The sequence below is a fragment of the Microtus pennsylvanicus genome, chromosome 2, assembly GCF_037038515.1.
Source record: "Microtus pennsylvanicus isolate mMicPen1 chromosome 2, mMicPen1.hap1, whole genome shotgun sequence".
Classification (NCBI taxonomy): Eukaryota; Metazoa; Chordata; class Mammalia; order Rodentia; family Cricetidae; genus Microtus; species Microtus pennsylvanicus.
Window position 1 is genome coordinate 48,511,349 of NC_134580.1, and position 72,089 is coordinate 48,583,437.

At 40.1% G+C, this 72,089-nt stretch overlaps 1 protein-coding gene across 1 annotated transcript; it reads left to right on the plus strand.

Moving 5' to 3' along the window:
* The first annotated feature begins 14,487 nt into the window (after positions 1-14,487).
* Has2 (hyaluronan synthase 2) lies at positions 14,488-39,870 on the plus strand. Its single transcript, XM_075960995.1, has 4 exons — positions 14,488-15,038; positions 26,048-26,674; positions 35,407-35,508; positions 36,991-39,870. Exons 2-4 carry the CDS (start codon positions 26,048-26,050, stop codon positions 37,918-37,920), a joined length of 1,659 nt encoding a protein of 552 aa, XP_075817110.1. The 5' UTR covers positions 14,488-15,038; the 3' UTR covers positions 37,921-39,870.
* Positions 39,871-72,089: the final 32,219 nt, after the last annotated feature.

Genomic DNA, 72,089 nt, shown 5'->3' on the forward strand with positions numbered 1-72,089 from the left:
CAAACATCCTTGGGGAAACTTGATATTCACACGCAAAGAATGAAATTGGTCTTACATTATACATAAAAATCAAGCAAAAAGATGAATAAGGATTTAAATGAAAGACATGCCATAGTACAATTAAAAGACAATATGATAGAAATCTTCACAATGATTTTTTTAACATTGATTTCATGGACTCTGCTGTAGATGAAGGCAATAACAACCTGAAATAAACATAAGAGATTATCTCCAATTACAAAGCTTCTGCACAGACAATGAAACACTTCACATATGGAAACTGCACTTGTGGAGTGAGAAAAAAGTTTGCAAACTATATACATAAGGGATGAATCATCATATATATCATATATATAAAGAACCACAACTCACTAACTAAAAATGATATCTTCCTTTTCAAAATTAGTCAAAGATTTGAATAGAGGTTTCTCCAATGAAAACACTCATTGTGTTAGCAATATACAAAATATGCTTTTATCACCAATCATCACATAAATGTAAATCAACACAATAAAATATTGAATATTATACATATATAAATGCATACAGATGTTCCTGAAACTGAGTGAAAACAAATACACAGGATCTAAAATTTGTGGATCATTTCTGCAACAGTACTGTAGGGAGTTCACAGTGTTATATGCTCTTTTATTAAAATTGAGGAAACATCCCAAAAACCCACAATTTTAGATGCCTACATATTTTTATTTATTTATCTCTCATATATTCCATCCTGACCACAGTTTCCCCTTCTTTCACTCCTCCCACTCTCTCCCTTACCCCTCCCCTCTCTCCCAGATCCATTGTTTCTCCATTTTCATTCAGAAAAGAGCAGGCCTTCCAGGGATATCAATCAAAAACAGCGTAACAATAAGACTAGACACATACCCTCTTATCAAAGCTGGACAAAGTGACTCAATAGAAGGAAAAGGGTCCCAAAAGATAAATTTAGATTTACTAAAATATTCTTACTACCCTATTGCAATTTAAGGGACTCTGCACAAAGCAGCTCAGTTGAGTCTACAGCTATCTCCTTTGCCGTCTTAAACTCTGGGTCAAATATCTGTTTAACTACACTTATCGTATTCATTTAAGAACTGTCTGTCTGAAATCTGATAAACGTGGGTTGGTTTGCCTGAAACTTTGTGTGCTGTCTCATTTTCCAGGCTGAAGACAAGAGTGATGTGTTCTTTTTCTTTTCAAGTTTTCCGAAACAGCACATCTTGGAGGCATATGAATCTGTGATGAGAACTCAGGGTGTCCTCGCCCCAGCAGGAATCATTACAACTTGACAAGTCCCTACAAAGCAGTAGTGATCTTGTGATGAGTAGCAAATTGCTCCCTCAAGCAATAGAACTTTCTCTGGAGTAAGCTAGTCCTCCTACAGACTGATCTGAGATAACAATAGGAAGCTCCATCAAGACTGTTGGAGGAGGCAGCTATGAAAATCCCTTGCCTTCATCCTTAATTCTTCCATACATATTCCTAAAGGTCACCTTGTTGTTTAAAGGATAGGACATAGGATGTTGTCCCTTGTTTCTTCCCTGATGGTCAAATTGAATAATAAATCCTTCCTTCAGGAAATGGAGGAGCAGTGGATCTGGGGGAGAGGGCATATGAGGAGCTGGGAAAAGGGGAGAGAGGGAAGTCTGTGGTCTGTATGTATTGTGTGAGGAGAATAAAGAAAAAAAATCCTTCCTTGCTTCATGACCGTTGCATGTTTCTAATTGGCAGAGTGATCTGCTAATATTCCCACAATAAAAGGTCATATCCCTGCATTGAGATTCTGGTAACAATTTGCATCAAAACTTAATGGGGTCAGCCACTGTGGGATGTTGAAATCTCTAAATTCATCTATGAAAATGAGCTAATGGCACAGACTATTGAAGAATGTTTTGTAGTATACTATTAAGATATCTGTGTGTCCTATCTATTTCTCTATCTCTCATCTATCTGTCTATCTATCTATCTATCTATCTATCTATCTATCTATCTATCTATCTATCTATCATGTATCTATCATCTATCTACCTATTTAGCTATTCTCTCTCTCTCTCTCTCTCTCTCTCTCTCTCTCTCTCTCTCTCTCTCTCTCTCTCTTTCTGTTCTATCCATCTACCTATCTGTATTTGGTTCTTTTCTGTTGTTGCAATATATAGAATACCTGAACAAAAATCAAAGCTTGGTGGAGAAGTGGCTTTTTTTTTGCCTCCCATTTCCAGATGCTTTCTGTTTGCACACAGCTCAAGAATGGAGTCTTGTGGAGATAATTCTGAATATTCTTGAGAAAACTTCGAGAAACCAAGACAAGAGCCTTTGACCTCAGTTTCTTCAAAAACATGAATGGGTCTTGGATTATTCTTTTGTACCCCATCGCAGGCATATATGAGAAGAATGAGTTTACTTCGGATTATTCATTACAACTGGCTAATGGTATTTGTTCATGCTCCTCTATGAAAAAAACGTGTTTTCACCCTATGCAGCTTGCCAGCCAAAAGTGGCTTGCTATTATGGTTGGATACTCATGTGACTCCACTTAACCCCTGACAAATAAATTGTCTGATGCTCTGAATAAAGTTGGCTATTGCATGAGACTTTAGGCTGCTTCATCAATCAACTTCATTTTCTTAGGTTCCACAACCTCTAGAACAGTAAACAGGCTCCCATGGCAGCAGCCAGTGTCATGAGACTGGTCTGGTGGTCGGGGAGCACAGAAAGTAAACAGAAAATGGGGCAAAGCTATAATACCTCGAGGCCCATCTCCAAGTGATGTACTTCCTCCAGCAAATCCTGACTCCTAAAGGTTCCATAACCTTTCCAAACAGTGCTTTAACTCAGAAGCAAGTGTTTAAATATATGAACCTACAGAGGATGCTGTCTATTCAAAACAATATTTTCTGTTTTGTTCTATTTTATGTACAAGACAGCATGTTTATTGTTAAAGATGAATCAAATACTATTGCCACTAGTAAACTATGTGAACTTAGTGGATAGGACATTTATTTCTTCCTGAAATAAGTTTTCTAACACTTTTTAAAAACCTCAACTGTGATTAAATAGTGTAAAAAGCAAAACCAGTCTTAAGCATCACTCAACCAATGTTTTAGAGGTCAGTAAGGAAATAGCAGGTTATGTGGGAGCATCTGCTAACAATCCCAACAGCTATGATGCACCAGTGGGGGACTGTAGATTTCAAGTCAGCCTGGGCTACAGAATGGGACCCTGAATGAAAAACACAAGGGATGGAGAAATTTCTCAGTCATAGTGCACTTATCTAGCATAAAGCATGGTCACAATTTAAGACCAAGCACTGCAAATAAAATGGAAATCATGGAGTATTTATTCTCCAAATAGTATGCTTCTGCTGTTAAAATAGGGGCCTCCTACTTCCATAGCTACTCTTAAAAGCCCTTTTTTTAAAACAGTAGAATTCTTTTAAATTTTTACAGTTATTTATTTATTTATTCTCTCTCTCTCTCTCTCTCTCTCTCTCTCTCTCTCTCTCTCTCTCTCTCTGTGTGTGTGTGTGTGTGTACAGCAACTTTGTGAAAATCAGAACAACTTGCTGAATGGAGTTGGTTCCCTCCTACCATGTGGGTTCTGTGGGTTGAACTTGTCAGCAACTACCCCTACAAACTGAATCATCTCCCTGGCCTCTTGCGAGGGATTATATATGGTAAGGTAGTGGTAGGAAAAACGTGGTTTAGGTAAAAGGTTTCCTATACCTTAGATAGACTTGGCACGTTTTAATACAGCAAATCACTTCCGCTCCACATAGTTGTTGCTGGTAAGGGTTGTTCTCTCAAAGGCACTCTTGTGTCTTTCAACAAAATAAATTCTTAACATGAGGATTTCTTTAACACCAAGGAAAATTATGCTCTCAGCATTTGTATCTTTTAGGATGCCTGAGTCAAAGCCTTAAAAGTATTATGTATTGAACAAATATTGACCAGAGAAGCTAATGAATGAACTAGTGATCACTTAATATGTTTTTATATAACTAACCTAGAGCCATACCCATGCTTGGACATTTCAGGAGGCACAGTGCAACAATTGCAATCAGTTAAATTTTGAAGGAGGAAATAATAAGCATTGAAATAGTAGAGGAAACGCCATTTGCTGCAAACAATGTGTGTGTTGCTTTGATCCTCCTAACCATGCTATGATAAGATAACGCTGATACCGCCGACTCCATCTTGTCTCTGAATACTCCAGCACTCAAGGAAAAAAATTACTCTGGAGTCTAGGAACTTTCTTAATTCCTCCATTTGTCCAGGTTAATTGTTCCTTGTTCTGTTATCTCCTGGTGGAAGAACAAGCAAGCACCCACGGAGAGACAACCCAGACTATGTCTCAGAAACTCCCTTGATCACTACCCTCTGGTGCAACAAGGATACTAACCCTGCTCCCAAAGGAGAACCTCCTGACTGGATCATGTCCTAAGAAGCCACCTCTCCAACACATCTCAATGCTGGCTAATTTTCTCATGTGTTTCAGAGGAGATTTTGAAGCCACGAGTTCTCTCAAATGAGTATTTTAAACTTTAAACAAGGAGATACCTATGCTTTCAGTGAGACTTGGAGATTGTTGATCTGGCCAGCTCCTTAGGCACGTTACACTATTAATGCTTGCTTAGTAGGTACTTCATACTCACTGCTGATGCTTAGTAGGTGCTTTCTAAGGAACTCTCTCTGTAGGCACTGAAAGTCAGATCCACAACTTTTAAGTCTTCAGAAAGAATTGACCAACTTTATTATTTTTTTTAAGGTCCCAATGAGGAGCAGAAGGAGGGAGAACATGAGCAAAGAAGTCGGGACCACGAGGGGCACACCCACCCACTGAGACAGTGGAGCTGATCTACTGGGAGCTCACCAAGGCCAGCTGGACTGTTACCGAAATAGCATGGGATAAAACTGGACTCTCTGAACATGGCGAACAATGAGGGCTGATGAGAAACCAAGGACAATGGCACGGGGTTTTGATCCTACTTCATGTGCTGGCTTTTGGAGCCTAGCCAGTTTGGATGTTCACCTTCCTAGATATGGACAGAGGGGGGAGGACCTAGGACTTACCACTGGGCAGGGAACCCTGACTGCTCTTTGGACTGGAGAGGGAGGGGGAGAGGAGTGGGGGGAAGGGGAGAGGGGTGGGAGGAGGGGGAGAAGAGTGGGAGGAGGGGGAGAAGAGTGGGAGGAGGGGGAGGGAAATGGGAGGCTGGGAGGAGGTGGAAACTTGTTTTTTTTTTCTTCCTTTTCTCAATAAAAAACAAAGAAAACAATCTTTTTTTTTTCATTTTACATACCAATCCCAGTTCCCACTCCCTCCCCTCCTTCCATTACCTCCACCCTCCTCCCCCCCCCATCCACTCCTCAGAGAGAGTAAGGCACATTGCTTTGGGGAAGGTCCGGAGCACTCCCTACTATATTTAGGCTGAGCAAGATATCCATCCAAAGAGAATGGGTTCCTCAAAAAGCCAGTACAAGCAGTAGGGATAAATCCCGGTGCCACTGCCAGTGCCCCACAGTTGACCTCAGTCGTACAATTGTCACTCACATTCAGAGGGTCCAGCTTGGTCTTATGCTGTTCCTTCTCTGTCTAGCTGAAGTTGGTGAGCTCCCATTAGCTCAGGTAAACTGTCTAGTGGGTGTCCCCATCATGGTCTTGTCCTCTTTGCTCATATTCTCACTCCTCCCACTTTTCAGCTGGACTTGGTAGCTCAACTCAGCACTCCACTGTGGTTTTCTGCTTTTGTTTCCATCAGTTGCTGGATGCGGGTTCTATGGTGATATTTAAGATATTCATCAACCTGACTACAGGGTAAGGCCAGCTTGGGCACCCTCTCCACTATTGCTATGCTAAACACTCTCATTGTAATGAAAAGAACAAATTCTTAGGGACACTGTCATTTTTAAACTTCCTGTGTTTTCGACAGCACTAGTAATTCTGGTTGACACTTATTTCAGACCTATCAGAACATTAAAAGAATATCATTGCTTATATCCCACAATGTAATTTGAAGGTAAACTTTCACTTCCATATCCAATTTACATAGAAGAAATTAAGGCTTTTGCAGATTAAGCAATTCTCTCAGACCATGTAGAAAGCAAGTATAGAGATCTCAAAAGCAACAGCTGAGTTTAGCGTCCTCACTTTTCCCTGGCTACCAGCATTCCTGAGTGATCTCAGTGGATTAAAGTACTATCTGGTAACCTACTGGTTACAGGGACTTCATGGTGTCAAAGACAACATGAAGCCATCAACAGGAAATACTTCCAAACTGGCAGTAGCATCTTGCAAAAGAGGCGGTGTAAATCTTCCAATGGCTAAATAGTGTTAAGGACAAAAGCTGTAACTCCAAGCAGCCATGTGGAAAGGGCACAGGGTTCTCCTCCAACCTTATTAAAATCTAAGCTCCCAGGCTTCTGGAGTGCATAATAACTACTAGGAGGCTTTCCAAATTTTCCAAGCACGTTTCCTGGAGCCATTAAAGGTTCTGATGAACTAGGCGGGCCTGATGATTTGAGATAATCGACATTTTTTTTTAGTACATATGTTTTTTTTTGCCTTTTTTTATTGATAAAAGGAGAATAAAAAAAATTTCCACCTCCTCTGAGCCTCCCATTTCCCTCCCCCTCCTCCCACCCTTCTCCCCCTCCTCCCACCCTTCTCCCCCTCCTCCCACTCCTCTCCCCCTCCCTCTCCAGTCCAAAGAGCAGTCAGGGTTCCCTGCCCAGTGGTAAGTCCTAGGTCCTCCCCCCTCCGCCCATATCAAGGAAGGTGAACATCCAAACTGGCTAGGCTCCCACCAAGCCAGCACATGAAGTAGGATCAAAACCCCGTGCCATTGTCCTTGGCGTCTCATCAGCCCTCATTGTTCGCCATGTTCAGAGAGTCCAGTTTTATCCCATGCTATTTCGGTAACAGTCCAGCTGGCCTTGGTGAGCTCCCAGTAGATCAGCTCCACTGTCTCAGTGGGTGGGTGCACCCCTCGTGGTCCCGACTTCTTTGCTCATGTTCTCCCTCCTTCTGCTCCTCCTTGGGACCTTGGGATCTCAGTCCATTGCTCCAGTGTGGGTCTCTGTCTCTATCTCCATCCATCACCAGATGAAGGTTCTATGATGATATGCAAGATATTCGTCAGTATTGCTCTAGGATAGGGTCATTTCAGGTTCCCTATCCTCAGCTGCCCAAGGAACTAACTGGGGACCTCAGCTTGGGCACCTGGGAGCCCCTCTAGGGTCAAGTCTCTTGCCCACCCTAAAGTGGCTCCCTTAACTAAGAATTGTGGTTCCGAGATAATCGATATTTTTTAAAGCTGCCTAGAAAATGTACTGAAGACTGCCCCTGACCTCTTGGAAAAATAAGAATTTCTATTTCTTTTCACCTTTGACTCTCAGTGCTACTTGTCTTTACCCTTAAAACCATTCCCCATACGTAAACTGCTTAATTAAAAGTCTGGCCATTTTTATATGAACAAACAACAGGTATGATTTTTGAGAGACATGACAAGAGTAAAACCAGCACCCAGATCTCATACCCACGATGACCTCATGGGTAGGAAATGTTGAAGTGCTATGAAGAAGATTCTACAGAAGAGCCCATTTCTAGAACTCAGGAAAATATAACTTCTTTGAAAAGCACCACCATTTCTTGCTTTCATTATGAAGTCACCCTGATGGTTAGGAAGTGACTAAAGTTTGGAGTGGCACTCCTTGAAGGGAGTTGGGTTGGCAGTGGTAATGCTTGCCCTTAGGTATAGTTGGAACAATGATTCCCATAACTGGGTGTGCACCTGGCACCTTTCTTCCTTAAAGGGCGGAGACTTCACTTGACACTGCTAGTCCAGAGGCATCATGAATTTATTTTCTTTTCTCTCTCTCTTTCTCGCTCTCTCTCTGTCTTTTTTTTTTCTTGTTTGCTTTTTGAGACAGCATTTCTCCGTGTAGCCTGGCTGTCTTGGACCTCATTTTGTAGATCAGGTTTACCTCAAACTCAGAGATCTGCCCGCCTGTGCTTGCCCCTCTGCCTCCTGAGCACTGGCTTAGAATTTTCTTAGTCTGAAAACTGCATTGTTCTAAAACTGTGAAATCAGGTGCCAATACATGAGTAAAGAGAATGTAATGAATTCTTGGAGAATCTGACACCCCCAGAATTCTCCAGAGAACCAAGTGTTCCCTAAAATTTCTTCCTAATAACTGAATATTTAATTCCATATTATGTCTGAACAGTAAAAGAAACTGATGGTGCATCATTAGAGAAAATAACAGCATGTTAGTGTTTTTCTTTTCATGAAAAAAAATTAAGCATATATCATAGTATCTAAATAATTAGAAGAGTTGAGATTTCATGGTCTTTTCAAAGATGCCACACTGTTTCTCTTGGAATATGACTTTTAGATTTGTGTAAACAAGTTTGGAAGGCAGTAGGGGGCTTCTGAAATCATATGCTAGTGTATGAATGTGTGAATTATTTTGGGGACATGGGCCCTTTTTAAAACCAAATTATAAGGAAGGTTCCTTTTCTCAAGAAAGTTTAGTAGCTATAATCTCAACTAAGAGATAAATTACTATCTAACAAGTTATTCATTCAAAACATGAAGTTTCTAAGATTTTCATGAGTTAATGACACAACACAGAACTTCTAAGGGTTGTTGCTGATTTCTTTTTACTTATTGTTCTGATTATATATTGTCATGGCTGTAAATGTCTGCATCATAAGAACTCTCATTATAACATTTTAATGCAAGGTACACAAGTCAAATCAAGCTCACAAACCCACCCATGCCTTACACATTTGGCATCTGCAGTGACAAAGTCTGAAATCTACCCTCCCTGTGACATGTACTTTATTCAACTATTTCGGTACTAAAGACTATATCTATGGTGTACATTTAACATTTCCACAACATATCCATTTCAAAATCTGTCCCTCTGTAATTACAACTATATTGCAGAGGACCCCTTACTAACACTCTCTGATTTTGTTCACTTATTTAAGTACATAGCTTTCTTGACTAACATGATAACTCTTAAGTATGCTCTTATGCTTTTCTATAGCCAGCATCTGAAATGTCCAAGTGAAAAGGATGTCATTTGTGTCACATAAGGGTACTTCTAACCAGAAACTTAATGAGCAGGGAGCTGATTCTGGAAAATTAAATAGGAATTTAAAAACTATAATACATATCATGTAAATTCCCATATAATCTCTATGTAATTAAAGTAGCATGTCAAGACCCTATGCCATGACAGAGGGATTCTTTCTCCATTTAAAATAAATGACTCAAGGCTGGAGATATTGCTTAATGCTTAAGAGCACTTGCTGTCCTTGTAGAGATCACTGGTTCCATGCCCAACACCCAAATGTCAGCTTGCAACTGTCGATGACTCCAGTGAAGGGTGATCCCATGTGCACCAGGCTCACATACGGACATGCAGGCAAACACTAAAGTGCATAAAAATCAATGCAAATTTAACACCAGTATAAGCCTAGGTTGGTCTTGAACTCATGTTCTCCCCAGTATCAGTTGCCCAACTTCTCAGAGTGTGAGTGTGGGTCACCAAGACTGATTTGAATTGTTTACATTTTTGGGTTTAACATGAGTCATATAATGGCTTGGAGCTGGTTTCTTCTTCCCTTATGGAGAGGGCGCTGATAGAAGTCTAGAAAGGGCGTGTGTAGTGGTTTTTGAATTTCCTTCTCTTTCCTTCTCCATTCTTAAGATCTTATAAAAATAACTCAAAGAATCTTCAGAGCCTAATTTGAAAAGCTCTGAGACTGGCAAAATTTGTAACTCTGTTATGATGACCTCTTCAAAAACTATGTTGAGGAGAAAGGAAATCCTCCTCTACCTGTCTCAATAGAGCAGCAAGCATGTTGATCTCTTCTGATATGTTCAGTCTGCTTTCTTGGGCGTGATAGGTGCGTAGATCTCCCACAATCCCACTGCCAAGTTCAGTGGACACCATAAACATAGAAATAACCTCTACAGTTGTTTATTTCTGAATTAATTATAGGACTGTTAAGAGGAACAGTTTGGTAGCTTTCTATGTGATTTTGGAAACCCCTGGTATCAACCAAATTGGAAACTAAAATAATAATGATAATAATTAATAATAGTAGTGATATTAAATTATTTCTAAATAAATTATTTCTCATCATTACTGAGTTTACAGTAATGTGACCTGAAAAGCATCCTGTTTTAATTCTTACTGAACATTGTTAGAGACTTTGGCTTAGATCAGGGTTCAGAGAGGATGGCTTCCCCAGAAGCACTCCAGTCCATTGGTCCCTAAGCAGGACATTATGGAGCAAATCAAGAGAATTATTAAGCATAGATTTGCTTCTGGTGGAGGAAGCTAGCTGGTGCAGAGTGAGAAGGTAGCAGCTCAATGGGGCTGCACAAGAATCAGGCTTTTTATGACATACAGCTCCAGATTTCGGGCTCATTTGCAGAAGACAGGTTTTCATGTCTGTTCTATCTCTTCCATTAGTCCGACACGCAACTCTTTGGGTCCTTTATCTTATTAGCATCTTAAGTGTCCACTCTTGGCTGCATTGACATCTGAGCCAGAGGTACAGGCTGGTTTTACAGTGCCTGGCATGGGAGGGAGGTAGTGAGGAGTGGAGGAGAGTGAAGGGGATGGAGTAAGGAGATGTGGGTGGGCTGGGCAGACTCCAGGTTTCTGTTCTGTCAGCCTGTTTTCACATATACTAATTTTTTAAAGACCGTGCAAAGCCTTCTGGGTCACACTTTTAACTGTATCCTCTGCCTGATTATTGTCGTGGAAAGCATATTGATTCTAATGTAGAAAGCCAAAAGTTACCAAATGTGTGTCATATTCTCTGGGTCTTTTTGTTTTTTTGCCATAAAAAGCATTAAATATTTCCTACAGTCATGCTTCATATAACATGCTGACATCTGTGTTCATAGTTCGAGATCTCATTTCTATCAGCGACAGTATAAAATCTTAAAATTAACAAGGAAAGCACAAAGTCACACACCACTGCATTTATTATATATAAAATAAAATAGTATTTTTTCAATCCTTGCAGGAACCCAAGATTCTTCAAGGCTAGTTACAACAATACTTACTCATTTTTTTATCTTCCCCCTTTGCTTCCTTGATGCACTAAGCAGTGACTAACCTGCCAGATTTTCAGGGGAGCAAGTCAAAATCCTGAAGTGACCCCCAGACACACTCACGAGCAAAGCACAGTGTCTTTTGAGAAGCCCTAGGTGAAGTAGTGCAGATTCCTGACTGAATGTCAACCCTTGACTTTATGAGTTTTTATGACTATGTGAAAATGTGGGAAACACATGGAATAGCTGTCTTCCCTGTGCTTAGTGACCACGGTTGTTGGTCCACTGTATTGGACACTTAGATCCTGAAACAGCATTTTTACTTGAATGAATAGACAGACTACTATTATGTTATTGTTTTTTATTCATTTCTTTAAGTATTAAGCTGGGTATCATTCAGTAGGTCAGGTTGGCTTTGAACTCAAATCCCCCTGCCTCATCCTCGCAAGTACTGGGATTATGGTTGTATACTAATAATGTTCAGCTTTAAGGATTTATTCTAATTTGATAAAGCAATCCTACCACCACAGTGTCAATGACTGAAAAGTGTCTGCTGCTGATGGAAATGCTGTGGATCCAGGCGAAAATGTCTTTGTGGGAAATTCGCACATACAATTGATGCGAAACCCTCTAATATTTGAAGATGTAGTGGATGAGCTTGAAGGTGATGCTAATGACTGAATATGTTTTTTAATAGTGGAAAATTAATAATTTGAACATCTAAATAACCCAGTAAACCAATAGGTTTCAGTATCTACATGTGATACTGCCGAGTCTAGCTTGAATTCATGATCTTTCTGCTTCAGACTCTTAGTGTCTAGAACAATAATCACAACACACAGCACTAATCACGAGACATATTTTAGATAACAAGTATTTAAGGGGTGGAGTACCCAAAGTTCACTTCTGTTTCTGTAGATTCGGCAGTGAAACCTCCCATGCTTTCATAGGAAGACTATTAAAAGCATTCATGCATTTCAAATGGCATAGATGTGGAAAGACCAACTTTGTTTTCGTGTAGCTCTATCAAAGCAACAGCTAAATCCCAAGCAAATAGAAGAGTACACCTTTCTTCTGTAAGACCAAAGAGTAAATGCACACACACACACACACACACACACACACACACACACACACACACCAAACAACAAAGACAGAGGCAGAGAGAGAGAGAGAGATACATAAATGCACCTTTTTCATGATTTTTTTTCACCACTTGCAACTACAGAATTAAAGACCCAGAAGAGTGAAGCACTTCTATGATCCCGCAGACATCAAATATCAAAGGTGTAATTGTGGATCCCTTATCTTCTATCTTTAAAATGTGCTAGCAGTTTCTCTCTTGCCTCGGTGGGGGAGGGGATGGCAGAAGTTCACAGATGCAGAATCCGAGTTTATTTCAGCCCACAGCTGGAGGACATGCAGCATTGCTTTATGGGTTATGAACTACAAGTTAGAAACAACACATGTGTTTTTCTTTAATAAAGAAGCTTAGTTTTACAAGTGTTCTGTTGTGTGATTTGTTAGCATAGGGTTGGTTTAGCATTACTGAAAAACAGGTAAGGCGCCCTCGTTTGCAGACACTTAGGCGGTTAGAGATTTAGAGATGGGGGCTATGAGGCTCTTTGGGGGTGTTATAGGCAGAGACTCGACACCCTACAATTTCTACCCTACTCCTAACTCAGCTTAATTTACATATTAGTCTTCATGTAGAGGTTGGGTAATGCTTTAAAATAATAATTTACCATTCCCCAAACCCTGAAAAATCAGGAAGCTCAAGTCTGATTAAGTAAGATGAAATTCGGCTCTGAAATTTAAGCCAGTCTTTGCAACAGTTGAATCACCTCAATCAGAGGCTGAAGTCAAGAGGGTTGTTGGGGAAATGAGGAAGTGGCCTGAAGTCATCCACCAAAGCCATGCTTCCCAGAGGTGAAATGACTGCGTGTTTGGGGGTTGGGGGTCGGGGTGGGGGACTGGCTTTGCTGGCCCAAGTCTAGGGGATGGGTCAGCTGACTGTCTGACACTGTAGCAGAACTCTGTAACACTATTCACAGCGCCCTAACCCCACACCTGTCCGATGTGCTAAAAGGGCCACTCTCAGTTCATTCTGCCTTTCAGTTTCTGTCTGAACCTTGACTATGGGCCAAATTCATATTCGGATCTTATCATGAACCAATAACACAGTCACCAAGATGCAGTAGACTTAGAAAGAAGTCCACACCAATGGCGCGTAGAAGGGAAAGAAAATGAAAGGAAGGAATAAAAGAAAAGGAAGTAATAGACAAATAAGGCTTTACCAAATTACTTTAGCCTACTTTTCAAAGGCCAAATTCGCTCTCATTTTTTCCCAAACAGCGCCACCTACTGTCCATTTTAACTCATTGACCTCGTTCTTTTTCCTTTTTACCTTTTACTTTAGGTGGGGGCGGGGTCTGGGACCGTAAGGATCAAGGAAAAAGAATGAAGGGTCTTGGACGCCCGCGGGTTTAACCGGGAAAACGAACTGTGCAGTCTTGGCGGCATTGAAACTTTTTTCCAAGTATTTTGAAATCATTAAATTAAAGGCTCTCACTTCAGCGGTCTTTGGAGATGGCTGCTTCCCTTCCTTATACGTTCTCACGTTTATTGTCATCATCATTATACGTTTCTTTCGCACGTGTGTCTCTTGCATGTTTTCATATTTGGAAATCACAATAAAAAGAAATTTTAAAATGTTTTCTCTTTTCATTCTCAGCCCACCCACAGCGAAAACTTCAGCAGCACAGAGGCTTCCACGCTTGCCTTCAGCCTAGTAAGTCTGGGGTTGGCAGAAAGAAAGGGTTAACAAATGACAGACCGGTGGCCCTCTTTTTAGCTTCCTAGGCAGTTTGGGGAGGTTCCAGGTAGCGCGGGAGCACGGGAGCGCGCGCGTATATGTGTACACACACACACACACACACACACACACACACACACACACACACACACAAAACCTCGCTATCCCTTCCAGGGCAAGTGATTTAGCGGAAGAGACACATTTGGACTAAAATAAATCTCTTATATGCGAGAGGGAGTTTATCCAACCGAGGGAATCCTTTTAACGGAGACAGACTTCAGCAGTATTTGCAAAGCAGGGCTCCGCTCTGCCTCTGCCACGGGAGGAAGGGAGGTGGGCAGCATGTGTACGCTGCATTTCGCTGCACACGTTAACAATCAAGTTAATTGAATTCATTGGAGTTTAGAAGCGGCCTCTAGCTCTAAGAGGGGTTTGAATGGCCAATTTCTCTCTCGTCCCCCCCCCCCTCCACCCCGCCTCCCATCCCGCCCAGTCCCCTCCCCTCTTGAGTTCCCCAGTCCACACCTCCCTCCTCCACTCTCCTCTCCCCCACTCTCTCCGTCCTATTAAAACACCCACCGGCTCACTTGTTAGGACCCCCTTTAGTTGGAGGAGGCAGAAAGGCAACAACAGCGAGGAAGCAGAAGTCAAGGCGTCTGGAAAGAATTACCCAGTCCTGGCTTCGAGCAGCCCATTGAAAGGGGGACTTGAACCAGCCAAAGACTGGCTCTCTCCATGCTAAGCTTCCTAGGTTCCGCTGAGTCTTCACCGGGCTTTTAGGTTGATGGGAAAAAGAGACTTTGCCTTATCGGAGGGAGGGGGACTGGAGCAAGTAGCAAAACAGGGGGAAAAGTTAATTTATTTTTGAAAGCACGTTTAACAGAACGAGTTAGAAGATTTCAGGACAACGGAAATAATAAGAGAGAATATTAGTTCAATTTCTTCTCAAAGAGGGGAGAACCAAACATTTAAGGCTCCCCCATTTTTTTAAATGATGTTTTTAAATTTCTTATTTTTTTTGGCCGGTCGTCTCAAATTCATCTGATTTCGTATTACCTCAATTTTGGAAACTGCCTTCTACGACCCTCCGGGACCACACAGACGGGCTGAGGACGAGTTTATGAGCAGGAGCCGGACAAGGTACGTTACACAGGCGCGTTTGAGTGAACTGTGAATGCCCTAGATAGATCCGGGGCAGGGCAGAATTAATCCACAGAGCCCGAAAAAAAAAATTACCTCGTTTCTATAGAAACATGTGAGGCCTGAAGTTTTCTTTATTTCCAACCGACTGCATATTGCCAATCACTGTCTGGTCCCTCATTGTACCCTGGCTTTTATCATTTCTGCGCTTTAGCCAGAAATCTGCTGCCTCTCAGGGCGCTCAGGTAACTGTGTAGCGGAGCAAAGCTGATTGTCCTGAGATGTACTTTTCCACTGGGCATCTTCCGGAGCGTCAAAGGGGCTCCTGAGCTAGAAAACAAGGGTTTCCACTGTTTAAGGAAAATGCATTCCGTAAATGTCCTTACCTTCCCACCTTCCCTTTTTCCTACCCACCCACCCACCCCTGCTACTATGTGGGCAGGAACACCCTAACACAGTTCTGTGTGTTTTAAGGAAAAGAGCTCAATTTTGGCTTGCACTGAAAGGGTTAAGCGATCCGGGCTTTTAGCCCTGTTGGGCAGAGACCCTAAGGAAGAAAAGTCCTGCGCCACCTCCTCGCTACCATCCTGGTTCAGCCACTCCCCCCTTTTCCAGGGCCTCCACTCTTTCAGTTTCCAAACTCCATTAAAGTGTCAGGCGGGGTGATCCGGGCTCATTAACGCTGCGGAAGTCTTTCTGAGGCGAAGGGGTCCTAAGGCAGGCGGTGGCATTCGCCATTGGGGGCGAGAGGAGGGCGCGCGCATCCCTCCTTGCGCCCAGCGGTCTGCCCGAAGCCCAGAGGCAGGGCGTGCGCAGGGACAGCCTTGCGCTCAGGCAGCTGCACCCTTTCCCGAGCCAAATACGACGTGGCACGGGGCACGCTGGCGCTTCTTTCCTCTGCTGCAGCTGGAGACACCGCTGTGTGGGGGACTTGGGGGCTCTGTTCCTAGACCCTTACCCAGGGTGGGGTTGAGGGGCCCCGGGAGCAGGAGTGGAGATGGGAGAGGAGCCAGAGGCTGGGTTGAGACGGATAATCAACACCTTGAGCGGAATTCGTCACGGTGGTTCCCCCCCCCCCCCCCAGAGTGAGCCAGGGCTTAGAAATTGGCCCCGGTGAACCCAAGGGCGGATCTGAAAGGAGGGTCTGTGCAAGGGTGAGAACTTCGCGGCGACAGAGGCGGTTTCCTCCGACCTAAGAAAGACAGCCCAGGGGAAACAGCTCTGAAAGATTATTAAGGCTGGGAAGAAGGGCTGGGAGCGGAGGTGGTGTCTGAGGATCAGGGCTTTGAAGACCCAGGTCATATTACACAGTCCTAGGTGCCAGTTTCCATCAGCTTTGCTCTGGACATCCCCCAAACGCCAGGGCACACTATTCTGACTCAGGTACCCCTAGCCACCAGGGAAACCAGCTGCAGCAACCGCGTCCAGGCTTGGAACACGTAGAAGCCCAGCCTGCCCCTCCCCGCCCAGCTCTCTTCATTACCTCCTGGGACCCTTTGCTGCCAAATGAGTCTCTGAGGCAGCTGCACAGAAACGCTACACTCCTTCAACCCACATGGCTGGGCTGGGATTGCATTTGATGTCACACCCTGGGAGGGGTGTATGTGATGCAATAGATTTGGAGGCTCTGATTGGCCAGGAAGGATTCCCCCACCCCCACCCCACCTCAACCCTGCTCTGGAGGCCAGAGTGTATATATAGAGACACTCAAGGTCTGCTTAGTGTAAAGCGAAGGAAGCCATTAGATTAGCTTCCTTGAAATGGTGTGGTACACACTTGGGAGGCCCATTGTAGATTTCAAGGCTTAACCTGGGATTTCCTATTAAAGAGAGGCATATGGCAGAGTGCCTTTGGAGGTGTTAAATCCGGTTGTGATTCGTTTTTAACAAGTTATTTTAAAAAATAAATATTTGAATAGTGGATACATATTTGATCTTAGAATATGAGGTTTTTAAATTGAAAGCTGCATGTCTGTGGAACGAGCTAAAGCAAGTATCCATGCCCAGCAACCTATTTACGGATAACATTTACATTTTGACAAAATGATTAGGTTGAAGACAACTCAAGTTTTTAAATTGTTGTCTTTGCCTTCCAACCTACGCAAATGACTCATTCATAAATTTAATGTTTACATTTGTCTAGATAAGATTAGCTATTCAAATAAGATCATGTTTCTTAATACAAGTTATCTTCTTCCAAGAGTTTTCCTAGTAGAGTAGTGGTTCTTTTACATTTTCTGTGAAAATTTAGAGACATAATGTCCAGCTGTAGCATACACGCACACACCACACACACACACACACACACACACACACACACACACACACACATATATTATTTCGAACAAACCCAACTCCTATGTGGGGGTTCTGGATTCAAGCCTTGTCCCTATTCTTGCTCCCTTACCCTTTACTAGAGTTAGATGACTTGACACCTGCATTGTAAATGTATTGATTAGATGCAGTTTAACGAGGTTGTTTCTATTATATCTAAAACCAAATCCAAACTTTACTGAATAAACTCATCAGTGTATACAACTCTAAATATATAAAACATTGGTGATCAGCATCAAATGCGAATATCACTCTCTAGGAATTAAATACTGTATACAGTCAACTGTTGTCCAGGGAAACAGGACTTGTGCAATGAATGCCTAAGAGATAGTTACTAGAAAGTAAGATAGCTTGGGGTACCCCTTTCTGTTGGCTCTGTAGAGTGTAACTTCACAGCCATTATCTTTACCAGCTAAGATTTTTTGATGTCCTGATTACTTTCTCTCCCTCAGTTTCTCCCTCCCTCTCTCTTTCCCTCCTTTCCCTCCCCCCTCCTTCCTTCTATCTGTGGTTTCTTCTTTCCCTTCCTTTTTTTCCTTTGATGTGGTCTCACTAGGGAACCCAGACTTATCTCAGTCTCCCAAGTCCTGAGCACCACCACACCTTGCTGCAAGATTTTATAAAGCATTCGCTTCTTTGAATTTTTACAAAAGCACGTATCTTTCTCTAAATATTTCCTAACTTGGGCACTATGCGGAAAGCCTTTGTTTGGGATCTAAGTGGAGATCCCCTTTCAGGAAGTTGTTATTACACAATATCATTTTAAATCTGAGAACGAGTAACAGGGAGTTAAGTGTTATTAATTACCTGCATCCCGTACGATGTGCAGTCCAGAGATTAATGTAGTGGGGGACTAACCCATAGGCTCCATGTCTTTCTGAGTTATTTTCATTGTTGCATACCCAGGTTGTGTTCTTCTAGAAGCTTCAAGGATAGAGACTGCATTCTTGGAAGTGGTTGTGTTAGCTGAATAGAATATGTTCCCTCCATAGAAGATCCATTGCCAATAGTTGCCACAGCTCGACTTTCTTCATTTTCCCTGTTACAGAAAGTTCTAGAATGAGTACCGACTTGCTCCATATGGCTTTGCACTATTTCACAGAGACTGATATTTGTGCTGCACTTTATCACATAATATTTTGATGACCTAAAGAGTAAGTTTCTAAGCCCAAGTATTGGTAGTCAGGAAGATTGCATGTCAACTCCTTGGGATTTCTCCCTCCATTGCAAATGCAGTGCAAGATGGCGCTATTCAGGAGCCACTTGTAGTTTGATAAGAATGGCGTCCTTCTAGTACATGATTAAAATCGATGGTGCAATGGAGAGAAAGCTGAAGTCTGAAGTCCTATTAGAGTGAGGAGACAATTAAATGGCTTTGAATTCTGATCCTGCCTAGTGGGCTCCACAGTCTTTGGTAGGAAAACGAAGGTGAGACTGGACACAGAAAGGCAACTTCAAAGAGAATGCAGGTCAGAGGGGTAAGAGAAAGGCATTGATGTGCTCCACTATGAAGAGTTTGGAGGGCTTCAAGTGGGTATTTCTAGCTCAGATTTCTAGTGCCAACAGGTAAGAGAAGGAAATCACATAATGGACATCAAGGTGAAGGAGGACTTGAACTCTGTCACTCTGTGACTGCTAGCCCAGACTTCATTGTATGTTAGAAGCTTTTGATACTCTAGTTGCAAATTATATCAATAAACTCCAAATATTGTCCCAGCAATACAACAGTTGACTTTATATATCTTTAGGTAAATCAGAAATACTTTAACATTTGGGAACCAATAAATTTTAACCTTTCATTCACTATCCATATTTTGTCCATGGCTAGCTGGCAGAAAGCTATCATGCAGATATCTTTTATTATGAAGAAGCAAGTTTCGGGAAGGCGTAAGTCACAATCCCACACCAGTTTGGAATTATGATTAATAGAATGGTTATTTATTTAAAGCGAAAAAACTTACAGATCATTGTCCCAGATAACAGTCCTCTGTGTGATCAGGAAAGGAGTCTAGTAACCAGAAGCAGCTCTGGAAGCAAGAGAGCAAGCACATGGCTATTGCTGCTTTTTAAAGCAAACAAGACCATGCCCCAGTAGGCTGGTATCTTAAAGGCTATTGGCTGAAGGAGCAGAAGGAGCTCCCATAGCACCTCCCTCTTTTGTTTAAGTAAGACAGTTCTAAACCCAATACAAAACAATATACATTAGGAACAGATATTAAGTATAAGATTAGAATTACAATCATCATAAACAATATTAAGCAAGGAACATGTGCTAAATGTTTTAATAAACATTCTATCCTATGGAATCTAAGTCTTGTATCGGAAATGGCTTGGCTGGATTGTAAGAGGACGGTAACTATGACTATCTAATCTTCAACCTTCTCAAAACCCTTAGAAGGGAGATAATATTACTACTAGCTGACGTTACTTGTCAGCATCAATACTCCCAGTTCTTTAAGACTGCACTTAGCATATAAGTCCTATAGGAAAAATGAAGCACATATAAAATATTTAAATGAATTTATTGGTAAAAAAAGGTTATGTTGCTGTACAGGTTCTATATATTGGTAGAGTCTGGAGCAATATTTTCAGTAAAGAAATATTCTTTAAATATCTCCTGTCATCTCCATGTCATAATATGATGATATATTGGTCACAAGGTAGAGTCTTTAATGGATTTAAAAACATAATGAGGAGGAGAGGAAGAAATGGACTTTTTAATTATTATTCTTTATTTGCATTAAAACTGACTTGTACAACAATAGTGACTAAAATAACCATTTTTTAAAATATGCACTGTATTACAAGCAAAGCATTTTATATGTGCTCCATCCCTCAAAATGGTGTTATTCACAAGTCTTTCATAGACCAAGAATGAAGTTCAAGGAGTGGATACCAATAAGAATTTTCTGCCTATTTTCATGGAGTGAATGTGGTAAAGACCATGGAAATGGAGGATTTAGTGTAATCCATGTCTATCTATAATACTGATGGCAGCAATACTAAAATGAATGAGTCTTAATGCTATTTCTCAAAATTTGAAGTTCCATTAGATAAATTGAGTGATCACATAGCGTCTTCACAGAGCTTTCAAAAGTTTGTTGTAAAGACAGACAGTTGCTATAAAACCAAGCTTGCATTGAATCAACTTGTTCTAACCCCCAATTCTTCTGTTCTGTTTATCATGCCACATTTTATTAATTGTTAACTAACAAGTAACAGTGGGTTACAAGGAAGACAAATGAAGATAATTAGGTCATTACTGGTAAGAAAATAGCACTATAAAGATTTAATTGAAGGCTATTTCTTTTTAAAAATTTCAATGAGCTTCTCTGTCAATCTCATTATCTCCTTTGCACTCCATATGATAAGTCCACTGTATAGCTTAAGAAATTGAAGTCAGCTTATCTTATGTACCTTATTCAAGGTTACTTAACGATTAAATGGAGGAGCTGGGATTATATCTCAACTCAATCTGTTGCTTTTGGCCAAATTCTATGGGTGAATGACAAAGCTGGGATTTGAACATAAGTATACCTGATTTAAAACTTTTGCTAATCTAGCCAATGCTTCATAATCTCTCCAGATGAAGAAACAATACATATGCATACACACACACACAATCACAACCACAATTACAAGTCATTAGAGCCAAAATATAAAGCTGTGTGAGGACTAATGAGCACAATAGGACTACAGGGGATAGCCTTTTGGTGCATAAAAGATAATCCTCCTATCCCTCACAGCCCTGTACTTATAAAGTTGTTCAGATTGTGAGTCATAATTGCTCTGGATGCTCTTGGAGACCACGTCTATCTCTGTCTTTATTATCTTTATTGCCCCCAAATCTTCTAGAGCAGGTCTGGACTCCTCGCAGCCATTAAACTGTACATACTGGGAGGTACCATCTGCTGTTTTTTCCCAGATGCTCCCCAGAGCAAATGTGGAAGGACGCTGTGTGAAGTCTATGGGAACTCAGTTCTCAACATGGTACTAAGACAAGGAGAACAGCTGATGTCCTCTCTTCGCCTGATCTTTATAACATTAAAGGTCAAGGGTGAGGATAGGCTCTGATGCTTTTTGACCCAGGGTTCCACATGGGGGAGATGGACAACAAGTAAAGCCTTCTGTCTCTGCTACAGGTAGCAGCATTGGAAATAGTGGCCTCTTTCTCATGGCGAGACAGGATTTCTGCTGCTGGCATTAAAATTGCACTTGCTTAGATGGGCCAGTATCTTATTTGGAAGCAATACTGTTCTTTATCCCTTTAGGTTGAATGCATATGGAAAAGTATACAAGCCCAGCAGTTTTTGAATATTGCCTGGCTATATATCTGAACCCATATGATTGTTCATTCTCTACACACCACAATGACGGGGACACATCTTAAAGTTCTCCTCTAATCTTCCCTTATGCCATACAGATTTATTTTTTTTTTAGCTAGAAACAAAAGTCTTCTCATAAGGATTCAAATTTTTCTCACCAAATGCTTTCTGCATTTAAGGCACTGTGTGGGTACCATGCCTGGTTTGTAACTTTGGGCAGGTAATTTCAATACTCAATGTCTTGGTTTCTTTGTCATATACATGCATTCTTGTGTGTGATTAGTAATATGTTTGCACCTCAAGACATTAAGATGAAATAAGATCATGCCTTAAAGTAAAACAAAAGCTTTTCTTTTCTACTTAAAGCCCAATAAATGACAAATAACTATTAGTTGCCAATACATAGAGGGTAATGATAATGACAATTTTGATTACATTTACTCATTAGAGTGAATATTATCTGTAAATTGGGCAAGGTTTTATGTCATTACATACATTAGTGAAACAGCAGATAGATAAATATCTGGATGGGCAGATGATAGATAGATAGATAGATAGATAGATAGATAGATAGATAGATAGATAGATAGATGCATGATGCATGGATGGATAGAGATGTGAGTCTATACTGCATTAGAATAATCCATTCTCTTACAGTTTGTTCTGACCTACATTTCTAGGGAGAATAAACACTATTAAATAGTTGCTATCAAGTCCAAGTACAGTAGCAAGCCAAAAGCCAATGGGCTAAAATCTGATCCTACCATTCTCCAAATTCAAGTTTTATATTTTACATATTCACAGAATGCAAATTTCTAAATTATCTCTCTTAGGATCTAGGCCTGAAATAACCCAGCTTCTCTAATTCAAGAGAAAAGGCACATAGACATGTTCTTTTTTTAGTTGGAAAGTTGGTTTGTGTAACAGAGTGTTTGAATTAATGATTGTCTTAGAAACTTTATACATATGGTGCCCACATCTATGAAGTTGCTCAGAGCAATTGAAAAACCGCACACACACACACACCCTGTGTGTCTCTCTGATTCAATGCATCCACGTGGTAAAACAGGCTTTACAATGTGCCCTTTGCCCTCTGGCCCACTCGGAGATGATCTGTGTGTCTCTCCCGACAGAACTGAGTACAGGATTATAAAGGTTCAATTCTAACCGCATTATTGCAGTGTGTTAGCAACTTTCCCAGGCTTCAAAAGGACATTCTGTAGACGCCTATGATGTAAGAGGGTGTTCCCCCCTCAGCTGTGGCCAGCAGATGCTCTGTGACCACTCTCTACATCCATGTGTGCTGATAAAAAGCAAGGAAAATGTGAATAATGGGAGAAAGGCAGACTGTTCTTTCACTGGGGATGGGGATTCTAAATGCAAGCTGAGCACACACTTAAGCTTCTTCCTGGCAAATGCTTCGGTCCCTTTGAAAATGTTTCACTCTTGTGAGAATGACTCATGTCTTGGAAATGACAAGCTCCAAGTCTGCTGCTTGCAGCACCTTTAGGCATCAGTTAGTGTGGCCTCTGGGAGCATTCAGCATCCTATTAACTGTGTTCATGAACAAGGGATGAGGTCCCTGCTCACCAGTCACTGAAAACTCTGAGGCTCACTCTCTTCCAGTGGACTCAGCTTCCCATTTACTTTAAGGCTGCTGCTATCTGATCCCCATATCAAGCATCGCGGTGTCTTGTATGGCTGCTGGAAGTGGAACTCACATCTTTATTTTGCTCTGAATGTTTTTCAGCTTCCTAGCCAACAGGCCCTTCGAAGGAGGCTGTGGTTCTGGAGTGTAGAAAGGCTTGCCACTCTGTGCCACTTTGTCCCTCAGCACAGTGTTTCAAAGAGTCTGATGAGCGTGATCATTTCCGTTTAACAGAAGGAAATGGTGTCTACAAGGTAGAAGGATAGGCAGCACCTTGGTCTCTGGCCTCTGTCACGTGACCTTGGTTATAATAATTAGGGTTAATGAGATCCAAAAATGTATAACGGTCAATTTAAAATAAATAAAACAAAACCCTGTGAGTTAGTTATTGCTGACGTTGGTCCATGCATCGACCTTGATAGTTGAAGGACTGCATTTAATGCAATGACCAACCTCTCCTTTTATCTTGGGGTGATACACCCTAGAACCTTGGTGATACATATTAAAACCATAGGAAATAAAGAAAGATTGGAGGGAGGCTATCTTCTTTTTAAAAATATCTTTTTCCCTTCTACTAGAAGAGGCATACCTTAAACTTCCACAGGTCACAGTGTTGTCGATTTACCACCTTGTCTGTGGACAAGGAAAAGAAACAACTTTGGTGGATAGACCCATCAAAACTTCTGAGAAGTCTAGTACACACCCAGGCAAGAATTATTAAATGCAAAAGAATGTGAAGATAGCTGCACAGTTGCTAAAACCAAGATGATACTGCTTCCTAGGGGATACTCATCTTTACGGTTTGGTAAGGATTAGGAGACTATAAATAACATCTGAGAGAAAAAGCTTTACAGAGATAATGGATTTACCTAATTTTTCATTTAAAATAAATTCATCCAGTTTCTAAAGTTAGCTGGACTATAAAATTATCATGTATTAATGATATACAAATATGACCCATTCTCAAAGTGGGTGTGAAAACCAACAAAAGAACACTGCATTTATAACAATTATGCATCTTACGATGGTTCATACTTAGAAGGGAATAATGCTGTAAAGTAAGATGTATAAAGGCTTATGGACCAAAATTTCAATGATTAGTATCAGAAATTGTTTAGGAAACACAGGGGAAAAATGGCTCTCCAGTACTAAATTGTTTAAACCTTATTTAGGCAGAGGTGCGCAGGCTCTGGACATTCACTGTCCAGGTGGCTTGGCAAATTCCAGGCTGGTGATAGACCTTGTCTCAGAAAGAAAAAAGCGGGATGGAAGGTGAACAGCACTGGAGGCATGACCAACCCTGGTTTCTGGTTATCATCTGGTTTCTACATGCATGCACACACAGGTGCATATGTGCTTGCACACACAAAATCACACACATAGCCCCCACTCAACAACCTTATTTAGGACACATGCAGAAATTAGGGGTGAAATGAGAACTGAAACAAGTTTAAGGTTTGACCTCCTAGATTGTTTGATAAGATGGATTTTCAGCTCTTTGAATCCAGCAGAATGTAACCAGTGATACTATGGATTTTGTTCTATGATGCTGCTGTTGCTTGTCTGACCTTCAGGACTGTCAGGACCACCTGATACTGGTGGGAGGAAGGAGCAGACAGACATATGAGTACAGTATTTTGGAAAGATCTTTACACAGGACATCTAGGGGTAATGGATTTTAATGTCAAAGGGGGGTTTGTAAAATGTGAGCATTGTCATCAAACAGGTCTTAAATAGCAAATATATGCACAAGCAAAAGCACTGGGATCCAGGAAAAGAAGACAATGCTTGCTAGGTCACAGCACTAATGGATGAACTAGTCCTAGTACACAGTCTTCCTAATCTCTAACCTCATCCAGCTTGGTGGAGATGTGAGCCTAGGGAAGCACATGATAGATGAAATGAAGTCACACTTGGGAAGGTCAGCAGAATCTTCTTTGGATTTCCCATTCATCAGTAATTAGGAGCCAAAGAAAGTATTGGACAGGCAAGAAGATTGCTTTAGGAAATTTTAGTTTGATGTCTAGTTGTTGCTCTATACAAAGGGAGGTAGCTGCCTTAGCCAGAGGAGGACCTAAGACACCTAGAGCAATGCATCCAGGTAAGAGTTTAATGCATTGTGGCATTTATGGCCCTACCCACTCATTTGATTCTTGAAACAGTCTTGTGCTATCTGGGCATCTTGACTTGAAGATAAGACCTTGTGGCAACATAGCAAGTTAAGTGAGAAACTCAATGTTATAATTCCTGACTGTTGTGTGGGGGAGGGGCACGCCGAATCCCTTTCCTAGTTGAGGAACCATTGGCAGTTGATGGCTACTGGAAAAATACTCAGTTTTCATCAGGAATGCAGACCCTGATAGGTTGTCATGCTCCAGTGGATGGTGCCATATCTATGTACACATTGGCAGTACTAAGTGGACTAAGCAGGTTAAAAAATGTTTTGAAGTTCATGAAGTTGGGAGGGGAACATGGTGGTGGCAGGAAGAGTTGGAAAGAAGGAAATAGGTAGCAATATTTATCAAGTCCATTGAATACAAGTATGAAATTATCAAACAAAAATCTAAAATGAATAAAAATAAAGGTGGGGGTAATCCCTAAATGCTTCTTGTACAGTGTTCCCTACCACCCATAATACTTGTATGTGATAAGCATGAGGCAAGAATGGTTAACCACAAACAAGTGTCTTTGATTACATTCCAGATGCATTGTGAGAGGTTCCTATGTGTCCTGAGAATAATTGGAACTACACTTTTTGGAGTCTCTCTCCTCCTCGGAATCACAGCTGCTTATATTGTTGGCTACCAGTTTATCCAAACGGATAATTACTACTTCTCCTTTGGACTCTATGGTGCCTTTTTAGCATCACACCTCATCATCCAAAGCCTCTTTGCCTTCCTGGAACACCGGAAAATGAAAAAGTCCCTTGAGACCCCCATTAAATTGAACAAAACCGTCGCTCTTTGCATCGCGGCATATCAAGAAGACCCTGACTACTTACGGAAATGCTTGCAATCTGTGAAAAGGCTGACCTACCCTGGAATTAAGGTTGTGATGGTCATTGACGGGAACTCGGATGATGATCTTTACATGATGGACATCTTCAGTGAAATCATGGGCAGGGACAAATCAGCCACTTATATCTGGAAGAACAACTACCACGAAAAGGGACCTGGAGAGACAGAAGAGTCCCATAAAGAAAGCTCACAGCATGTAACCCAATTGGTCTTGTCTAACAAAAGCATTTGCATCATGCAAAAATGGGGCGGAAAGAGAGAAGTCATGTACACAGCCTTCAGAGCCCTGGGACGAAGTGTGGATTATGTACAGGTAGGTCTGAGAATTCCTGCCAGGGCAAACATACGTTGAAATAAAGCAGCTGTTGTGTCTCCCCAGTCGTATGCTATAGCCCATCCTTGTCCCTTCTGAACACAGTGCTCCTTTCTGTCCTTTGGAAAATAGCATGACTGTTGAAAGTGCATTTTGAACGACAGAAAAAAAAAACCTTGTAAAACTGTTAAGAGCATCTATGAAAGTGCTTCCTTGTCCATGCAATTGGTTAGAAATTGGGATTATTTGGACAGGAGAGCCCTCCTTTCATGCTCTTCCTTTTCCTTATTTCTTCTCTGTCCCTCTGGATTCTGCCAAATAAAACCTAGTCCATGCTGTTTAAACACACACACACACACACACACACACACACACACACACACACACACACACACCAGCAGCTTCTCTGTAAGAAAATTGCCTGTGCCAGAGTGGAAAGGTCTTGAGAAAAGCTGCAGGCTAGAAAATGATTGGTGTAGACGCAATAAAAGGGGAGTGGTAAAAATGGCTTTGATTTTAAAAAGAGCAAGAACTGTAAAATTGAGAGGGAGAAAGGAAAAGGAGGGGCAAACCAAACCGTCGTAGAGGGAGCAAAACCAATGTAATGTTTATTTCACTCCCAAACAGCATTACCTCACTGCAACTTGACCTTTGAAAGAGTTTGGGATGATGTGTGCTTGCTGGAAAATTAGGCAGGCTGTGTCTCTCCTTAATTCCCTTCTAGCTCCATGGAAGGTTTCTCCTCCCTCGGTTCATATTGAGGATGTGGCAAGTTTCTCATTTTAATTTGCTTTCATCTTCTTTAGTTAGATTTTGACCACGATGAAACCAAGCATTGAGGAGTATGTCTGGTGTAGGGAAGCCACTGGAACCCTTCATCCTCATAGAAGTGAAACCCTTTTGTCCTGTTTTTAGCAGTGAGATCCTATTGTTCAGGGATCTTTCTTGACACATATCATGTTCCCAGGTCTAATAATGAGATGGGATTAAGGAATGATTTTAGGGTCATTGCCTGAGGATCTAATCACAGGGATTGTTAGCTGTTGACTGCAAAATCCCATCTCCTTGAGCCTCAGTTTACCAGATAGAATAAGCCGATATTAAAAGTATTTTGAAATAATTACATCAAACAATACATCCCTAGGGCTTAGCAAAAGTTACAAGGTTATTACCAACATAACTAAAGATTTTATTATAAATGTGTTGTTTATTATAGTACCCTCCAATTTATCCTAAAATATACGGTATGCACCATCTGTTGTCGTGGGTTAATTTCAGATAGTGTGGGAAGAGTAGGAGGTATTTCACTGGTTCCCATTTGCATATTCATATAATTTTTTGTGGAGTCAGCACTGGTCTCCTCTCATTTCTCTCTTAATTTCTCAATGGTAGAACTTTTGCTATTAAGGGAGTTTCAGTTATTTCTGGACATTTGATGCTTACATGCTATAGCTTTTGGTCTAGATAGGAAGATGATAAGATATTTCCCAAGAAAGGTATGACAGATAGCTTAGAGCACAAAGAATAAAGCTTTGTGCCTTACATGAGAAAACATCTGCTTTGATATTTTGCTTTTAATTCTAGTTACATTCGTCAGTTCCAAGGCAGACATCATTGTGCGCGTTGATTCTTCCTTTTTCTTAACCTGCTCCTCCCAAACCCCCTTTCTCCCATCATTCTTGTTTTGATCTTTGTTTGTTTCCTTGACAACTTTGTGCTGTGCTTGTCCAGGAAAAAGTCATAAGAAGTAGGAAAGGATGGAACAGCCTTTCTGCTGGAGTCTTTCTCCAGACTAAACTTTCTAAAAGACTGACCTCAGCAGTTGCTGGTATCTAGGCTCCGAGGCCTTCTGAGACTCTTCATGCAGTTGCAAGCACACAAACAAGAGAAAACAATCATTTAGTATCCCAAACCTGAGCATTCCTCCCTATGCCATCCCCCAAGGAGCCTCCTGAAAGATAACCTTGCTTGACTACAAAATGGCAGCTACTTAAGGTTCAAACTCAATACTGAATGATCTAATTTTCTCTTATGACTGAGCCCAAGTTTGGAAACTGTAAAGCAGAGGCCACATTAAGGCAGGAAGGAGAAAGGTGCGGAGACGGTCGTGACAGGTATTGCTGGAGATTAAACTTAGTGGGCAAGTGCCTTAAGGAGAGTAGGACACAATGGCCCATGGGTAAGATGCAGGGACTGGAGGTCTAAGGAAGAAGCTGTGACCATCTGTGTGCTTGCTAGACAATACTGACTCACCATGGAGAGGTGTGGCCAAGACATTTGGTTTCTAGTCACAGCCAGTCTTTAATGCTCCTCAGTACTCTGTGAACTTGATTTGGAGTTTCTGGCTTATTGTTCTCATGACCTATTATTTCATATCTTCACCATGCTCCCAGTTCACCCTCCAAACTCCTCCCTGTGTAACTACTAACAGATGATCTCACCTCCCACGAAGGAGAAAACCAATAATACTAAATGTTCTTACAGCCTTCTTTACCCTCTTTTGTGTTTTCTGTTTCAGTAACATCTAATCTAACTTGACTTTCTGAATCAGTGCTATCCTTTATAGTTAATCTCCAGGAACCCTAAAGTTCTTCTGGTCTGCAGGAGTAAGACCTCAGAAATTGTGCACACTCCCCCAATTTTTTTTTTCTTGACTGACTACTGTTCTCAACTTGTAGCCTTTCAAACATCTACTCTGTGTCAGAAGACTGATAAAGTCCTGGTCCAGGGAAAGGTAGTGTAGTAGCAGTTTACCTGTGATGGTGTTGGTTGCTCTCAGAGATAGAACAGGTATAAAAACAGAACAAGAGCATAAAGCGAGAATACACAATGAAAGGAAAATAAACTTTATGTGTGGGGGAGGGAGAGTAAAGAAGTGACATGTCCTCATGGATTCTATAGTCTACATTTTCAATTTTTTCTGCTCTTTAAAATTTATCTCTTTTCTCCAAATCAATATTCTAAGTGTTTTGGGAGTCATATACATGAACACAATGAGAACAAAATTATGTTTAAGTCAATGTACATGACTTAACTGGGGCCAAAGAAGATGATACTTTGCTTTTTTGTTTTAATAATTGTCTTTATATCCATTTCATGCCATGATATCTACATTTTTGTTCTTTTTGTTGATAATTTAGTTTTTAAATTGACCCCAAGTATAGATTTTTTTGTAATTTAAAATATAAGAAATCTATTATATGCCTCATGGAGATGAGTTTTCTCCAGGCCATGAATTCAGTGTTAATACTCAATAATACTCCTTAAATTAAGAGAAATTTATAAAAAAAAGTACAAGCACACACAAGGTCATGTATTTATAAGTTATATACCTATATAAAGTTCTCAAACAACTACTAGTAAAAATGTTAAAAATAAAGAGTTGAAAATATGATCAGAGACACTTAACCCTGGATTTCTGCTAGAAATAGTTTAACAACTGTTAATCCTGTCTTTATGAAAAATTATAGAACACAGATATCATAAGTAATGATAACTGCTGTGTGACATTTACCTATTTTCAATTCTGTGTAGAAAGTTCAAGAAACTGAAATATTCCCACGACAGCATTGAGAACAATGTATGTGGAGAGAGAAGGTTGAGAGAAGGTTGAGAGAAGGTTGAAATAGGAACAGGGATCCAGGTCTGTTGCTAGTTTGCTGTGAACTTGGCCCCAGCTGAATCCGTTTTAGCTGGTAGAACTCATGATTGAGAAGTCCTTTTCAGATCAAGGCTGAAGTTAGTACCATTTTCACTCCTCCCACTATCTTGGTTCTCAATTTCACTTTGTTTCTTGAGACAAAAGATATGATAAATTAGGTTTAAGCATGATAATAAACATACCTCTTAAAGCATTACAGAATACCCCCCATAAGATGTACAACTTTTGTTTTTCAGAATTTCGTTTAATTTATTCTTTGTTCCCCATCCCCCACTACCTCTCACCTCCTATCAAGTAAAAAGCCTGCACACAGCGATGCCTGTAGCTTCAGGTGGGGCAGAGATCAACAAATCCCTGAAGCTCATTGGATAGACAGTCAATCTAGCCTAAATCATGAGCTTTAGGGTTGATGAGAAACCCTGTCTCCAAAAATAAATGTGGAGATCTATTAAGAAAGATACTCAGAGCCCTCAGGCCTTCACATCCAAGCACACACATGTTCACAGGCACCTCTACTCACTTGTACACCCCTGCACTAAGAAGTACATACACACACAACATATCAACAAAACTCAAAACCATAAAGAAGGGAACAAGAGCTGAGCCTGGTGTCATGCATCTATAATCTTAGCAGAGGGAAGATTGAAGGAGGATCATGTATATGATGCCTGCCTGGGCTGTATGGTGAGCTCTTCTCTTGAAACAAACAAAAACACATGAAGGGAATGAGGAAATCTCAGGGTGGGGCCCTTAAAACAGGGTTATATTCAAGGATTCAACTTTGGAGAACAAAGCCAATTGAAAAGTTAAAGGGATCGATATGTATCACAACCAAGTCATGTATTAATTATGGTCGAATACAAACCACTCTTTACATTTTGCACTTCTTTCCACCAAACTATAACTCAATCAAAGATTTTTTCCCCTGCTGGCTTTAGATCACTGTGTCATCTAAATTTTTCAGGTGTTTGTGAAGCTCTGGGTTCCCTTTGCTTCAGGGGTTGGGGGGTCATAATTTAGCTAAACTAACTTTAACAAGAGTTCTTTCTTGGAACTAGAGACATGAATTTATAGCTCTGCATTTTGTTTGTTATACTTCTTCATGTATATCTTTTCATTACTTACTTTGAATACCCATTACTAAATTATATATATATATATAATCTTATCAAGAAGCCATTCTGACAAGGGATGATAAGGATAATAGCAATCTATATGTTTGTCTTGAGGGATAGAAATGCAGAAAATTCAGCTGAGGAGTTCAAGTTAAGAACCTGGACCAAGTTTATGTAACTGGCAGATTATAGATTGGGAATGGTTCTACTTTCATTTTAAAATCTTGTGTGGTGCTTTTATTTGACCCCCTATCCCCTCTCTGTCTATCTCATTTTTCTTCCTTTATTTTCCTTTGGTTTTGGAGACTAAACCCAGGGCCTTTGCTTTCTAGGTGAGTGTGCTACCACTACATTGAATATCAACCTGTTCTTTGCTTTCCCTTGTATATTTCCTATGACGAATCATTAGAGGAGCTCAGGGAAAGTGGCACCATCTTCTGTCTCCTCATTTTTAACCATCTGTGAGGATTTTTTGCTGTTATCTTTTTCTATTTGTTTCGCTTTTTTTTTCCTCACCCTTGGCCTCTTTCATCTACAGATATTGGTTGGGATGGAGAAGCAAAATTTCCATTTGTTTTGTAACAGGAAACAAAACCCAATTCTGCACACTCTAGAAATAATTGAACTGTCTCAAGGTTTAAATGAAAAGTCAAGGTTAAGATGAAGAGTCAAGATGAAAATGGAGGTTCAAGGTTAAGATGAAGGGTCAAGATCAAGAAAGAGTTGAACTGGAAAAGCAAACACCAGAAGAGGTCTTGATTTCTTTTCAACTTTTATTCCTCATGAAAGTTAACTACAGCAATTTCGGATTTCTGCTGGATGTGCTGGATTTACACTACTCTTTGAGATGGAATATGAGCTACAGAGGTGATCCATTAGTAAAACTGAAAGGAAAGACTTTTTTAAAAGTCCGAGTGAAACATAGAGACTTTGCCTTTAGACTTGGGTCTTAGAATATGAAAGGCATTTGGTGGGCAAGCATTCTTGTGAGGGGCTCCAATTAGATTGTCGTGAGGTTCCCAGCTGTTGTAGATGGTTCCACATAAACTACAGTCTGTTTACGTAAGAGATCTTCTACATGTAATCAAGTCTTGTGTCTCTTTTTGTGCTTTTCTATATTGAACACTCTGCATAGAGCAAAGATATTTTAGGTTTGGGTTCCCTTAAGAAGTGAATCTTTTAAGGATTACTTACTACATTATAATAATGGAATACAGTGCTTTATAGTACATTCAGTGTTTATGTATTCATGGTCTTACTAATAATATACTGTGATTGTGATAAGGTCAAAGCCATGCACTAGGAATATACAAGACTCAAGAATTTAGGTTTCTTGGTTCTGCAAACATTTGTTCTTAAAGTAGACAGTCTTGACTATAGAAAGTCTCTACAGTAGTTGACATTCTCTGCTCTATGAGTCACCACTCTCTGCAGCATATGGAGAAGAACATAACCTATGAAAAGCCTGCATAAGTAAAATTGGGATTTAAAACATCTCATCTCAGTGTTGCTGTTGCTTTTGGGAAAGCAGAGCCTTTTCGTGCAACCACTTACTTTAAACCCAAGGTTGGCAAGCGTTGCTTGTAAAACACTGAAGAGCAAATATTATGTTTTGCAACTGTTTGACCTCATTGCAGTGTGAACACAGCGGAAGATAACAGGCACACGAACAAGCGTGGTCGGATGCCAATTTCATCTAATTTATGTACATGACAAAATATCCTTCTTTTGTTTCTTTTCGAATTCAAAGGCATAAAATCATCTTAATCCTTTGGCAACATACAAACAGGTGGCAGGTTGGTCTTTACCTAAAGCCCCTGATTTACCAATCCCTTAATATTAAGGAGAGATATAGGAGGCATTGTTAACTCTTGGCTGGGCGTGAGAAACAGAGAGAAGAGGATTGGTCTTTTGGGGGTTCAACTGAAGTGGTTGATTCTTCCCAATAGTGGGTTGCACACTGGAACGTTAATTCCCCTTATTTTATTCAGAAGTTGTTATTCCTCTTCATTGCTGTTATCTGCTGCTGAGAAATCTTGTAACTAACAATTATGTGCTACAGCTGTTCACAGTCATGTCCTAGCATGGACAAAGACTTTTGAGCTGTGCCCTGGCTCCTGGGTGCAGATCACATCTTATAGCTTTTCTTGATGCAAGTTTCAGCGACTCATAGACTTCTGCTGTATGTCTGTTCTAGGTTCTAATCTTGAGCTAGGCAGCCAAAATATGTTTCGTACATGTTCTTAACTGGTGAGGAGAAAACTAGGAACAATGTCTTGTTAGATGAAGGTTAAGGACTAAAGCTGTATTCGTCACATCTTATTAAGTAAATCTTCTTGTGCCCCTGAGCGCACAAGCTTTTTCCAACTGGCAAAGGCAAGGTTTCTGGTTGGCATTGAGTCACTACACAGAATCCAGACACTGAAATTCTTTAAAGCTCTTAAATCCTACGATAACAAACCCCTTCCCGGGAGATTTCTGAGAACTTTTCCGCCAGATATAGCTAAGCTCACCATACTAACAGCCTCTCTCAGAGACTGTCTGGAGTTCTGTTTGCAAAATGGGAGGGGCCTATTTAAATATGATGAACTTCAGAGATTCAGTTCAAGTTCAGTCATTTCAAAGTGGAGAACTCTTGCTTGCTCATGCTCAGAAGCAGGCGGGGTTATTTGAATATTACTTTTGGATTTCTCCCTTCCTGTTGTTTTAAGCTTATTTTAGCCTTTGGTTTACCATTCCTGACTTAAGTCAATAGAGGTAGATGTGTCTTTAACTTTGGAGGCTGGAGTCTAAAGGTGGGCTGGACTTGTGCCTTTACCTCTGTCCCCTCGGCCCAGACCTCCAGCCCAGCCTGTAGGCTTAGGAAAACTTGTAATAAACAAGCCATGAGAGAGACAAACTTACTTTTTGCTTGACTTTATGTAGCTTCCTCAGGCTTGGAACACGTGGGCTTAAAACTGTTAGTGAAGTCTTGTGTTCTAGAAGGAAAAGCTGAGACATCCCTCTGCCTATTTTGTCCTCCTCAACATAAATGACTATATTGACCCTAAATGTAATTTTCAAAAATCAACACAACAGCATAAATAACCACAACAAGAATAACGGACAGACTTTTAATTTGTAAAGAAGTCCTTCCACTTGGTAAAATAATAACAACAAAACATTTAAATACATAAATTAAGTCCAAATTCATCATAATTACTTAAATCTGAAGTGATACATTTGCCTACATTATTTAAATCCATAAATTCCAATACTGCATTCAAATAACTGTTTCCAGCAATCTTCATTAGCAAGGAATTTTTTCATAAAAATAGCCAATAATAAAGCTGAAAGAAATAAGTTTTTAAAATGTTGGGATTCCTTAGAAATAAGATGAATGGTTCATACTACATATAATAAATGTCTTTAGCTCCTGAGATTCCATGCTTCTATAACTTATTAATTTTCTTCGATTATTTTCAAGGAAATTTGGAGACTTTGAAAAATTGCCCATTTTGATTATAAATGTGGTTATATTTTTTTGATAATGGTAATAAACTCTGAAAATGGATTTTAGGTGACTTTTGTACCTGGGCAAACATTGTAGAGTATACTCATATAAACTAAAATGGCTACAAAGCCACTAGATAATATAATCTGATGAGCCTACCTGCCAACACCTCACCCATCTTTGATCAAAAGGTCATTGCACTGCAGTGACTGTAAACAGGATGAATCTGCTGCTTAGTCACTCTCAATGACCATTTGAGCTAGCCTGCCTCACACTGCACTGATACCGATAAAGACCTGTCTACATGGGGCGTGATAAGCAGAACCCTCTGCCACACTTGTCACCCTTCATGACAGCAGGTGTGTGACAACAAGGCTAAGAGTACAGTACAGAAGCTCCTCTGTGACTGAGGGCCAGTCAATCATATTCCTCTTTACATAATTTCTGGCTTTCTGCTTTGCAGGTGTGTGATTCAGACACCATGCTTGATCCTGCCTCATCTGTGGAGATGGTGAAAGTTCTAGAAGAAGACCCTATGGTTGGAGGTGTTGGGGGAGATGTCCAGGTACATGTGGCTTCATTGTTTTTATATACGACAGCTTTAATAGCACTCACATATCGATTCATTCAATGTTTATTGGCTCAATGTTCCATGGTCTTGGTGCTGGACACATGTAAGATTTTCTTATCTGACTTGAAATAATTAGGGATATCTATGCTCAGTCTTAGGTATATCGCATGTGTTCTTGGTGACTGATAAGTTACATATAACATAAATGCACAGATGAATAAGGAACAGCAGGCAACCTCAAGCCACAAGTTAATATTCAATACCATACTAACATATGATAAGGCAGTTATTTAGCCACAGAAGTAGTGAAATGGAAGTATATTCAGGAACGGATGATATATTGTACAGCTCTACATTTAGACATCTGGCCACTCTGTGGTAAGTTAAAATTACAAAATGAAAGGTCTGAAGAGATGATTGAATTGGTAAGAGCGTTCGCTGCTTTTGCAGAGAATCTAACTACAGTATCTAGCACTCACAAGATGACTCACATCCAACATAACTCAAATTCCAAGAACTCTGTTGTAATTTTCTGATTCTTGTAGGCACTGCATACACATAATGGACATCCACACAGATAGAAAAGCACTCATGCATATAGAAATTGTAAAAAATATAAACTGAAAAACAAAGATTAAAAAGAGAAATAGTAATTCAAATTTGCACTAGTAAGAATAAACAGAGACAAAATTAATGCGTCCTATCATTCACTAGTAATGGAGAAACAATTATTAATGACACATTACTGAAGTTTCTTGGATAGAAATGCAAGCATGTGAAAATATGTAAAAGTAAAATCAGAATTCCTTGTAAGTATAGTATTCAATCTTAACACCAGATGAGAAGTACAAAGAAAATAAACCTCAAAATGGAGATTTGTACTGTGACCCATGTATGCATGCTTGTTAGTAAAGTGTATAATGAAACATCATATTAAGGTAAACAAAGAAATAGCCTCGTGATTAAAAAAAGGAGAGAGGCATACAAAATTTAGATAGAATTAATTATTTTGGGGATTTTTTTTTATCTCTTGGAATTAGTAAATGGAAAAGGAAAGTGAACACATACGGATTGAAAACTGGGACATTGACCAGGTCAGAAGAATCCTAGCATGACCCTGTTTCCTCCAGGAACTCACATGAACTGAACCACCAGAACAACACACCTAGGATCTTAACTCTTCCAATCTTAGATGGTAATTTACAAAAACACATCTGGGAACATTTAAGGATTGATTATTGATGCTTAAAATTATAACTAAATCCATTAATATACATACACGTATACCCAACTAATGCTTATTTCATTACACAAAACCCAAGAATACAAGATAAAAGAATATCAGAAAGAGGAAGGAAGCCAAAATAGAGTCACAGAGGAACAGATTTAATGCCAAACAGTGATCTCAGTATACTTTGGGGTTTCTTGGTATTATGAAGCTAAAGCTAACTTTTATTTATATTTTTTAACTTGCAGATTTTAAACAAGTATGATTCCTGGATCTCCTTCCTCAGCAGTGTGAGATACTGGATGGCTTTTAATATAGAAAGGGCCTGCCAGTCTTATTTTGGGTGTGTCCAGTGCATAAGCGGTCCTCTGGGAATGTACAGAAACTCCCTACTGCATGAGTTCGTAGAAGACTGGTACAATCAGGAATTCATGGGCAACCAATGCAGTTTTGGTGATGATAGGCATCTTACCAACCGGGTGCTGAGTCTGGGCTATGCAACAAAATACACAGCTCGGTCCAAGTGCCTTACTGAAACACCTATCGAGTATCTTAGATGGCTGAACCAGCAGACCCGTTGGAGCAAGTCCTACTTCCGAGAGTGGCTGTACAATGCCATGTGGTTTCACAAACATCACTTGTGGATGACCTACGAAGCTGTTATCACTGGATTCTTCCCTTTCTTTCTCATTGCCACAGTCATCCAGCTCTTCTACAGGGGTAAAATCTGGAACATCCTCCTCTTCCTGTTAACTGTCCAGCTAGTGGGTCTTATAAAGTCATCTTTTGCCAGCTGCCTTAGAGGAAACATTGTCATGGTCTTCATGTCTCTCTATTCAGTGTTATACATGTCAAGTCTACTTCCTGCCAAGATGTTCGCAATTGCAACCATAAACAAAGCTGGGTGGGGCACATCTGGAAGGAAAACCATTGTTGTCAATTTTATAGGACTTATTCCAGTGTCCGTGTGGTTTACAATTCTTCTCGGCGGTGTGATTTTCACCATTTACAAGGAATCGAAAAAGCCATTTTCCGAATCCAAACAGACTGTTCTCATTGTGGGAACCTTGATTTACGCATGCTACTGGGTCATGCTTTTGACTCTGTATGTGGTTCTCATCAACAAGTGTGGCAGGAGGAAGAAGGGGCAACAGTATGACATGGTGCTTGACGTATGATCTCACGATGATGCTTGCAGTCGCACATGGGGACACACACACACACCTTAGCTCCTCAAGGGGTCATACAGTATTGTGGCATCTCATAGGAGACATATCACTGCTGCTGGGACTTGAACAAGGACATCTGATGGCTTGACTTTTGATTCTGCCAAAGTAAATTGATACATCAGTAAGAACAAACTCAGATTTAACCCGAAACTCCTAGGAACACGGGATGACTTCTTTGTTTATGCACTTTTCCCTTACTGTGCATCCACCCGACAGTGTTTGTTCTATATACCTCACTAGCCATGCTTTATGTGGGTGATCATGGAAGAAAAGGATTCTGAAAACTCAAGGGAACATTTTTTTCAACCTATACAACCTAACTTATGGACTGTTTTGATAGATGATTTTCTTTCTTTTTATTTTCTTTTTTTAAGAAAAAAAATGTTTGTCTTTAACTCTACCAAATGAAATGCCAAAGGAAAGTTTAAAAGCCACTGGCTATGCTGTATTTTGATATAATTGTACTGTGTTTTTACATTTTGTATGCCAATTTTTAAAACAAATTTCACATCATAGTCTATATTTTAGTTCTCTGCCAAAATACAATTTTCTTTTCTTTTTTTATAATAAAATAGGTTCTAAAAAATCCATACTATAAAAATTAACCTGCCCAAAATGTGAAACTTGGCTGACCGATGTTCATGAAAGAATAAAATGATTCTCTCTTTCTCTACCTTTTACAATTGAATAGTTTATTTCTGTGAAAACATGTAAACTTTCAATATTCTAACTTTTTATTTCTTCTAGAAAGGGCCAAGATACATGTCAGCTTTTAGGTACTCACACATGTACAAGAGCAAATCACTAAAGTTGAGGCCAAAAGGGTGGAAAAGTGCAATTTTTGATTATGACTCATTTTCAAAAGGGAATGCTAGTCTTTGAAAGAAAACACTGGGCACCTTGTACTGGATAAACATGAACATCAAAAACGCGTCATCTGTAGAGATGAGGACAGCATTTGTGTAGGCCTAGGAAAATAGAAAGCTGGTAAAAATTTATCTTTGTGATTGGGACAAAGACAATGCAATTCATCAGAAGTTTTATTCTGTGGCCTGTATGTGACAGACCTTAACATAGACACATTAAATGCATTTCCCCTGTTAGTGTCCGAGTTTGCCGATTCACGCTGCATGGTGATGATGTTTACTTGAGTGAATTTAAACTAATATAAAACACAATTCAGAACTGGCACATTTATGTTCCAAGTGTCCTCTTTACTTCTCAGGAAGGGTATTTTTCTGAATTGTACAGGTAGTCTTCTCATCTCTTCCGTACTTGGCCTTCCTAAAATTATCCACATGTAGAAATGACACTAAGAGTTAATTAGTATTATTAAGAACGGGTCCATACAGAAAACGACGACCCAGTTCCTCCACACTTGACTAACTGAGTCATTACGGGGCCTCCATTATTCAATTTGACTTTTCACATGATCTATCTTGCCTTGTGGCTGGTGCTGTGTATGCCTGTATCGAGCACACACTCAGAACACAAGAGTAGCTGGGTGAAAGCATTGCGGTGAGGCAGATACAGAGGCGATGATCTGCTTCCTGAGTATGCAGGCTTCTGTGTTACATCTCAACTGCAAAGATGCTGCATATTCTACCTTGTCAGTACAAAGAGGTTTGTTCAAGTTCTGAAAAACTCAGATTCTCACTGCACGGACAGCTAGTGGAAAGCAAACACACCACGACAATAAATGAGACTAAAACTTGAGTTTGCCTTTTTAACTATTTATGTTCTAAGTTAAGCTTTGATAACGTTCAAATGTCAAATTTTCTCATTCTTATAAAAAATTGAATTAATTGCCTTGTATTTATTTTAGCAATTATTCAATGTATTTCCATTATAGGATGTATAGTATAATTGATTTTTTTGTAAATAAAATATTTTTGATAAGATTACTGTCTCTTTTTTTCTAAGGGAAGGGGGCTTGCTTTCCTGACTATAAAGGTATATAAATCTAAAACTGGGTGTATAGAAAAATATCGTGGCTGGTTAAAGATAATATGTCATCTAATGATTCATATACTGGGTGGAACTTTTTAAAATTGGTATGGTTTGGAAATTTGAAAATCCCCAAAGAGACAGAGAGATCATATAGCCTTTGTCTCTGAATTCTTCTTCTATATTTCCTCCCTAGTTGCCCAAATTGTAGAAAAATTTTATCATATTAATTTGTCATAACTGAAAAATAATCAGAGAAGTGAAACAAAGCAATCAGCAAGTTTGCTAATCATTGTATTACTTATCCTAAATAACACAACTGCAAAGTAATTCAAATCGAATCACATGGGCAACACTGCCAGCCACTAAACATGCTCTCAGAGATTATATGAGAATATTGGAGAACATCTCAGTTGAGGTATTCATGACCATTTTGTACAGTAGCATCCCAAGTTTGAAATGAGCAGTGTTTCACTGTGGTTATATCTAATTATGGCAGTATGTCTAATTTATGTTCTGTCTACACTTTTGTATCCTTCTAGTACCGTAAACATGTATTGTCTTTACACAAGGCAAAAAAGATAATGTCATTTTTTAAGAAGTAGGTTGAGGCATCAAATAGCATTTCCTGGCTTGAAATTTTTTGATGGTTAATTGTTCCATTTTCCCAGTTATCATTGAGATTCATCTATTTTTCTAAATTATTTTATTTTATTTCTTGGCTTCTAAGAATCCTTCATTCTTTTGGTAATGCCACCATGTAGCTAGATTCACCAGATAGTATGGCCTCAGTAGAGACCAGAAATATTATTGATTCTAGTCCCAGGAGTTCACTGCCAAAGTCTCTTGGTGCTATAGTAAGGGTTGGCAATCTTGTGATGTAGAAAGACAGTCTATATTTCTGATGTTGATGGCCTAAAGGTATGTCATGAAAATTCTCACCTCTGCCATCTTAGCACAAGGAGTCATGAACAGGTGATAGGTTAAATGACCTCATGAGTCTGTGGTCCAGAGTACTTTGCTCATGAACATTGAAATTTGGAGTTTTGGGATAATGTTCATATTACAGATTCTCTTTGTGATAATTTTCAAACCAACGCTGCAAACACTAAGAAATGAAAGACTGTTCTTAGTTCATTGGCATTACCAAAGCAGTTACTGAGATAAATGATCCTGCAGTGCACAGATCAGAACAGAGGTCACTGGCCATTGTTTCTGCTTTCTCTCTTGTGAGATAAGAATAAGAGAAGTTTCCTCTGCCAATTACCCATTACTTTTCAGTTCAGCTTCAATCCATTTGACGGTACCTGAGCAGAATGAGTCCATATTCTTTGCCAGAATATAACATTGACTGACTGCGGCTTCTGGTGTTGCTACATTCCCAGCAGGTGGCCACTTTCCAAACGGTCCAAAATTACTTCTGGGCATATAGAGATGATATCTCACTGTGTGGACAGAAGCCCAGACTGCATGAGGTTTGTTTGAGAAAGTGTCTCCATGGGAATGACATTATCTGGCAAGGGGTGAATCCAGTGATGCTGTAGGTATTTCCCATTATTTTCCCTCCTCATGCTTGAGTCATTTCCTTCATAGACTAGATAAGGAGGAGCCCGTAGAATTACAACGGGGTTAGACTTCATCTATAAAGGCTGAATTATTTCTCTAGAGTTGATGTAACCCAGCTGAGTTTCCAGTCAGATAAATATGGGTTTTTTCCCGCCATAGCCTTCCTCTTTCTTTCCTTCTACCACTGAGAATGGGAACAGGTAATAGACCTTTTTTTCCACTCTAACCCCCCTGATAAAGCAAACCAGTTTATATTTTGCTGCTTAGAATAAGCTGGTAGAAGGAAGGGAGACTAAACTTTAGAGGGCAGACTTTTAGGAGATGCTCACGGCAGCTCAGCCACTTTCCATTCATGATACTTTGGTTAGGTAACATTATAAGGCTTCAAACACCTTAACTGATGACTGCATCTATGGGCTTTAATGACTTCAGACCTCTTCAAACACTTGCAGGATAATTAGTACTACAACCACTTGCTTTGCCAAGAAAACAGTTATCCAGAGGGGTTCACGACTGCTCACTTGACTAATGGAAGCCTCTGCTAGAAATCTTACCAAGGTGTGAAAATAGCCCCTAATGAATAGGAATGATGAGGCTGGAAAACTTGTTCCCACATTGAGTTGGTCTGTATTGAGGCGGTTATGTTTTATTAGCCATTTACCATGCTTTTGAAATGTGATTACTTTCTGAAATATTATGGGTTTACTGTATCAGATGTCTTGTTATTATTCTGATCTGTAGTGAACTAGCCAATTTTGCCTCTCTTGAATTTCTGACACAGTGCTGTGGTAGTCCTTAGATGTTACATTCCTTCTACTTCTAGAATTTGATAAATTATTGAAGTTCATCAGGGTTCATGCTAGAGGAAACAAAGAAGAATTAACTTACATGAGGACAGTAACTCTTCTACACATTGAAGAAGAAAGTTTGATTATCCTACCTATGCTTAATGCCCTTTATTAAAAACAAACAAACAAACCAAAAAAAGTAGCTGTAAAGTAGCTCCTGCATAGTGTCCATGAAGCCCAGGATGTGGAAGATAAGAGGAGAGGGACAGAGGGTCAGTCACATGCACTAATCAAATACAAGTCAAAAGAGAAAAACCTGATGAAGTAACGCAATGGTGGCTACTGAAACCAACTGCATCTTCCACGAACTACTTAACAGTGCTCCACATTCCGGAAGTATCTGCCTCAACCCCTTCTTGCAAGGGGTTGTTATTCCTTTTGAGCAGCATGATCTTGGCTTAACTTTATTTGTAGGCATAGGGGTCACACTTAGAATATCTGTCTTTTCATGGCACACCCCTGGAGGACCTTTGTCTTGATGCCACGTTCTGATTTTGCTTAAGCTGTCTGCTTTGTATTATTGTTTTTTTTTTTTTGAGCTGTTTCTCCATTGTCACATCTACAGATTTGAGTCCTTTCACTTGGGCTTCATTGCACCTTCTGTAAAACACCAATAAAGCAAGTGAGGACTCTGTAGGCTGATACCACACAGGTGAGGACTAATGATTCTATCATTATTGATTCTTCTCTAACCCCAGAAACAAATCTCTAAAGTCAATCATAAATATTTACATATATTTCACATTTGTTCCCAAGAAACATTCCTAGAGATAGAATTCACCTCTGTTTTTACAGATGGTTTAAAGTTAAGTGCATCCAGAAAACAACAACAACAAAAAAACCCACTTATAATTTAGTGAAGGGGCACTGATGGTGGAAGATGCTTTAGGAATGGCGGCCTCAATCTATTACCCAGGGTTTCTGGAGAAGAAAAAGGCCTCCAGATTAGCCTTAGTTACTACTGGACTTTATCTCTGTAATCCCACAGGGTGTACCAGTAATTATGCAGAATTTATCTTAGGGCTATTATAAGTGCACAGGGAGCGACTCAACATAGGTATTTCCCTGGGAAATTCCTGGGGAGCAACTCAGCTGTCATTAAACACTTGGCAGCAGGAGGGATGAGTAACTGTAGCCTATGGCAGAGAAGCAGGCATAGCATCTCCTGTGCTGTGCTCATTTCACGCTCCAAGTTGGGAACTTCAGTCCCAAGACCTCGCTCAGGACTCCAGACCCACTGTGTGTCCTGGTTTGTATCTTCTCTGCAGCCTGGCAACTATTTTGGTGAGTACTGTTATAGCACTGGATCCAGGGCCTCAGGGGAAAGGCTCCTGTTCCTCCTCACATTCCTCTTCCCAGTTCCATGCAACATTTGTCCCTTTCATTAGAAAATTGTCCCTTAACAAGATTTCCCATGCTGTCCCTGGCAAGACTGAATTTTCCCAAACACTGAAAAATTCATAACTACAAAGCCTATTTCATTGCTTCCTGAATTGCTTCCCAGCCAGTATTTGCTCTTCTTTTCTCAAAAGATTGTATTATGATACCAAGTTTTAGTGCCTCCCAAACTGACATGCCTGGTATTCCCTAACTATCCACAGTATCTGATATCTGATATCCTAAACTCTGATATACTCAAGGTCCTCAGAGAGTGCTTCACTGAAATGCTTTACTATACTTTCAGGGGACATACGGGGCAGTGGGTGTCTCCAACAATGCATGGTACAAATTTGCATGCTGCTTCCCTTTCTCTTCAGAAGCAGTCGTTTGTGTCCTCTAGACAAAACATTTGTGTTGTGAAAGAACTCCAGAATCAGTAGTTTAGATGACAGAGGGGCCAGAGATACTGCCTGCTATGGCCTCTCTTTGTCCCTACATTCTCTTCAATTCCAGGAGACTGTACTGAAGATCATTAAAGCTCTACATTTTAACAACTGTTTTAAATCATGATGCCAGTGACCCAAGGCCATGGTGGGCAGGAGACAGACAGACACACCATGTAGAGAGTGCTTCAGTATAGAGTTTATTTAGCGGGTTTGGGGAATGGTATAAGAGTAAGTGGTCATGGGAGGGAAGAAAGGGGAGAGAGGCAGAAGCTGCCTCTTCAGAAGAGGAATACACACACACACACACACACACACACACAGAGAGACAGAGACAGAGAGACAGAGAGAGACAGAAAGAGAGAGACAGAGAGACAGAGACAGAGAGAGAGACAGAAAGAGAGAGACAGAGAGAGAGAGACAGAGACAGAGAGAGAGAGAGAGAGACCTGGAGTGGAAGCTCCAGAATGGGGAGATTCGGAGTAGCCAGGGCTTGAATCTTAAAGGAACAGAGGGACAGGTACCCAGGTAACAGAATAGGCCCACCTTTTACTTATAATTAAAAGGTGGGGAGTTAGGTACAGCAGGTTGATGGGATGGGGCATCAGGTTCTCAAGACTTCGTCTTGATTGTTTGTGGATGTAGGAGTCTTGGGTTACCTGAGAAATCTGGGATGCTGGTCACAAAATAGCTGGTTGCTTCATTCCTGTCCAGGATTTGTGATGTGGAGCTGTCTGGTGTATCTTGGACCTGGCAAGGTGCTGGCATAGCAGAAGACAAGGTTAAGCTTAGGAAGAAAACAATTACAGTACCAGGGAACTAAGAGGGGTGTATTTGATCTGTTTAAGATGAATCCTTCAATTTGGCCCCTTGGAACTCACAAGAATTCTTTGAGTTTGTGAAAACATAACTTTTAAAAACATGTATTGTATAAACAGCAGTATATTTATGTCAGAATGACTATGACAGATATTTTGTACAATGAAAAGTCTCTTTAGAAAATGACCAAATAGAATTTCAAATCTTAATCAGGCAGCAGTGGTAGCATTAGTACTCTGCCAGGATTAGATTAATAACTTATTATCATTTCATTGATAATGTTAAGAATATGAAAGTCAGCATGACAGTGAGATTTGATAACTTGCATTTGTCCTCAGACCTTTATTACTCGCAGGTACACACCTTATTAACTTGCATTTGGTATCTTAAAACATTCTTTTTCTTTTTTATTTAAATCACTGCTTGGCCCTTTAGCTCTAGCTTCTTATTGGCTAACCCTTACATATTAATTTAACCCGTTTCTATTAATCTGTGTATTGCCACATGGCAGTGGCTTACCAGAACATGGTGAGAAGTTAAACTGAAATTTGTTTGGCAAGGTTGTCCTTTTTAAACCGACAAAGCCTCTCAGTTGTCAAACTGCATCAAGATCTTTAAGAAGGATAAAATTTTACTTGAGTTATTGATTAGAAAAATCACAGAGAATTTAATCAATTGGCTACCTAGAGCCAATGCTCAGACCTGCCTTGACAGTGACAGAGAACTTACTCGATTGATTACCTAGAGGTACTCCTCAGGGTCCTCCATGGTCATCAAGGACAGGGCATCAGGACTGTGTTTGTCTTCAGGTGATTAGTGCAGGGCCTTTCAGGTTTTAGAAGATACTGTAGGTTAGGAAATCTGTAGGAAGATAAACCCACCTTGCCCTGAGCAGCTAGGCTTCCATTGATTCCTCTTTTCCTTCGTCCACTGTCTGGAGATCTTCAGTTTAGATCAGTGTCAGTTTAACCCAGTGGTTGATGCTTTCACTTGATGAAGCAAATTGAGGATGGGTGTTGTTTTGTGGCCATTTTGTGCCCATTTGTCTTCTGTCTTCTTTGGGGAAAATGGGATGTTGCTACTAGGGACCAATCTGTTTCTCTGTTATAAAAAGTCTTTTAATAATTAAACATTTAACATCTTTCTAAAAGTCTTTGTCAAATAAGGTCAGCCAATCAGTTACTATTCTACTATTCTCTCTCTCTCTCTCTCTCTCTCTCTCTCTCTCTCTCTCTCTCTCTCTCTCTCTCTCTCTCTTCTCTCTCAGAGAAAAACCCATAAGAGATTCTTTTCTCCAAGCAAGATAAGTCATTCTACTGAAGACAAGTTAAATTAATGGCAGTATGATTACAATAACCCCATCTGCTACCCACAGAGTGGAACTGAAAATTTTCACTTCAACTTTTTACGTAAGACAATTGCTGATTTGCATAGCGGAGTAATAATTCATACAGATCCCATTTCTTTTTCCTCTTTACCGCCATTCTCTTACTAGTTACGTTTTCTAAATCTGTCTTAGTCAACATGTGACCATGAACAGCTAAGTGAGTTTGGTGTAGTCCTTCAACGTGTAATGTAATAGGTATCTTTTATTATACTTGGAGAGAGAGAGAGAGAGAGAGAGGGAGAGAGAGAGAGAGAGAGAGAGAGAGAGGGAGTATTTAGTTTTGTTTAATTCCATGTGTGATCTGTTTGCCACCTCAGCCATTTTGTAATTCCGTTATGTGAATCCTTAATGCTGTTGGTTTATAACCACATATTTACCTCCTACTGTCATCCTTCCAGCAACACTTGCAACAGTTCTGGCCACCACATAGAGAGAAGCTTGCAGAAGAGCATGCAGAGAAGCAGGGGGACAAATGAAGAGGCTGTTGCATCAATGTAGCTTGCAAGGGGTCATGACCAAATGGATCATTTGTATCCCAACTACAAAGGCAGAATAGACAGCATGCTGTGGGATATTGGAAAAAGCTGTTAGAGAAAGAGGTTGAAATTGTTGAAGGCTTGGTGCTTAGACCCTGGTACTGATGGAAAGAGGTAGAACCTTAGAGATTGTGCAAAGTATAGGAATTGGGGTCATTAAGGGTGTGCTCTCGAAGGAGATATTTCATCTCTGGCCTCTTTTCTCTCTTACTATTTTTTTGCTTCCCAATCTCCATAAGGTGGGCAACTTACTTTATTACATAACTATAGTAATTATGTGTTGTCATGGTACAGATCTTCAAACTAAAGGCCAAGCAGCAACAGACTGAAGGCCTTGAAAGTGTAAACTAAACTTTATTACCCTGTGTATTTTGACAGAGCAATAGATGCCTGACAAAAATAATCACCAAGCTAAATCATACCAGAAATGTCCCCTCTGTCCAAAGTGCTCACTCCCAAAACCACTGATAGACAAGCATTCTCCCAAAGGTGCGCTTACCTATGAAGCCATCTGAAGGGTGTTGCAGGGAAAGCAGCTCAATTCATGATGAGTGTTGCTGGAGGTCATGCACTTTTCAGGTAGGGTACAGTAGGAAACTGTGGAGTCCAGGATGCTGGAACCTGGTCCAGGAGAACCACATGGTTCTCAGCATAATAATGTTGGGAAATCACCCATGTTAATAGGTTTGGGCTCTGCATAAATGCTCACCAAAGATATCTAGCTTTGGAAAATTAGATGTAGGATTCTCGCTGGGTAAAACAGCTCAGAGAGGAAGCAAATCCCCTTCTTGAACCCTCTATCAGAAAACCCTACTCATCTAGAAAGCAAAGTGAAATTGCTTAAGGGGAGGGGTGGAGTTGATAGACAATAATTCTGTAGCTGGTCCTGAATCATGCTCAGGCAGTGGTATGTATATAAGTCACAGGTGTTATGGGGTATTTAGAATTGGCACAACAGAGCGGGGGAGACAGGAAGGGAAGTGGGGAAAAAGGAAAGTGAGGTGACAAAATAGAGAGGGAGTGAGGGAGAAGAGTGAAAGGGTGCGATGCTTGCTCTCCTCTAAGTAATTGCACAGATAATTCAGAAGTTAAAAATCCCCAAGAAATTGATCATGATTTGGTGATCAGGGGGAATACAAGAGACCCTAAGCTTTCTTCTTATAATACTTCTTTATACTTCAGAATAGTTTTCTATGAGGTTTAGGGAGCTCCCTTGTGGGACGACAGCACCAAAATATTAATCGTAAAATCACAACACAAAACGTTTAAACCCGAAACTTCGAGCTCAGACAATCTAAAGCACTTGCAAGGAATGATTTGCAAATTGCAGGATATAGTTCACAGAATGTTTTGAAATCGCTTTCCAGTTGCACAGGGAGTTGGAGACAATAACAGGTCAAACGAATGAGGAAATCCCTAAAATCCTTTGCTCCTACTTGAGTGTGCTCAAAACAAACTCATGGGTTCAGGGCTGTTTTGTAGGCCCAAGGCACTGTGTTTTGCAGACCTGAGCTGGATTTTGGGGCAATAATTCCAGAAACTGTAAAAATAAATACGTCAGCCATAAGAATCCCAATGGAGTGGATTGAGCGGAGGAGATATAAAGAGGGAGACAGTGATAGCGAAGGACATGTGACAGAGGGGAGAACGAACACTGCTTTGGGTTAGGGGCTTTCTGAAAGACACCTATCAGATTTCACATTTGGAATAAAAATAAGTTAGAGCATCAAATCAAGTAGTCGGTTGCCTTATACACGGAAAACAATGACCTGGATTGCCTAATTAAGGACCCTGAACTTCTTCTAATAAAGAGGAGGGTCCTTGGCAATCAGTTTCCATTGCAAAGCTTCTTCTCAAATTTAGCAACCCCACTGGTTTTGCCATGCTGGTTTTTATTTAAGCCTGGCTAGCCCCCGCCTCCCAAGTTGAAGCTTTAAAGGTTGCTTCTGAATCAATTCTGCCATGCAATGTTCACGGTGCCAGTTTTAAGAAGGGCGGGGAAAAAATAGCAAAACAAGAAACTCCCGGAGCCTAGCAAAGCTTGGCTCAGGTCTATGCACATAATAAAAAATAATAAGGAAGGGGAGGGGAAGTGTGTGTTCTTATAAAACACAGAGTCACTGCTTTTATTTGTCACCAAAACTCCATTGTCAAAAGTCGGGCACAGCTGTGACCGAATTGATCCATGAGATAAGCGTGAGGTGAGCACCGGGGGTGCACGATGGTGCTCGATGGTGCACCGGGGGTGCACGATGGTGCTCCTGCCTACCTTAGCTTTTCTTTTCAACACCCAGGCTAAATACCCCAGCAGGGCAGCCTCACTCGGTCTCAGGACACAGAGACTGCGTTCCACCACCCTGGGTGTCCAGCTTCTTTTCCAAACCCATTGTCAGAACAGCCTGTCCTCCAGGCAAATCTACTAAATGAGAAGAAAAGAGAAGGCAAAAATGCAATTACTTTTTTTTTCCTTTTAAAATTCTGGTTAGCTCAGGCTTCAAAAGGCAAACAAGAGATTCCCATATCCCAACTCTTGACCTTTGCCGCAGTTCAGGCTCCAGGACTGGGAGGGTTTTAAATCAGAGTGCCTCCACCCGGTTTGGAGAGTGTCTCAGAAATCACCCAACAGAATCGTATTTCACATTCACACCAGCCCATTGGGATGTCCTATGAGGCCCTGTCATCTCTGTCAGTCCCTGGCCTGTGGATTTAGATGGCATGATGCCAGCTCCTCAATGGCTTGTGGGTTTCACGATTAAGCCCTATTTAGAAGCTCCGCATGGAGGTTTGGAATAAAAGCGGTACGAATCAAATTGCCTATGGTTAGATTTCAGCTTGTCTATTTAAAAATTGTGCAAGCTCAGTGTAGTCATTTAACTCCGCAGGATCTGTCTCCTCATCTAATCAGTGGAGATAAAAGAACAAATACTTGTTGAATGTATGTTCTCTGAAATGTACTCAGAGCCCTGCATGCTTTCAAACCTAATCTTTCCAATATTCCTACGAGACGGGTAATCTTATCATAATCATCACTCCTTGTTTAATTATAACAATAGAACACGGGGCTATCAGATGGCGTGCCCTGGATGGAATGAGTCGTATATTGAGCAGGGATTTCAATTCAGAATGCTCAGCTCTATGTCTAAGCTCTGAGTTTCACCGTCATGCTGCATTGGTCTTCCTATTTACTGCGTCTTTCATTAGGTGCAAAAGAATATTACCTGGCCCCTCAGAGGGTGATGGCAATGCCTATGTGAGGACCAAATAAAACACGATGAGCACTGACCAGACCACAGCACTTGACAGACTCTTGCCTGAGATTGTGACTGGGAGCGGCAACCATATGATGGATATGAGAATTTGATGATCTGAACAAAGGCACCTGAGAAAATGCTGTTCACTCTTCTCAACTCTATGTCATCATATTGAGGGAAGAATCTCTAAGCATTTTGTCCCCCTGGACAGAAATCCTCAACTGGAGACAGCTCAGGGTGAGGAGCCACTGGAAGAATGGAGCTGTGCCAAGGAGAGGGTGCACGGCAAAGATCAAGGGAGGAAAAGGGAGAAAAGATATTGTTATATTATCATTTCAAAGAAGCCGACGTATGTGTGTACATATGTGTGCATATATAATAAGGCACTGTTTGGAATTTCTGGAGATATTTTGAGAATAGGGAGAGGCAAGAACAATGATAGTAAGGGCTGGAGATACAGAGCTCAGTGTTGGTAGGATGCTGGCCTAACATGCAAACAGGCCTTGCTCTCCATCCGCAGTACCCCATAATCGAGCTGGGTGGCACATGCCTTCCTTTACTCCCAGCTTTTGGAAGGTGGGAACAAGAGGGTTCAAGGTCATCCTCAGTATACAGTGAAATTGTGGCCAACCTGCTTTGAGAGATCTATCAAAAATAATTTGACCTAAACTTCAAAGACAGCTACCAGGTGATTCACAAGCTTTTTTGTCTTTGTCTTTTTTTTTTTTTTTTGTCTTTTGAGTTTTATCAGCTAATAGCTAAGGAACCACAAATGAAGATTTTCTGAGCTAAGGTGAGTCTTTGACACACATAGCTGAGCTATGGCAGTGGTATACAGGGACTGTTTATTAAAAAAAAATTGAAATAAATTGCAGAGTCCCTAAAGTAGGAATCACACTTGCTTCCCCGCAGCATTCCGTCATCTAACAAACCTTTATTGACAATATCATAGATGCTAGGCATGGCCTCCTGGCACCCTCCACTACACACACACACACACACACACACCAAGGCAATGCAGAGAGGGCATTCAGAGAGACCGTGTGTGTGCTGGCTGAGGCACTCCAGAACTGCCTTAGTGAGGGAGGCAGCTGTCCAGGAAGCCATTAAACAAGGACACAGGCTCATAATTCCAAACAGTTGGGACTCTGTCCTTTTAAATACCCCTCAGCTCCTCTTTTCCTCTCTAGGTAAAAATAGCTCAGTTGCCAAGAAACCTCTAAGTGGTGAAGCATGCCCTCCTTAACCAGACATATAAATTTGTTGTTAAATTCAACTGTAGATGCTGGTATTTCAAAACTTCAACTTACATCGCAGAATATATGATGGCTACACCATAATATCATTAAATGTGCCATTACTTTTCAATAATAAAAGGAAAGAGCACATTTACCATAAAACTTCTAGGATCATAGGTTGTTCTTATCAAATCTCATGTCAGAGTCCTGGCATACCCTATCTCTCTGGGGACTGTATAGTTCAATCTAGGTTCAGAGCACTGTTCTGCCGGAAACTCTGTCAGTGTTTTTAAGGAAGTTGTACCCAAGGTATTCATAAGTACAGTTCCTTCAATTATAAGTTGAGGCGTGTCACCCTGAAGTATGGATGCAAGTGTTGAAGTCCTAATCCTATACTTCCTAGAGTTTACCTTCACTGGAAATGGGGAAAAGGTGAATTTGAGCATACATCATTCTACAGTAGATGGGACCTTCATCTGACTCAGCTGGTGTCCTTGTGCAAGCAAAGCAAGGGATATGAAGAGAAGAAGGTTTCATGATGACGTGGGCTGAAGTTGGGATCCACAAATCAAGGACTTCCAAGTCTTACCATCAGCCAGGAGGTTCTGGGGAGAGACAAGACCATACTCTCTACAAATCTACCAGGGAGTACATGGGTCTATCAATACCTTGACTTTACACGTTCAGCTTTTATAAGGGAAAAAAAGCATTTCAGTTGTTTTAATTCATCTAGATTTGCACTGTTTGTCATATCTTCTCCTGACATCAATGCGATAATAAATGACTTAATTGTGGGAGAAAACAAGTTTCACCTCTAGTTTAGAGGTTGCACACTACTCTATTTATCTGGTTAATTTTACTTCTCTAGTACCCACGGGACTCAAAATTAATTCAATGAATAAATGAATTAGCGAATGAACATACTAACCTAAGGTGGTATCTTCACCTGGGTGCCCCCATAACTATTTACTATCATCTAAACCAAACTGGGTTTCAATCCTTGCTTCTTTTCCCCAGGAGACCTCTTGGGAACTTTCTGCTCAGATTTTGTAACTTTTTCAGCCATTAATTTGTTTCCTTGAGACGAGGCAGGGCTTCCCACCCCTCAAGGTGTGGTTTGTATGAGACACATAATGAGTAGCTAAGAAATGGCTTCATTAGATTGAATAAACCTGCGTAATGTTTATTTCCACCGTTCTATTTTTCTTTCTCACTCAGCTGGGCCCCATAAGTGATAGCTCATAACTTTCCTGATGACCGTGAAAGTCAAGATGTTCAGGACAACTGCTGACCTCTCTCCAATACATCATCATATTATGAGAAGTAAAAGAGAGAGTATGGGGCTGGGGTCTATTTAAAAGACCTTTGAAGAACAATGAGTGAGCCCTGACTGGATTTAGTTTGAGGCATGTAGACAAACTTAATAGCAACTAGGATAGAATCAGAACATCTAGGTGGAATTTGGTTCATTAATTTATTGGGTGTGTTAATAGTCTTCTCATTTAAGGATAAGTTGTACTTAGAGATATATAGTACAATGACTTTTTTATTAGTAAGAGAATAAAAATGATAAAATTTAAACTACCTATTGTTAAATTCAGATGTGTTGAAAGAAACATAGATATTCTTCTTTTCTCAACATATAGTCACAAGCAAAGAAAACAAATCATATAAAATATAATCTGGCAAGTAATTGGAGTGATGACTCAGCATTAGGAGTGCTCTCTGTATAGAAGATCCATGCTGAATTTCCAGTACAAATTTTAGGAGGCTTACAACTACCTGTAACTCCAGCTACCTGGACCTCCAACACCTTCTTCTGGCCTCTCCAGGTACACATCCACATATTCATATATACATACAAAAACATATAAAATGAGTAAAAAAAATGAGGTAATAAATGTAATTTAAAAATCTAGGAAAATGGACCATATATCTAAATATAAAAATAAAAATACAAACAGTTTAGACTAGAAGAAATTCCTCTATAAGCAGGGATGGGTGAGTAGTTCTTTGATATGATACCCCCCTCCCCAAAAATGACAAACTGAACCTAATGAGAACTTCTGATGTGAGAAAGTCACCCTATGGCAGAAACGACAAAGCAAACTGCAAAATGGGAAAAGAGATTTGTAGAACAGGTCTGAAAAGGGTTTATATCTAAAACACTCAGTACCTAACAGTAAAAAAAAAAAAAAGAACATTGCCCATTAAAATAAAGACAAAAGACATGAAAGTGGAGGACCAGCATCACTGGAAAAAGCTTAGATACTGAATAAGCTTTGAACATTGTTCAATGCTGCTGTTACCAAGGAAATAAAAATTAAGAGCATATCGCAAGGTCACTAAAGATCTACATGTAGAACTGGAGCGAAACAATGACAACATCCATAAAATACTGATGAGAACGCAGAACCTGCGGCTCCCACACTAAGCCTGTGGGAATATCAAGTGCCACAGCCACTTTGTGAAACCACACTGAAAACAAACCAATGACAACAAACACTAAAACATCCTTATCCTCTGGTTAATCAATTATACTTCTGGCCCTGTGTTTCCAAGAAATGAAATATGGTCTCATGCAAACTTGTACACAATGTTAGCAGCTATATGCCTAGTAATTGCCCTCTGAACACAAGTCAAATTGACTTTCAAGGACCATGTGATGAAGCAGGATGGTGTATCTATGTAGTAGAATATTACTCAGCAATAAAAATAAATAGCTATTGATATACATGACTTGGATGAGTATCAAGAAAATTATAGTGAGCAGAAAACTACATTCTCCAAAAGTCATGTGCCAGATATTGGCATTTCTGTAGCGTTCGACACATAACCAAACTACAAAGAGAACAACAGAACAGCGGTTTTTAGGTGATTTTCTTTGGAATTTGCAACGTGTACACATTTTCAGAAGTGCAGGTGATGTAGAGACTCTGTTTCCACTTAACACACGGATGCTAGAAGGCAGGTCTGTATTCTCTAGGATTATTTTTCAAAGGTAGAATTAAAGAGGGAACCATGGCATAGAAAAAAAATGAACTGAGGATTTAGGACACAGGGGTAGCCAAGGGTATTCCACAGTCAGAGTCAGATCTCCCAGCTCTCAGGACAAGTCCACTTTCAAATTCCACACAATGGATTCTGCAGGTGACATAAGTAGCCTGACTGCTTTATATTATTCTTTATAGCCCTAGCAAAGTTGAAGCTTATACTACTACTGTCATTGAACCTGAGTTTGGACTTACCCATGGATTTAGTTGTACCATGAAGTATGACCCAAAACCTACATGGGAGATGTGAATCTGGGGGAAAGTTTCAAAGTCTGTTACTGGATACAAACTGACTTTAAGACAGCAGATGCTTTTTAAGAAACAATTCCCTGGACAGAAACCATCACGTGGACCATAAGTCGGAAGGTTTTCTAGGGCTGGCTGTGGGTTGAAAGGCTCTGATGCTGGGCAAAGTATCTTCTCTCTGGGGCTCAGTTTTCACATCGGTTAAAAAATGGCACAGCTGACCAGCTGGTTTCTAATAGCTGGACAGAGTTTAAGTTTCTCAGTCTGATTTTATTACAAATGTTCTTATAAGGTTAATTTTGTAGGTCACTAAATAGCAACAACAAGGCAAGGCTGGGGCAAGTAAGCAATAATGAGTTCAGATTCTGACTCGGGTTTAAATTGGCTCTGCCAATTACTGACAATGTAAATTTGTTCATCTCACAGACTTTTGGAAAAGTTTTGCTTCTCCTGCATCATTGCTTTGTTACTGCTACATGTCATAGTCTGATGAAAATGCTGGTAAATGTTATCACAGAAGTTCTAGTCTTTCTGTATCCTCTCTGTATTTACCCTTTCCTTTCCATCTTTATAGGCCTATTCATTGTAAAATTCTCTTTGTATGCATGACTTGGACATATATTTTCTTAGTAGTAAGGGAGTAGGACATAATTTATTCACTTTGCAAATATATAGTAATTAGCATATAGCTGGTAAAGACTTTTAACCACAGGAACATAGTCTTGCAAGAAGAACTTCATATTTGCCCTATTCTAAGCCCTTCATTAGAATTTATTCTGAGTTTTTATGCATTTTTCATTCCTGATCTCTGCACAATTATAGGAGTGCAGCTTCCCAGCATCTGAGGAGCTAAGTCAATTATGAGAATGACTACAAATCATTTGAGTTTTCAAAGCATTTTCATACGTATCTCACGTCTTATCTCTCCAAAATATCTTATGAGCCTGAAAATTTAAATAAAGAGGTATTTAAACACTCAAAAAAAAGGCTAATGAAACTATTCTACAACTAGCAAGAGTGAAGTACAAAGACACTTGGTCTCTATACCTTAAGTTTCATGGAAGCTTTTATTTATTAATTTAGTCAAATTGGCTCATTTCTGTTGCACTGATTGATTAGCTAGTCACCAGACCAATGCTCCTTCTTCCTTCTTGTTTTCACAGATACTTCTCACCTCACTGTGTCCAAGAATTTGAGTTCTAATCAACCATAGACTTGAATAGAACTATTGGATGGCATTTGCACTCTTTGGTTAAATTGAAGGAATGTTTTCACAGATCTGATTCCTGGTAAGGTCATTTATGTATTATAAATTTGTAGCAGCCAACACTATGCTATTCTTAACAATAATTTCCCATGACTCATTTATCCCTGGTTCCCTCTCTTTCCAGAATAATCTGCACCTTTTTTCTCTTGTGATGTCATGAAACCCAATGACTTTCAAGAATCCATACTTCAAGGATCACATTATGTGAACACTCTGTGCTCCATAATTCTTTCTAAAGAATTCCTAGAATATACCATTACTAAATTCACAGAGTCAGCAATCAGCATTGCATATTGTACTCTTTGGTTAAATTGAAGTAATGTTTTCACGAACATTGGGTTCTATCCAAATCACGTTACCATAACATAAGAACATAACATGAAGTTGAGACTGAAATGGATGAGAACCCATGGGATTTCGACCATCAGCCTCTTGCCAAATAACTTTCATGGTCCCAGACATACCTACACAGGTTGCTAGGGCAAAAAAGATAACAACAGTCTGAATCAACTGTGAAGCCTATGAACTGTAATACCTACCTACCAGGCAAGATGTGCTCACCTGTTTGATAATTGAATGATGATTATTAGGGTAATCAATCACTCATTTTCTGACTGATTTGGCCCCACTGGAGGGAATTCATGCCTAGCACTGTAAATCTAGAAACAAACAAACAAACAAACAAACAAACAAACAAACAAAACCTATCCCTGAGGGAAACATAAACCCTATAAGGGAACTTACTACTCTTACAACTAAATAGACATAGCAACACATTATCTTCTAAATAGTTATGTTTGTGTTCACACACAAAAATTTCTTTTAGCCTTAATCAGAGAAGTCTCTGTAGTGAAGTGGTGGACACAGACTCATAAATACCAATGATGTTAAGAATAAGTGACGATTAAGGACTCAGCCCTACACAAGATTTTTATACCTCCCTTTCTAAGGCTCAGAAACATCGTGGAAGATGTTGAAAGAATGTAAGGGTGTAAAGATAGTGAGAAGGGCAGTGAATATCCATCTTTGAAATAATTTGCTATTATGAGCTCACAGCAGTGCAGTTATTGGTATCAGCCTGTGTAAGACTCTCACTGCCAGCACTCAGTGGAGCATCAGCTAACAGATTCCAGGAGAATCACTCTCTTTTTTTATGTTTCCTTCCTTGAGCCCATCAGACTCCAATGGGTAGTTCCAAACCCACCGTCAGACAAATGGCTTGATTAAGCTCACTGGGTCACAAAACAAATGGTCATAAATATGAAAGAAATTTTGAGCCAAATTTTCTGACAATGATGGGAAAAATATACGCATATGAAATTGTCAAAAAGTCTGCAGTTTTCCAGTGTCCTGCGCTTGAATCTTTCAGTTTCTCTACAAGGCTTCTGTAGGGAGAATATGGATACGAACTTTGTGGGTGGTCTCCTATTTCATCAGGAAGACAGAAGAATACTGTTGATTCTAGACATGATGGGTTGAGGAAATGGACATTATGTCTAACTCCTTGCTAATTTATACAGACTTGCAGCTTTACAGGACAGATTAATAGCAGTTTAGGATGGCTTCAGCTCTATGCCATGGTCATTATGCTGTGTGTTGAATCTCCCTGCTGGTTGGTGAAACAAATTTTGGGCTCTGCAACCTCATTTCAGACTCTAAGCAGCACTGCACATAGCCAGAATGGGGGAGATGTAGCTAAACAGATGCTCATGTGAGCAGAATTACCAAGAGAAGTTGACAGCCAGCCCAGCATGACTCACCAGTGGGAGGCTGCCAAGAGGATAATTTGATCTGGGGCTGAATGAACAGGACAGCAGTGTCTGTCCAGACCAAAGGGAGGGATACTCCCTTGTCTGCATGTGAATCAGACCACACCTACGGTTGTGTCGGTTTTGCTTACCCCCACCCCTATATCTCATTATGGCAGTGTGCACACACTGAAGTAGAGCCAGCTATGAGAATCATCGCATAATATTTACATTAGAAACTGTACTCTTTACCTTAGTTCTAGAGTAGAATTTATAACTTAAGTTGCTGAAGGCAGGGGTATTGACATCTGTTGTAGGAGCTGCAGGCCTCTTCCCACAGCCCAGCTCCTGACTGCCCGCTCGCTTTACCCGAAATAACAACACACAAACTGTATTCTTTTAAACACTGCTTGGCCCATTAGCTCTAGCCCTTACTGGCTAATTCTGATATCCCAATCAACCCATCTCTAATCAACTGTGTAGCACCGGTTTTACTGGGAAAGATTCAGCATGTCTGACCTGGCGGCTTGCTTCATCGTGTCTGCCTCTGAGAGGAGCTGCATGGTTTCTGAGCTCACTTCCTCTTTCTCCCAGCATTCTGTTCTGTTTACTCCTCCCACCTATGTTTTAACCTATGAGGCCAAGCAGTTTCTTTATTACTTAACCAATGACCTTCCTCCATCAGACATCTTTGAGAAGAACAAACAGATCTTCTTTTGTCTGTGTGGTGGTATAAACAAAGTCAATACTTTCTAGTTCTACATTGTCAAGACAATAGATCAGAATCTAAAGTCTAATCTAATGTCTCTTTCTAAATTGTGGAAATCTCACTCTCCAGACCTAAATTCCAATCATGTTTAAATTCTTGTGAACAGGAAAAATAACACTACTGTTACTCAATGTCCAGTTCTATATTTGGGGGCCAGAGTGTTCTCTTCTTGTCTCCATCTAACTTCAACCTACCAGATAAAACTCACAGACGTATAGATGTAGAACATACTCCTCTCACTATCTCTTAACAGTACCTAGAGTTATGGCTTCAGACATCAGACTATGTAGAGAACAGAATAATGCATGGATGAGAAGAATCCTGACATTGCTAGGAGAAAACACAGTAATCAGGGGTCAGCAGAATGAAGGCACACGGATACATGCTTGGATATGGAGGTGGCTATAAAACATAACAAATTGCCATCCCTTTTCCCCTTCCAGTCCCAGCTGTTAATCTGAACAAAGGACTGAAATAGCAGCAACTGCAACTCAAACTAGCAGTGAGAGAAGCCAGGGCCAATCTTCACAGATATGTCTGCAAACAGCATTTCTGACCAGATCTCACTTTCTCTCAAAATTAGCGAAAACAAAGCAACGTAGAACAGTTGTCCAAACATCAGAAACCATGGGTTCCACAAATAGGCAGAAAGGGGAAAGATTATGAAGGCTTACAGGAAGAACCTACTTTTAAAAAGTAGGTTTATATCTATTTATGCTTTCATTCAATATCTCTCTCTCTCTCTCTCTCTCTCTCTCTCTCTCTCTCTCTCTCTCTCTCTCTCTCTGTGTGTGTGTGTGTGTGTGGGGTAATGGTACATCTGTGGGAGCCAGAGGACAACTTGATGGAAGTGATTCTCTTCTTCCACCCTCTATGTACCAGGGTTAAAATTCGGGTATTTATGATTTGAGGTTGAAGTCCTTATCCTCTGAACAAACACACTTGTTTCAGAATCTACTTTTAAAATGTATTTCATGTAGTCAGCACAGGAAAATTATAATTTTTATTTAGCTGTGCATACTAATTATACAAAATGATCACTTTCTTATGACATTTTCTTTCGTGCATATAATGTTTTTGATTACGTGTATCCCATTCCTCTCTGTGTTCTTCTTTCCCACTGCTTGTCCTCTTTCTAAATATACTCTGAACAATATTTTATGCTTCAAGGGTGAGCAACATTGTACTAGAAAAATATTGCAGAGCTCCACCACTTCAGAATGGCTATTCTAACTCTAGAAGGTCATTGAGATGTAGACTTCTTGTCTGGTTAATTTTAGTACATGGTGTTTTTTTATTTGCAAATTTCTAAAATAAAGTTAATTTTAAGATGATATCCAAATATAGAACACTAGGCTAAAGGAAAATGTTTCAGAAAATAAATGACTGTTACAGTATAAAGATGCTGTAGAGACGCTGACATCTCTGGGTGTGAGCAGTGCTTGGTTTTTCAGGACCATTTTTTTTCAAAAAGAATGATTGTTTCAAGAATTAATATACATACTGTCTTTGCATATTTTTTATAGTTTTATTGAACTATACATTTTTCTCCACTCCCTCCCTTTCTCCCCTTTTCTCCTCTACCCTCCACTTGATCTTCATGCTCCCAGTTTACTCAGGAGACCTTGACTTTTTCTCCTTCCTATGTAGATGTATGTATCTCTCTCTTAGGTTCCTCTTTGTTGTCTAGGTTCTCTGGGGTTGTGGACTGTAGGGTGTTTTTTTTATGTTTAAAAGCCACTTATGACTGAGTACATTTTATATTTGTATTTCTGGGTCTGGGTTACCTCATTCAATAGGTTTTTTTTTTTTTTTTAGATCCATCCATTTGCCTGCAAATTTCAAGAAGCAGTGCTGTTTTTCTGCTGTGTAGTAATCCGTTGTGTAAATATACCACATTTTCCTTATCCATTCTTCAGTCAAGGGGCATTTAGGCTGTTTCCAGGTTCTGGCTATGACAAACAATGCTGCTATGAACATAGTTGAGTATATTCTCTTGTGGTATGAGTAAGCATCCTTTGGGTATATAACCCAAAGTTGTATTGCTAGGTCTTGAGGTAGATTGTTTCCTAATTGTCTGAGAAATCACCAGAAATAATTTTATACCCTATGCTTTAAATACAGCTTTGTCAGAATTCTGGACTCATGCTTCTGCATTGCATACCTGCACTGGAACTAAAGTGAGCAAAATCTGCTTGTGGGGAAGGCTTACTTCTAATGTGATGATGAGAGATTGTTTATCTGTGCAGTTGAGTTACTAAAGCAAACACTAATTAGAAGTCACACCAAAATACCAAACACTTCATGCCCTGTTCATTGATGATTCATATACAAGATGCTAACAAAAAGCAAAATGTTTACGAAGTCTACACAAATAAGGAAATTCGATGTCAGGATGAATTTTTGAGGGAAGAAAGAGAATCTGAAATTCTTACTGTGAAGAATAAAAGAAGGCTTGGCAGAAGATATATATATAGTCCACAGAAACTGTCATAAGAATTCTTATTAGTGAAATCTAAAATGGGTTCCATATTGCTACATGTCTGTATAAAATATTTCCATACATTCCTTTTTAAATCTTCCTATAGTTATGTGTGTCTGTCCCACTCTCTAGACTAAGAATCTCATACAATGTTTACCAGACAGGCGTAGAACAGTAAATTCATGGTTGATTGAACAAACACAATTGCCAGACAGTTTGAAAGCTAAGAGCACACCTCACATTCAAATGTTCAAAATGTTTGAATTCCTTTCTTGATTATGGTGGAATTACTGGCTCCCTACACCAAGAAGGTAGAAAACTGAGAGAACAAAATGGCCCAAATGATTATCTATAGGCTTTGGACAATGGGTCGCTTAGTGTTGTGATATTTGACAGATGAGACAATTCATCTCTCTCTCTCTGTCTCTGTCTCTCTGTTATACCTGTAGCTATGCTTATGTTTAAATTGAGCACAAAGATGAAAAATTTTCCATCAAGAAAATCCAGACCTAGCTATCACGCTGGGTGAGTTAAATCAGTCCTCTTACTACAGCTGAAAATCTGAATGCCTTCTTCCAAAGGCCCACATACTAAAACAGTGGTCACCAGACTGTGAAACTATAGGAAGATGGTGGAGCCTATAGGAGGCAGAGTCAACAGGAGAAAGTTAAGTCACTGGAAGAGCTTTCTAGAAAGAGATGGTGGGATCCTGATAATCTCTCTGTCTCTATCTCCTTTGTATCTGACTGTCTCTTTTTCTCTTTCTCCCTTCCCCAGTCTTCTCTCTCCACTCTGCCTCTTCTTTCCCCCTTTTCGTTTTCCTAGCTTCCGTGTTGAACAACCCCAATCCCCTGCGGTTCTGTCACAAAGCTCTGTCTCTCTGCAGTTCCCCTCAAAATCAGGACATGGTTTGAAACCCTTGCAGTCATTAGCCAAAATAATCTTTTCTTCTTTATAAATTTGTTTTTCAAGTGTTTTGCTGCAGGATGCTGACACAACTTTAAGGGAGAAATAACACTTACCCTCAAATTTCTTTCATTTTCTTTTTGATAAGGTTTATTTTCTAAACAGCACTTCAGGCCAATATAACCTTTTAATGATAAATAATTTTAGTTTCATCAGCATATAATTACGTCATTTTCCTCCTTCCTTTCCTCCCTCCAACTACTCCCATGTCTCATCCCTCCAAGCTCTCCCATGTCTTTCTACTCATTTCCTCTCACATTCATGGCCTCTTTTTCTTCAATTACTGTTGTTACACACACACACACACACACACACACACACACGCACGCACGCACGCGCGTATATAAAATGCACATTTTCACATGTCTTGCCATGTGTATCATTTCTACATTGTCTCAGAGACATTATGTGGAGATTAAAAAATATTGAGACTGAGGCCCCTATGTCTGAGACAGACACATTTAGAACACAGGGCTGATTATTTAAGCTGAATCTAAGCTGATAACTGCTTGCTATGGTCTATATTCCAAACTACCAGGAATTACTACAGAAGCTGCCAAAAGCGGAAAGCAGTTACTAGTCCTATCCTAGCATGTTACCTATGAACCATAGCAATGACCAGTCTGGCAAGGTACCCATAAAAGTGCAATTGTAACATGCACAGATTGGTGGCAAACAATAGCTATCTAATTGTACTTAAGGCCCACTCAACAGGAAAGACATCATGCCTGATACTAGAAAACTAGCAATCACACAGGGCGAATGAGGTAATTGACCTTAGGAGAGAATCTATGACTGTCACTTTGCTAGGGCAGCATAATTGCTTAACTACATAATAAACTGTTTTATATCCACAGATAAGTGTAGCTTCTGCCCCTTATCAGAGAAGCTCCTCTTGACAGCAAATAGAGGCCATTAAAAAGACTATACCTGGACACAATGCAAAGGTCAATGGACCGTGGGAGGCCCAGTCCAGCAGTTACAGCTGCACTCTAGCTCCTGCATCCGTGGCTCGGGCATTGTGGAAGATGGAGCAGAAAGAGTATAAGAGCCAGAGGACCAGAAAATGTGCTGCGAGACTGCTTCTCTTAGAAATGGTTTCACAGCAAGACCTGAAAAATGACAGTATCATTAGACACCCTCATGTGGAAGAAAGACTTACAGGGTCCCATCCCTAGACTACAGGTAGCCAACAATTGCTGAGAGAGAATTAGTCTCACCCAATGACGAGTCCTCCGATTGATTGTCCACTACAAAGTGGTCGTCCCTGAAACCATATACACACAACAACAAACATGGACTCAGCAGATTCTATTTATTTTCTATCTTATCTATTTAGTTCCTATTTTATTTATTTATTTATTTATTTATTTATTTTGGTTTTTCGAGACAGGGTTTCTCTGTGGCTTTGGAGCCTGTCCTGGAACTAGCTCTGTAGACCAGACCAGGCTGGTCTCGAACTCACAGAGATCCTCTGCCTCACAGAGATCACCTGCCTCTGCCTCCCGAGTGCTTGGATTAAAGGCGTGCGCCACCACCGCCCGGCTAGTTCCTATTTTATTTGTGTGTATGTGTGTGTGTGTGTGTGTGCGCGCGCACAGCAATAATAACACAAGAAAAAGAGGTTATTGATTTGGCAGTGGAGGAGTACATGGGAGAAATTCGAGGAAGGGGATATAGTTGGGGCTAGAAATAGGAAGGGATAGAAAGAAAAAGTCGAAGTGACATAATTATGTGTTCATTAATTTTAAAAACAGAACAGCCAGAAATCACAACAGATTGATAGTCCTCACAGATGTATATAAAGAACCATATACTATGCTCCCATACTTAGTTCTAACATACTGATTCCATGTATATAGAATTCTAGAAGAGATGATTGTGATACACAGTGAAACAAAACAAAAGCCATAGCTCCTGGGGACTGGAAGGAGGAAAAACCGACAGGACAGCAGTGCTAAAAGCTTTTGTGGGGACCAGATTGTGGTTCCGTGAGTTCAGGCTGTCATCAAACTCAAGAGTTAGTACACTTACAGAAGAAATTCATCATACCTGCCACATGCTTCCTATTTTCTGTACATCTCAAATAGAATTAAAGACAACAATCACGTTGAGAGAATATGTGCTCAAAATAATGTGGCAAAAAGCAAGTAGCTCTGTGTTGTTAAAATTATTTTCATTATCATAAAAATGAATAAAATTTGGCATAAATATTGTACAGAGAAAATATGCACAGTCATACTTTTGAAAGTGCTCACTACCTCAGTGTTTAAGCAATTAAAGTAGCAATAGTAATAATCTCATTTTCAATTGTGCATTTTGAAGAGGATTTTAAAAACATACTATCAAAAAGTGTGTGGCCTGTGATCCACAGTCTTCTATAAAAGCAATCTGAATAAGGGGCACTGACTGAGAATTTTGCATAAATCCTCATAACCTGAGCTCAGGGAGCTTACCATTGGAATCTGTGTTGAGGAAATGTTAAGAACGTTCAGAAACATGCTTGTGGAAAAACCTCATTTTTCACAGGATTCTTTCCAGTTGGAAAGACAGAAATAAGCTAAATATTTGAAGACAGAGACATGGGAGAGTAATGATAGTTGATACATGGGAGAGTAATGATAGTTGATACATGGGAGAGTAATGATAGTTGATATGAAGGCCATGCATGTCGCTAACCTAAGCACGACATGTATGAATACCTAAGCCTATGAGAGTATATCTGGTTATAACACCTATGATAAGCACCAGAGATATCAATATTGCAATTCGTATTTAAAGCAGAATAAAAACAAATATGGTAGAACACTACTTTCTTTCTTATGTTACCTTTTTTTTTCTCAAAATAGTTTCAAGGAACTACACTATTAGGAAGAGTATATACTATGAAGGCTATTTCAAGGAAGAGGCTGATCTTCAGAGCAAAACATGAATTTAGTGAGCTTTAAAGCTGAGAGAGCTCAGCAGTTGCTTTGAGTGTAGATTTATCACAGCAGCACACTGAGACATACATTGATGGTTGCTTCACTTTACAGCTTAGACCATTTAAGTTATTTATGTTTTATGTATTTGGTTTCATTTTTATATTTGCTATATGTTTTCACTTTTTTCATTAAATCCCCAACTTCCCTTGCATATGTATATTCACATATTCATTAATTTTGGCACTAAAAAAACTATACAAAGAAATTGTGTGCCTAAATCAGTACTTCATTGTTAGGTGATTTATAAGAACTGGGATCATCAGATCTATTACAGTCCAGCTGGGGAAAAGAGAAAAACACAACTGCATAAAAGGAAGAAAATAACAATAAAAAACAGCATGCAGAAATCAGTGATGTGGCCAGAGACTGCTTGGAGGGATTAGGGAAGGGCTGAAGTTAAGAGTTTGGGATTTGAATAATGTTTGCTTCCCTGGAGAGCAAATGTCTCCAAGGAGGTTCCGGAGGTGGGCCTGTGTGTTGGGGTGTGACTGTAGGATTCTCCTGGATCTCTAGGAATGAAGAGATAAGGTGAGCAAGATAAAGTGGCTCCTGGGACAAGGCAGGGTTTTTCCTTCTGATTCTGAAGGAGTCTGGAGATAATATTAAGACCCCAAGTGGGCAGTGAACTCACAAAGAGATAGCTAATCACCATCTCAGTTTACACTAACTGCACAGTAGCAAGAAAACAGTTTAAAGAAAGAAGGTCAGGGTAATCCCCAGGCTGCTAATGGTATTTTAGGCTAAACAGCATTCAGAAAGCCCCTGCAAGTACTGATTCAGGCAGTTTTTGTGCAGTTTTATAGGCAGAACGTTACCATTCCTGCACTTGGATGGAGAAAGTTAAAATATGGAATTTTCCCAAATTTTGCAGATTTTAAATATGAAGGCTTTGATTGTCTGGGGGTGAGAGAGTGGCACAGATAAGCGGGGGCACCACTAAAACCTCAAATCAAATTAAAGCTAGTCTGTAAAGGGGAAGCTATGTTCTGCTGGAGCATAGCCAAGATAGGAGGATAGCTCATTTAGGGTTGGGAAAACAGAGAGAAAATTCACCTGAATAGGGGAATGAGGAAAAGCCCTTCCCAGGGATCTTCACCTAAGTCAGTCTAGACAGGTTAGATCAAGTGAGGTCCTCAACTTTCCTGATGTTGTGACCCTCATGTTGTGTGATCCCCAACCATAAAATAAATTTCATTGCTACTTCATAACTGTACTTTTGCTACTGTCGTGAACTGTAATTTAAATGTTTCTGGAGACAGAGTTCTGCCTAAGGGGTCGTGAACAACAAACTGAGAACTGCTGGCCAGATCCATGGAAAAATTGGAAATAGGTTTTCAATTTTAATTTTTATTTAATTAAATCTGATTTGCATGATTTACTTGTAACATCTCTGTTTGGTTTTCCCATAGCCAACACACACAACCTTTAGACTTACCTAAGGATGTCATTTGGACCTCAACCACCCTCTGAAATGCAATCACCTGCTTTCATTGCTCACTACAAAACTTGCCTCTTTAAGCTATTGGGAAAAGCTGATGGAATTAGAGTTGCCCACGGTCATTTCTAATCATCTTTAATGATTAACTTTAGCCTTGGGTTGAAAGCTGTTGTATGGAGCCTCCTTCTAACCACTTTCCTGTTATCTCCTCTCCGAGTCTTTTATTCAGAAATCTAATATATTATTAGGGTAGAAAGCAAAAGATATGCATTGTACAGTGACTCTAACGTCAAAAATACCATGAGCAAAATATGATCTTAAGGACAGTCACAGCTGGGTGGTGGTGCAAGCCTTTAATCCCAGCACTCGGAAAGCAGAGGCAGGTGGATCTCTGTGAGTTTGAGGCCAGCCTGGTCTATAAGAGCTAGTTCCAAGAGGGCCCCAAAGCTACAGAGAAACCCTGTCTTGAAAAACAAACAAACAAACAAAAAAAGACAGTCACTCACAGTGGAAGCAATACAAAACCATCTGATGCCAGAGTATATGGTTTTTAGAACTCATAAATGTGTGATATCTCATTAAGATCTTATCAAGTTGTAATCCCAACTTACCCATCATTCTAGTACTTCTGTGGTCATTTCCTTAATTTTTCTTTGTTTTATATTTGCTGTCAGTTGCTCCATCCATGCCGTTACTGTCTGATCCCCTTATTATGCTGTTTGGTTTGGCACAGTTTAACCTCACTGAGAAGCATGGTGAGTTTTCATGGTAATACATATTGCATTATTGACTCTTTTTCTCTAGGAATATTAGTTCTTCCGGATAAAAGGCCTAGCTGGGTTTAGTGAAAAATATCTACTGGGAACTTTGAATATACATCTTCATAGGAGCTCATGGGAATCAGGGCCAGCCTTCTTACATTTTCTTCGTGGTGGGAAAATGAAAGTTTGTTAGGAGAAGCCTCTGTAAAACAGTGCTAGAGGTCATTGTGAGGGATTCCAAGATTTACCAGCTTTTTAGAATCACATTAAGATGCAAATATTTAGTGAATGATAAGATCATATAATCTCAGAGGAAGAAGAAAGTCCTAACTGAAGTTTCTAGATGAGTTGTAAATGATTCTCTCTCTCCCTCTCTCTGGTGTGTGTGTGTGTGTGTGTGTGTGTGTGTGTGTGTGTGTGTGTGTGTGTGTGTAACCAGCATCAGGGTAAAACAAGGGCGAGGCATTTGAATTAGGAGGATTCTGAGTATGAGGCCATCCTGTGCTACACAAGGAGACAAACACCCTTCAACCCTTACTCTCTAACCTAACCCTCCACTCCATGAAATTCAGACTATTTAGTAGGTTTTGTCACGTTATAATTAAGCCGAAAGAAACAGATAACACAAACTGAAAATGAACCCTAACCCCCCACTCCACGAAATCCAGACTATCTAGTAGGTTTCGTCACATTCTAATTAAGCCGAAAGAAACAGATAACACAAACTGAAAATGAAGCAAGCAGAATAGGATGGATCATGATAACCATTGCCATAAAGATAACTCCGAGGGACCAGAGAGAAACAGGAAACAACAACAAACACCGGCCCCTCCTTAGCACTCTATCCATTTTTCTCGGTAGCCACACCAAAGCCCTTCCCTCTCTCCAGTAAGAAAAGTGAGAATCAATATTGAAATAAAGTTCATGAGAGCCAGAGGGGAGCGAATGATTAATTACACACTTACCACGTGCCAGGCAACTCGCTAATTGCTAAAGAACCTTAAAGAAGGGATGCCAATGTTGGAGGACTACCAAACATTCTCTGGGTTCTAAAATGTTGTGGTAGAACTTGCTTGAGAATGACACTTCTGAACTGACTTTTCTAAAGTGTTAAGTGCAATATAAATATGTCACTCCCTAAGACCCTGCTCCGTAAACTCTGTGTTGGGTTATTTTTCTGGTAGAGGGAGACTGGACAGTTGTCTTTGGAAGATGTGTTGGAAGTATTAGTAATGGAAAAATAAATTCATTCAAGAATTCAGTCCTTGGGAGGCTTTTGTGAGTTGCTTAGCACCACCTTATGGAAAGTCTCAGGGGTGCTCCGTGGTTCTGTGTCCCACACAGAAACACATAGTGCTCTATTACTGACAGAAGAAGGTTTCTTCATCATAATAAGAAAATATGGCATACTTTGTTTTCTTTTTCGTTACTCTTTTTAGAACTGAAGTTCTAACTTGTCATAGATCTTCTCTCCTATCTTACTACACAGACAGGTGCTATTGTTCACACATTAAATGTTCCAGAAAAGGTCAACAATCCAAAGCCTCACCTACGAAGTCCAGCTAAAATTCTTTTATGCATGTGCACGGATTGATTTAAGAAAAAAGCTTAAGATGGAGACCCTGAAGGTTCTATAAATGATCTGTGGCTGTAATCTGCCTTGGGTTTAAAATACTTCCCTATGACAGGCTGTATCTTGTTGCCTCCTAACACAAATAGCCCCGACCAGCTGTTTCTTTCCACTTTCTTCGCCCCTAAATGAGTAAATACAAGACAAATGGCTGTTTAGTCATCTCGTTGGCATGTAAATTCTACACTGGTATCCCTCAGTTGGAAAAATATTTGGTGTATCCCAGTTCAACCTGATGTGCTCGTATTTACAGTCAGAAAACACAGTCCTCGTTCTTAAAAATATCTCCCAGTGAGTTACGCGCCAGGTCCAGGAATACTGTGGGCAAGGGGTTAAGCCAAACTCCAGTTCTTATCGACTGTTCATTCAGGTTTCCTCTTTAGCATTGCTTGACCCTCTTAAAAAGCAATGGACCTTCCTAGCAGCACCTGCCTTGCCAGTAAAATTGCAACCTACGAGTGTGTGTTTCATTTCATCGACACAGGGAAACTTCAGCTCACCTTGGTCAGGTTTGACATCTAATGGTGGAGAAGGTTCCAGGCCCTTCACAGACCTCTCTTTGAAGCTGACAGCCTGTCTAGAATAAAGTATTTGGCATTTACAGTCTCTCCCTCACGGTTGTAGTCACAGATAAAATAAATAAACTTATGCGCGCACTCTTTCTTCCTTATCTTCTGCCAGCAGCAGTTTTCAGTGTGACTGGCTTCGAGTCTGCTAGAGGCCATGGAAAACCCCCTAGTCTAGCCAGAAGAGGGGATGGTTGTTTACATTGTGATGGAAGACAGGATAGGGTCCTTAAAATAAACTCTGGTTTCCTTCCTTTCTTTATCTGGGGAGAGACTAAAGCCAGTTTGCACAAAGGGCTCTTCAAGCCGGCTGCTCTGTTCTGTGGAGGGTCTGCCGTTTGAATTGATTCTTTCCTCTGAAACAGATAATTAGAGCACAGTCAGCTCTGGCTTTCTTTTTTGACCTTTCTTCATAGTCTTTTCCGGATGGTATAAGCCAGGGACATGGCCCTTTGCTACTAAGGCTGGAGTTATTATGGTGGGATTTACAACTATTTGGGAGGAGACTTTTGTTTCCTTGTTTGAAGTGTGACTCTCAGAAATATATAAACACTGAGGATACATTAAATCTCATAAATTCCAATCATGGAAAATGATTGGAAGCTGTGACGCACACAGTTTTATTTAAAGATATTATACAGATTTGTTTTTATCATTTTTATATATGTGTACCTATATGTGTGTGTCAATGTGAGTGAATGCCCCGACTAAGTGGAAGCCTGCAGAACTCAAAACACAGTGTCGGATGTCTTGGGGCTGGAGGTACAGGTAGTTGTATACAACATATATGAGTACTGGAACCCAACTTGGGTTTTTTTTTTTTTTTTTTTTTAAGAATAGCAAGTGATCTCAATATCAAGCCATTTCTTTGGCACTGAAATAATATTTTCAAGTCAAGAAATAAAAGTGATATCTAGTTTCCTCTAATCTCTGACCTATGAATTATAGAAAGGCTACTAGATGATACAGGTTATGTCTGTAGACCACCATATATAAACATGCATGAACATATGCTTATATGCTTATGCATATACATACTTGAGTGTGTGTGTGCATGCATGCGTGTGTGTGTGTGTGTGTGTGTGTGTGTGTGTGTGTGAGAGAGAGAGAGAGAGAGAGAGAGAGAGAGAGAGAGAGATCAGCGATAGTTTGGGGGAAAGTGTGACATCTCTGAAGAACAGATAATTCTTCCAGATTCTTAGGACAGAATTTTAAGGAACCTGTTGACATGTCATAGCTCTGTCCTCACTGAGACATGCCATGACATGTGACGAAATGCTTTATATCATCTTATTGTTCAGAATAAGTACATTCTCTGTTATATATGAGAGTTATTATTTTTTTTTGATTGTCTGTTTGTTTCTTTCAAGACCAGCTGTCACAGGATATCAGCTGCTGCCTTCCTAAACTTTGTTCAACAGTCTTTCTTAACTCTACCAACTTGTAACTCATTCTTGCTGATAGAAGAAGACATTAACAACCCGACCTATTTGCAGGTTGGCACAAGAGTGGTTATCGAGTTGAGTGGTGGTGGCACACACCTTTAATTCCAGCACTCTGAGGGAGAGGCAGGCAGATCTTTGAATTCAAGGCTAGTCTGGTCTATAGAGCTAGTTCTAAGATAGCCAGGGCTACACAGAGAAACCCTGTCTCCAGAAACCAAAAGAAACACAAACAAACAAACGGACAAACAAAAACAGTGGAAAAAATAAACAAAGAAAATAATGAAGTGTTTCTATCACCTTGCAGATGGAAGTGACCAGAAAAACATAAGCTCACATTGACAGGCATGAAGTTTCCTGATGGCATGTTTCCTCTTCCTATTACCTCTCTCTACTTCTTTGCTTTTTAGTAGTATGTGTGTATAGTGTGTGTGTGTGTGTGTGTGTGTATGTATGTGTGAGAGAGAAACCGAGGTAGACAGAATTACAGAAAGAGGCACACGTGCACACACACACACACACACACACACACACACACACACACACACAGTGGAATATGTATAAATACAGACGGGGCTATGTGTGTCACAGCACACACAAGAAGGTCAAAGAAAAAGTTTGGGTGTTGATCCTTGTCCTCCACCTGTTGGACACAGAGGCTCACAGTCACTGTATTTACAGGCTAGTGGTCTGTGAGCTCCTGGGAACTGTCCTGTCTCTACCTCCCATCTCAATGTAGGAGTGCTGGGATCACAATTGCATGAACCCATGATTCTGACATTACATTGGTGTTGAGGACTTGAACTCGGGTCTACAAGTTTTCAGAGAACCACCTTCCTGCTTCCTTCTGATGGAAAGTTGTGATGGTACCTGCTGTTGATGTAGTCATCTTGCAAACTATGAAGAATACGAACTGAAAATAAGGACCATCAGTTGTTGTTTAGTTTTTGTTTAGTTTTTTTAGGTTTGTTATATAAAAAATTAATCCCTCCCTACCCCATTTATTTCAAACAGTAAAATCAAGTGTCTGGTACTTGCATCTCAAATACTCCTAGTGGTGAGTATGCTGGAGAGAGTGGACCCACTTTTAACAATATTGTCTAAGGAAATAGAAGCTGTTTCTTAGTGTCCTGGACCCAGCATTTTTGTGATCTCCATCAATTCTGCACCCGAAGAATACTGCATTATTCTGCTGCCCAGAGGAGCCTCACAATTAGAGATTAAAATTTAAGCCATGGTTGAACAAAGATTTATTTTCATGTTTGATTCTCTAATGATTCGATTAATCTGGATTGCCTTTTACTTCATCCTCAGCTGACCTCAGGAATGGCTGTTACTATTTTCCCCTTTT

What these genes read in the sequence shown, in the direction of transcription:
- Has2 (XM_075960995.1), top strand. Translation starts at nt 26,048, where the DNA reads ATGCATTGTGAGAGGTTCCTATGTGTCCTGAGAATAATTGGAACTACA. An exon ending in GAAGTGTGGATTATGTACAG is followed by an intron (nt 26,675 to 35,406) that starts GTAGGTCTGAGA and finishes TCTGCTTTGCAG; the next exon opens with GTGTGTGATTCAGACACCAT. An exon ending in GTGTTGGGGGAGATGTCCAG is followed by an intron (nt 35,509 to 36,990) that starts GTACATGTGGCT and finishes TTTAACTTGCAG; the next exon opens with ATTTTAAACAAGTATGATTC.